The sequence below is a fragment of the Bidens hawaiensis genome, unplaced genomic scaffold, assembly GCF_021521415.1.
Source record: "Bidens hawaiensis isolate Kalapana, Puna unplaced genomic scaffold, B.hawaiensis_p1.1 tig00036331_1, whole genome shotgun sequence".
Classification (NCBI taxonomy): Eukaryota; Viridiplantae; Streptophyta; class Magnoliopsida; order Asterales; family Asteraceae; genus Bidens; species Bidens hawaiensis.
This window is the reverse complement of record NW_027496332.1, coordinates 1-65,811: the sequence shown is the minus strand read 5'-3', so window position 1 is coordinate 65,811 and position 65,811 is coordinate 1. Positions and strand designations below refer to the sequence as shown.

The 65,811-nt window shown below is 34.0% G+C and overlaps 2 protein-coding genes and 2 pseudogenes across 3 annotated transcripts; all 4 read right to left on the bottom strand.

Moving 5' to 3' along the window:
• Positions 1 to 26,998: 26,998 nt before the first annotated feature.
• On the bottom strand, positions 26,999 to 29,722 carry LOC143588337 (small ribosomal subunit protein eS1-like). The gene is made up of 7 exons (XM_077069368.1): positions 29,591 to 29,722; positions 29,446 to 29,493; positions 29,253 to 29,358; positions 28,023 to 28,160; positions 27,737 to 27,922; positions 27,432 to 27,632; positions 26,999 to 27,321 (listed from the first exon to the last, which is right to left on the bottom strand). Exons 1-7 carry the CDS (start codon positions 29,599 to 29,601, stop codon positions 27,229 to 27,231), a joined length of 783 nt encoding a protein of 260 aa, XP_076925483.1. The 5' UTR covers positions 29,602 to 29,722; the 3' UTR covers positions 26,999 to 27,228.
• A 6,698-nt stretch (positions 29,723 to 36,420) lies between these two features.
• LOC143588345 (light-harvesting complex-like protein 3 isotype 2, chloroplastic) lies at positions 36,421 to 38,995 on the bottom strand. The gene is made up of 3 exons (XM_077069372.1): positions 38,504 to 38,995; positions 37,383 to 37,520; positions 36,421 to 36,827 (listed from the first exon to the last, which is right to left on the bottom strand). The coding sequence occupies exons 1-3, from the start codon at positions 38,838 to 38,840 to the stop codon at positions 36,592 to 36,594; spliced, it is 711 nt and encodes a 236-aa protein (XP_076925487.1). The 5' UTR covers positions 38,841 to 38,995; the 3' UTR covers positions 36,421 to 36,591.
• Positions 38,996 to 45,887: 6,892 nt separating this feature from the next.
• On the bottom strand, positions 45,888 to 49,063 carry LOC143588344 (G-type lectin S-receptor-like serine/threonine-protein kinase LECRK3; annotated as a pseudogene). Its single transcript, XR_013145094.1, has 3 exons — positions 47,007 to 49,063; positions 46,344 to 46,471; positions 45,888 to 46,195 (listed from the first exon to the last, which is right to left on the bottom strand). The product of XR_013145094.1 is annotated as a G-type lectin S-receptor-like serine/threonine-protein kinase LECRK3 (transcript).
• Positions 49,064 to 49,874: 811 nt separating this feature from the next.
• On the bottom strand, positions 49,875 to 58,439 carry LOC143588343 (G-type lectin S-receptor-like serine/threonine-protein kinase LECRK3; annotated as a pseudogene).
• Between the last annotated feature and the right edge of the window lie 7,372 nt (positions 58,440 to 65,811).

Sequence of the window (65,811 nt, the reverse complement as noted above, 5' to 3'; positions counted from 1 at the left end):
TATATAAATTTTTGTCATATTGTCTTGTACAACTCTCTCTCTCTATATATATATATATAGTTTATTAGATCACAAATACAAGACAATTGTTTCTATTACCTTCATTAGACGAATCTTATTAAAAAGCAAACTTGCTATGTGTGGGGTTTGCTTGAATCATATGACAATTGATAATACGTTTCAGTGATTTTTTAGTTGTTACCATAAACCATCCATTTTATGCATCTCTTAAAAAGTAAAAAGTGTGAACAAGATACTATGGAACAATTCAATTCAAATCAATGTAGCATCGTCTTTAATGTCAGTCACCCTTTGAAAACAATTCATTCAATGTAGGATGAGTAGGGTAGGAGTAGAATTATTAGTGGTCTTAAAATTGAAAAAGACTATTTTATATTTATCAAAGATGGTAACTGAATTAACATTGTGAGCCAAAAACCGTTGATTTATCTTTAGGTTTCACATCAAGTACATATAGACGCCACCAACCTTAGACAATTTTTTACTTGTTAATCCACAAGAAGAGGTGGGATCTGTTGGAAATTTTGGTCGAATAATTGAAGTTTGGTGACCAAGATCGATAAACACAAAACGAAAGTTTAGATCATAAGCTTGATCTTGTAATTCTCATTAGCTTGAAAAATTTCAATACCCAAACCCACTTAATTCACAATATGATATAACCCGCAAGCTCGGGTATATATACTAGTTTAAACATGAAAACCTAATTAGACTAAAATACAAACTCTCTGTCATACTCAAATACTAATTAGTAAAAACATATTTAAACAATTAATTAATTAATAAATAAATTCCTTGTTGTCCAAGTCATTTGCTCGACTTGTTCACCAAGTAATTTATTCCATGTAACCAAGTCACGCGCTCAACTTGATAAACAAGACACCAACTCATCATATGCTCGATGGGTCGGCCCAACTCGCCTCATTGACTCGAGGACGGAAATTAAGTCCAACAATAATTGTAATAACTATTAGTTTGATGAGACCAATAAAATAAGTATTAACGGATTCACATAATAGAGATGAATGTGATACCGATCATCTAAAATGAGCGACTTTAGAACTTAAACTATGAAATGGTTTGTTTCATATTGGTGAAATGAAAAAATAGTTTTATCCCATATTGATAGAATAAAAAACTCGTGAGCTCCTTATATGAAGGATGACTCGTAAGAATATATTTTTATATGACAAGACACACTTGGTGACATCACAAGGGTGCGGAGCACCCGACGCGCACATGCACGGGCGATGGGTGCATGTGGCATTTTGATGACCCATTTCGCATCGCCGTTTGAGAGCCACGCTTAGTACTCTTGTAGGTATGGGACCATGTCGTAGCCATGTATCGTCACCCGGTGTGAGAAATAAGTCACATGCCAATATTTGAGTAGGAAAAATAAGTATAAAGTTAACTGGTTAAAAGTGCCGGCAACTGAGCTGATTCGCGCCAAGTGTTGGAAAGTTAGGTGAGATAGCACGCCACGTGTCAGCGCCTGAGCTCACCTTAGTTCAATGACACGTGTCCAGTGACACATCACACTTCACTTGCTCGTTGGCCAGATTGAAGACACCGACACAACTCGCAACATATGTACATTACCCGACCTCGCACCACAAAATAGTTCGGTTTATTCATTTCCAACTTGCACGCTCTAGCTCCAGGTATAGTTCGGGTGCTAGGTTAATCCCGAAAGTACACACTGCTTCGGTTGTTGTACTCTGGGAGACAGTCAAGATCACCTGGGTGCCCCGGAATCTGTTTTAATGGACCTATATTAAACAAAATTTCTCAACCAACACCCGTTTTATGTTGTTTTCGTTTATTTATGTACTGCTGTTTGCTTGATTGAGTTATGTAATTTTATATATTATGTAAGGTTGCTTTGGTTTCCGCCGCACTCGTATTGTTATCAATATTGATGAAAATTTAAAATTTATTGTCATGCTTTAATTTTGTGAACGGTGGTTATACAGGCTCCATCCTTGGTCCACCCACTAACAACCATCACAATTTTTTTTATTATTTGTTTTTTAGTATCTAGTTAAACGCACAACACGCACGTTAAAGGGTGAACTTTAACTAGCCCTTACTAATTAATCCACAACACACGATCTTAATGATGATCACAAGTTAAACCTAACTAACTAGCTTCTACTAATGGGTCAATCGCTGCTAAAAGATCCGATCATACTCCTTAAAAACTGGTGTTGTTTCTACCAATTAAATAGATCAAAAGCGAACTCCAAAGACTCTTAACTCTGGTAATTGAATTTTCGCTCGTCATACGTCGTTTGTTGATGGGGGTAATGTCTTTATGACCCGGACTGCTATACTCAACCCCTCATAAGTTCTAAATAATTTTTTTCGGTTTCCTCATATTCTCAAGGATATCTTAATGATCTAAAAACCTATTTTGCATATGAGAAAAGACAAACTTTATTTAAGAAGCAATGGAAAAAAAATATAAACAAAACAAAAACTGTTTCTCTCATGTTTTGTCATGAATCACGTGCATGAGGCTTAGTAAATAAATAAAAATAACAATAATAATAATAATAAATAAATAAATAAAGGAAAAATTCTTAAAATAGTCCTTTTAAGAGAGAGAAACTAAAAAATAGCCATATATTCAACATATTCTCAAAATAGCCCATCTAATTTGAATTGAGTAGACGAGATTTGAAAAAAATTCTCCGGTCAATAAAATTTAGACAAGTGTCAAAATCCGACGAGATTTTTAAAAATATTGGGGGACCAGTCCATATTTCCTATTAAAAGTTCTTGAAATTAAACAGTTTTGCCAGACGGTCTTTTAGTGTTTCCTAACAGGTCCCCACAACTTCCAAAAACATGGGAAAATGTGCATTCAAATTTAGTCTTTCAAGACGCATTTAGGGTGAATTTGTACCAAGAAGACGAGTTTGTAGTTTATTTCTTATGTGTTTAAATTTAGTCTAGACCTTCAAAATTTATTTATATTCCGTCTATACCGACAATATAGTATAAGATTCCGTCTTTTCCGACATGATCATCCAAAGAATATACATGAGTTATCTTCATCATCTTCCACTTCATACCACCCTAAATCATCCTCTCATACCACTCTAAACGTCAAGATTATGTTGCCGTCATAATAGGATCCAACGAACCCCGGACCCATATCCATAACCTCCACTTGATCACCCCTCTTAAACTTCTTGATTTGAAGAGTTAGAATTTAATGAAAATACGTGAATGAATGAGGATTGATGAAGATAGATATAATGTAAATATGGACAGACAAGTAAGAATATACTAAATACCCGTCTCCTTCGTACAAATTTCAAAGATTCGTGTCTTAAAAGACAAATTTTTGATGCACATTTTCCATGCTTCAAAATATATAGGGTCGAGATAAGAAACTTAAAAATCCCGTCTGGCAAGACAACTTTTTAATATAAAGATTTTGTGAAGAAATGGACGGGTACCACAATATTTTCAAAAATATGATCCCCTTAGTTCAAATTTTTCAAGCAAGTGTCTTGAAAGACAAAGTTGAATGACACATTTTTCCATGAGCTTAAAATATATAGGGTCGAGATAAGAAACTTATATAACCCGTCTGGCAAGACAACTTTTTAATATAAAGATTTTGTGAAGAATATGAATGGGTACCACAATATTTTCAAATATATGATCCCATTCGTTCAAAATTTTCAAGTAAGTGTCTTGAAAGACAAAGTTTAATGACACATTTTTCCATGAGTTTAAACTATATAGGGTCGAGATAAGAAACTTAACCCGTCTGGCAAGAACGCTTTGGAATATAAATTTTAGTTCAAAAATATGGAGGGATCCCTCAATATTTATAAATTTATGATCTTATTGGTACAAATTCACTATAAATGCGTCTTGAAAGATTAAATTTGAAGGCACATTTTCCCATGTTTTTGGAAGTTGTGTGGACCCGTTAGGAAACATTAAAAAACAGTCTGGCAAGACTGTTTAATTTCAAGAACTTTTAATAGGAAATATGGACTGGTCCCCCAATATTTTTATAAATCTTGTCGGATTTTGACACTTGTCTAAATTTTATTGGCCGGATGATTTTTTCAGATCTCGTATACTCAGTCCAAATTAGATGGACTATTTTGAGAATATGTTAAAATTTAAAGTTATTTTTCACTTTCTCTCTCTAAAAAAGGACTATTTTAGAAATTTTCAAATAAATTTCTTTATCCTCTAAAGTTAAATAATTAAATAATAACTAACAAGTGCGAAATGGGCTTTATAAAGAAAAGTGGATTTTGTTTCATCAATTAGCATATGAAATCAATTGTGGACCATTCATCAAGTCAAAAAAGCATAGCGAAGTAGCGAACTCATAATAAATCGACACGCTTATTATTCGTTCATATTTGAAAAAAAAAATATTATTTGAAATATGAGAGTAGTGTTTACAATAAAATAAGGGAAAAACGAATAACATGTTATGTGTCATTAGTTTATTTAGACTACAAAACTAAGACATTTAATAATGATATTTATAGATCGTGTGATCATAACATTAATATTCATGACCAATTAGACACAACTCAATAGCTTCATAACCTTAAATGCTAGAAAACCAAAAATATCAAAGCAAATGATATAAGCATGTATTGGTTGTCATATTTGCACCCATATATATATATATATAGGTAAAGGATGGAATACAAAACTCCTTTATCGTACATTACGTACGCGAGGCTATGAATCGTCAATCTTCAATAACCCTAAAATCACAAATACGCGAGCCGGCCTCCGTCAACCTCTTCTCCCGTCGATTTCGTCGATTCCGTCCACCTTCACCATCCCCGTTCAACAATTCCGTCCACCGTCGCGACCATCGTCTACCGTCGTAACCACCATCTTCTCCGACACAACCATCAATCGTTGCTCACAGGTCAGTTGTCAAATTGAGCAATTGAAATTGAAATTGTTGAACTTAATTGATCAATTAACCTTGAAATCGATCCAATTAATCATCAATTTGAATACTCAATCGATCAATTTTGATAAACTTTAAACCTGAACGTTTAAAGTTTGTGATTTTGTTGAACGTATTAGTGTTTTTAACCTTGAACGTTTAAAGTTTTTGTGATTTTTGCTTGAACGTTTTAGTGGAACGTATTTCGCGTACGTAATGTACGTTAAGCGATTATTGTACGTTAACTCACCCCTATATATATATATACACACACCCATATGTTTCCCTCTAAACCATCCAAAAAGACCAAAATGCCAGCTAGACTAAGTGAGTAAGTGTTGACCTTCCATTGAACGGGTCGGTCAAGAACTTCACAGTGGGCTTATTTCTTAATAGAAATCTTGGCGCGCCTGAGTATGTAAGAGAGAACACCTTTAACCAAATTGTGTTAGTACTTGAACCCCGAGAGTTCTCCTATGTGCTCCTCAAATGAGGCCAAACACACATTGCGACAAACATGACATATCTAATCCACTAGAAATGGGGGACTCATAAGACGATATTTAAGGATAGTATAATATTTAACCGGTAACATATGTTGACCTAACCCGTCTATAAGAATAACAAGAAGAAAATCTTGAGCATGTAATGCTCGTAAACACTCAGAAATATTTTTTTGGTCTACCGGTAATGTGAAAGTGTGATTTGAAGTCCAGACAATATATTCTAACAATTGATATTCAGTTAAAACTTTTAATATTATTATTATTATTTCGATATATATTAAATTATAAAATTAAAGTAATGAGGTGTCTTTTTATTGTCTAATCAAGAATAAGTATATATAGTCTTGCACCTTTATAATACATCATACATGGCACCTCCATAATGGAGATTGGAGATGCTTCACCTAACTACGTTTGTGGTTTTCATCAAGAAAATAATGATGCTTACCTATTTATAAGGATAACTACTTATTTATAAGTAAAAATAATATTTAATGATTATTGTATGTCTTTACGTAATATATAATCTAATACAAAATCATTAGTAATTGATAACGTGACACTTGTTTTAAGCCTAACATGTAAACTCTAACTGATTCTGTTGACGACTTAAGAGTTTATGAAATCATCGTCTCACCCGCCTGTTCTTTTCTAGTTGCTTACTCTACATCTCTACTTTATCATATATCGTTTCATATATACCACACACACGTATGTATTACTATTTAAGTATTAGTTGCAAACCAAACTAGTGCGAAAAGACCGGAAAGGCATATTTTATAGGATTTGCAATTAGTATAAACAATCAAAATTCTAAAATTCAATTAGTCAAAGAATTGAAAGAATCAACATAAAGTGTCAAAATCCAAACTTACCAAAATCTAAATTGTAGTCTTCAAACATCTTGATCATAACACCAATATCCAAATTGGAGTTCCAATCAAATAACTCAATAAATTTGATTCAAGTCAACATTTTTGTTTTCATCAAACAAAACTGGACTCAAGAGTTTTTTACCAAAATAGGTAAAGAGGAAAAAATATTTACCTATATAGGTTATTTTAAAAATATTTACCAAAATAGGGATTTTTTGGTTTCTCTCTCCTTTTTATTTAATTCTTTGTGGCTCATAGTCTTAGTTCTTCGATCACAAAGCCCAGGTTCAATATTCATACAACTTCAACCTTTTTATTGATTTCATGTTTTTTTTATATATACATGATTTGATTTAGTTTTTTCATAAATTTTCTCATACCACAGGTCCATTCTTCCACTTGTCCGAATGTTTGAATTTGTTTAATAGAACAATAGCATGTATGTGGGTTTGATTATTTTATTTTGTATATTTTTCTATTTGTTTTTGTTCACTGTGATGTTGCTTCTTTTTATTTGTTATTATAATATTTACTTTGATTCTTGTATTTTGTCTTTAATATTTTAAGATTTGTATTCTTTAATTTTTTGTTTTGATTCTTGTAATAATTATATGTAGAGACACAATGCTACATTACAGGTTGTGAATACATTCTTTGAACACCATGCAATATGTTCATAATTGTTACTCAATTGTAGATTGTTGTGCTACCTGGTCATTCGAGTTTTTCTTGATTACTCATGATGCTTATTGGCTACACTCATCATCTATTAGATTACTTCCATATTCAGATCTAAAAATGAGATAAAAAAGGGTTTCCCTCGCTCAATAAGGCTACAAAATGGAATGGACTATAAAGAAGAAAAAATGGTAACCTTTGTGGAATTTGTGGAGAACGTGATCATAATCGGTCAACATGTCCCCCAATCCTAAAAGAATGGATGTCTAAGCGAGTGAAGTTGTTTTGACATTTTTATTTTAGTTTGTACTTAATATTATAACCGCTAGTAAGTCGACTTTATTTGACATTCTTATATTTGTTTGTCTGTGATATTAAGACTGTTTAGTTTGAACCTTTGTCTAGATTTTTTTTTTATCTCATTTAAGAGTTTATTTAGATGATTTTTTAAGTTGTAGCTAACAAGTTCAATTGAAGAAAGAATAAAAAAATTTGCAATAAGTTAGTTAAAAAAACAAAAACAAAAGCTAAAAATTAGTTGCTCGAAAGCATTAAAAATAAAAAATACATACAACTTGATGTTAGATGAGAGTCATGTAAAAAAAAATCGATGTTACTTGCTTAAAATCGTTTTGGTTTTTTATTTTATTTTTCCTAATCCTAGAGTTAAAAGAATTAAATAAAAAAGAGAGAGAAACCAAAAAATCCCTATTTTGGTAAATATTTTCAAAATAACCTATATTGATAAATACTTTTTTCTCTCCACCCATTTTGGTAAAAAACTCCTGGATTCAATGTTTCTACTGTCAAAAGTTTACTTGTGCTTATATAGAATAGAAACAACATTCTATGTTTCAAATCATAAGAACATGGCATAAGAACATGGCATTTTCAGTGAAGATCGAGAAAACATGAATCAAAAATTTTCTCAATGACTATCGAAAATAGCTTTTGAACCCGTGCATTACACGAGAATTGTCAAATAACCGAAATTTGGGTATTTAATCATACGTAATTTAGGAATTTTCTTTTGAATTTATAGATTAATTTTAATATTATCAGACACTTAAAATGTTACATATTTAAAAATTTCATGTTCCTAAGATTAAAATAATGTTTTAAGATGACATAGAATCAAATATTGGTGATTACCTAAACATATTAAAGATGTTTTATATGATCAATACGAATGTAAGATAAATAACGTTATACAAATTGTAATATTATAAATATTATATTTATTCATCAAAAATTGAAGTACACACATACGATGATAGTTCGTAAATCATTATTTAATTAATTTAATTCACTGTTTGATTTAAACTTATTATAGATATTCAATAGTTTATATGTTTTTATAAAAAATCATTGTCAAACTTACTAGATCTAATAGTAAAATTAGATGTAATGGGTTAGTAAAAGTTAGTATGATTCAAATTGCATTAAATACATTTTTTTTAATATGAGTTACAACTAATGAGTCATATCAATTAAATCCATGATTCATGGATAACATGGATTAAGTAGAGTATAGATTAGAAAATTAGAGCGAAGTTAAAATTATGATTGAATATGGTTATGACACATTATCCTTATTATTTTTGTTTATTAGTATAGGTAGAGTAGATAGGTAGATGGGTCGCTCGTGATTTTCACACCATAACAGTATTATTTTGCCAAACATATATTAAATAAAACAAAGTTAAATGAATCGTAATACTCTCCTAACGTTAACTTTTTTTGTAGCAAAGCTGTTGATAAATTATTCATAATCGATACTATCGTCTAATTTAAATCGGCTAATGATTGTCGTGTTTGGGCGTTCCAGTATTCAAGACCCATCTTCCGTCTAATCTTGATTGAACAATCGATCGTTGTAGTTATGATTGAACGAGTGTTGGCGATTCGGTTCGTAATGAGTATGCCCCACCTTGTTAATTAATCTTGGATTTTAATTTTTGGTTTAATCTGTTGGGCTAAACATATATTTGATTGGGCTAAAAATATCCTGAAGTCTAAAAGGTTATACTTGTGTTTTGGGTTTCCTTACATAGCATGGCCATGATAGCAATATAGCCCAGTCCGATTGGAAACGAGGGCCCAGATCCTATTAACTTAAAAATCCATGATATAAAATAACCCCTAAAAAGCTTATAAATAAAAATAGAAAATATATATAATTAGAACTCAACTTTTTAGACGAGTCTGGTATGAAACTCATAAATTCGTAATTCGTAACTTACTAAAAAACCATAATCCAAACATAAAACGGTCACTAACTAACAACATAAAATCAGAATCGAATTCTGTGTAGATATGAGATTTTGTCCTTTCAGTATTGTTAGACCCCTAAGTAACTACATAAACTATACCTAGCTTACAAGTTAGTTTATTAGCATTATAATCTATTGATGCTTCATAGTTCATACACACAAATATATGTATCATTAAGTGGTTCATACTTCGATAAAAACAAAACAAACCATAAAAGCAGAATGAACGATATTTCCACATAGGAACAACTTTATGTTCCAATATAAATTCTAAAAGTCACTAATGTGCCGAATATGATGATAAATAATTAGTCTCAGTAACAATATACTTTTTAATATTATGATTTTGAATGTTTAATGCATTCTAATACACTGTAAATGGTTTGCTTAAACACTAATAACGCATATGAAATTCATGAGCATTATGCCCCATAGTGTAGTAAACACCGGTATGTGTGTGTAATTGTAAAATTGTTCGTATTGATTGTGTTTGGGGTTTTACAGATAGACAATATATACCCGACATATTTACAATAAGTTGACTTCAAGCTAATACTTAATTCAAATGTGATCTAATAAATGTAAAGACCATCGGTTTATTTATGAGGTCTTTACTTTTTTTAGGTTTTCGTATGCCTAACATGATCAAATCTTCACCATGTGATTTTTGAATCGAAAGTTTTTTAGGCTCAAAAGCAAAGAACACGGATCTACATGTTACATTAATTGCTTAAATATTCGTATTATGTACTTTTACAACTTACAATTCGTCAATACAACAATATATAGTTCATTAATCAATGGAATTAAATAATCTGAATACGAGATTTATATGATTTAATAATTTGGCTAAAACCATACTTTGTCCTATGATTCCTGTGAATATATCAATTGAATACGAAATGTTGTTCCGTACGTTAAGCAGCATAGTAGAAGAGACCGAGTCAACCCCTAGTAAACATATAAAAAAACTAATATTTTAATCTTGGTTCTTTCATTTAAAAATATAATGAATCTTGTTAGAAAATAAAAAAAATAATAACAAATTCAAGGATCAACAATTATCATTTTCTTTATTGGAATATAGCACAACTCATTCATAGCAATTCACAACCATGGAATATAACACATACAATCAGGGGATTCACCTTTTTTTTACTCACTAAATAAACGTATACCAACTTCTTTTGTCACTTATATATCATAAGTACTAATACCAAAGTCCTTCAAGTTTAATGACACAAATGATGGTTTGAAATATAGAATTAGTCACATAAATCAAACCGACTGTTTAATTCTTTATTATTTTTTCTTTTTTGGGACACGAAGTTACATATATGTGTACTATTATAACAAACCGCTATATCATTTTAAAAATTTTGATACAAATTAATGATTTCAGAAAAAAGAATCGCTTTATACTACCGATCAGGATCAAAACCAAAGTTTCGGTTTAGCCCATCCAATAGAATCAAATTTGTTTATACAAACATAGTTCATTAAAAAAAGAATGGTGGTAGTGTGAACAGTAATAATAAAATGATCAACTTGTTAAATTGGTACCATGTTAGTCATTGACCTAGAAATTTACACACTTCTCCAAACTCAATGCAAGATCACCCAATTCCTTTATAAATATAAACCACTTTCAATTAAAGTGAATATAAGTCAAAGAAACAAGATAATTCTATTGAATCTACACTATTTTAGTATGAAGAATTGTAGGAGTTTGATTATAGTTTTGACGTTTACGATGTTATTGGTCATCGCTAGTGCCGCACACAGTGTGGCCGTTTGCAAGAGAGAAAGGAGACTTGTTGTAAACATGTGCACAAGTGTGTTGTATAGACGGTTTCCACAGCTTCGTGTTGTCAACGAATTCGAGTTACCCATATTAAGTGCATATGTTCAATCGTCACCCCTAAGTTAGTTGCTCTTATTAATGTTAATCATGCTATTAAACTTATTGAAGGTTGTGGTCGCAGAGTCCCCCGTCACTTCAAATGTGGAAGTAAACCTCCTTATCTATTTCTAGTTACAAACTTGCACTTCATGCATATATGCCATAAACATGCATTTTGAGTCATGCTCTTTGATTTTGAATTTTATAGGTCTTACTATACCATAGCGTTGATGAAGATAATCGGAGGGTTACCCGAAGCCGTGATGAAATGGCAACATGTATGCATTGGGGAGTATGTTTAAAGGTAGTTTTGATTGTCTTAACTCTTAAGAGACACCTATTTGGCAAAACTTCATTTAGGTTTACTTTTAAAAGCTTTTAATATGTTATTTAATTTTTTGACAATTGATTTAAGACTATAAGAGCATGATGATTGTTACTTGTAATGTTTCTATGGTGTATGAAGGATTATTTGTGTAATGCTCAATAAACGATATCTAACTATCAATATAATTACCTATCATAAAATCCTACATGTCGCTCTCACGTCGCTTCCCACCTCTTCTAGAGTCACTAGATTGCTTGATTTTAAAATGGAAGTCTCTCATTGATTTAGCCCGGTTTGACCCATTTAACCCTTCAACGGGTCATAACATCTCTCTCAAATAGTATAGCCTATGGGTACCTTCCCCGCTGCGAATCTCTCTATCACTAGGTCAAACCCTAAACAATATCTTTTTCCACGACCTTAATATCAGTAGCCGTCTTTCAAATAAACACTACTACTAGGGTTTAATCAATCACTAGCGGAGCTTCTCGATTGCGTCAGAGACATGATAATCAAGTGGGATTTTGATGGGACAATCATCAACGACGACTGTGATCGATGGTTGGTGTTAGAAATAGGATATCATCAACACATTATCATTGAACTCACTAATGGTTAGTAAAATCTCTCAATTTTGTGAAATTTTATATTTGAATCAGAATTGTAGATCATATTGCTAATTTCATTATATTTGAATCAGAAATGTAGATCATATATATTGCTAATTTCAACACGTACAATATTTTTTAGTTAGTAATTAGAGGTTTATATTTGAATCAGAATTGTAGAAATTAGGATTTATGAATAGCATTAATGTAAATAAATATACCTTTAGAATTTACTATTAGTGAATTAAAAGTGGAATAGTATTTTTCGTTTATTTCTAAATATTGAATAATCAAAAATGGAATTTTGGCAATGTGCCTGTATAAGCTTTAAAATTCACGGGTATGGTCTTGTGATGGGTTTGGATCACACTTCTCAGTATTTACTTATTTTTAAGACATTATCAATTTGGTCTCGATCAAAACGGGCAGTCTAAATGTGTTATGATAAGAATGAGTTTGTGTCTAAAGAGAGGGAGTTTATCATATTTCTTATTAATTATTTGGGTAACTCCAGCTAAAGATGATCCAAAAGAGGAGACAATGACATTGAAGCTACTAAAGCAGATGATGCGATCTCGCTCAATAACGTGGCTGGGAGCAGTATCACAGCCTAAATAATCAGCTTTTGGCTGGTAATTCAATTTTTTTTTTATGTTTTATGTGTGTTTTTTGTGATCATGCTTCCAAAAATAAGTGATTCGAAAACTTAAAAAAGTAAATTTAACTAATATTCATCAAATTATGAGAATAAGAAAGTATGAAAGATTTTGACTGCAATAATATGGTCTTATGTGCATAATCTACATTGATTGGTGATGCAGATAGTGATCAAGTGGATTAAGAGAGTTGCTTCCTTACACAGGCTGCCAGAACATCATAGTAGAGTTGCATCAACAACTATATTAATATACGGATCATACGGTCTTGGTGTAAGTTTTAGTTATATTTGTTTAGTTTTTTATTTATGTATGTAACAAAGATATGTTGGACACTAATTCATTTATGTATAACAAAGGTACGTTGGACACTAATTTGTTTTCATATTTTGTTTAGGTGCATAATGTAAAATCTGAAATTGATGCTTTGTGTGTCGACCCTTTGTTTGTCCCTTTGAATGTGATTCATCTTATTTGGCTTCATTTAATGTGAAAACACAGCTTTAATCAACATTGTGTTATTTAACATTATGCAGGACTTTTTTTGTAATTCTACACGACATTCTTACCAAATGATTAGAAGTGTTGGATATTAATCGCGTTTAAGATGTAAAGGTTTTGTTAATGAGGCATTCGGCTGAAATACCTTTGATTTTAGAAATCATTTTGGCTCCGGTTATATGTTTAACTATGGCAATTGGTTGAAATACATTTACTGCTAGCAAAGGAGAAATGTACGTTCACATCTCTTTTTTTTCTCTCTTTTCTTAACTCTGCATCTCCTTTTATTATTCTTTTTTCATTTTTGTCATACTATAAAAAATTTATCTGTGAGTTTTTTAAATAGAAAGGTGAGTAATTTGATCAAGAGGCAAATGAATGGAGGGCTAGGGAAGCTTCAAGTGCTTTTAGGTAAATATTGTTGCTTCTACAAATACATAACTTCCCTTTTGTGATCTATCCATTTTTGTAAGTGGTTGATACATCAAGTATACATTTTTACATTTTTTTAAACCCGAAAACCGAGATCGTCAAAGATAGCTCTTTGTTGGATAGTCGAGCTAAACCGCACGGAAGAATATTTAGTTGGGTGTAGTCTTGCATAATAATATCTTTTTATACAAGCACTTTGTCAATCATATCTAAGGCAGTAAGAATTAAGAAGGTTCATTTGGGAATATATGCTTGCTTCAAATTTGGATTTTCGATTGTATTTAGATTGTTCGAGTTTAAGCCTAAATCTGAACAGAACCGCTATGTATTAACAGTTTGTGATGATACCCTTACAGCCGAAATCCCGACATCCTATAATAAACAAATATGCATAGCACAAAAAATATGATGCCATCTTAGTAGATGTTACCCTTTTTTAAGTTCATTGTGTAAACTGACTAGGGCTTAATTTGAAGTGTTGAAACTGATTTGAGATTAATAAATTGACAATATTGATGTTGCATTCTTGGCATGGCAACTGACGTGGATTGAAATAGGCAACCGGGTGCGGCAATGACTCTGAGTCGTTTATTTCTTTTTTACAAGATCTTAATTTTGAATGTATTCGCATGTTGTTTGAGGTTATTGTGTTGATTTGATATTTATTTGATCTCATTAATCTGGAATTTTTATTTCTGCAAGTATTTGATATTAATTATGATATTTTATTTTATTTTATTTACAGAATTGTATTAAAATCTAAGGTCTGTAACATTGAAAGAAGGAATTTGGGATACTTCTCATATGGAATTGGTCATTCCTTTTCATTGTTCAACTTCTGAATCATATTAAGTGAGTTTATGTTCAAAATTAATATCACTTGTGTGCATAATGGAACAAATTTACCACGGCACTAGCCCACTAATCAACCATCTGTTCCATTATTATATACAGGTAATTTGTGAAATAGAAGTTTAAATTCAACTTGCACATGATTATAGCATCAATACAAATGAAGGTCTTTATTTTAAATTTATAAAGGTCTTCTTTGTCATGTGTTTCTCTAAATTCACAACTCACCTGTGGGCTTTGTGGATGTTGAAAACGACCCTCTTATTGTTATATCTACACATAAATATATTTCTTAGCATGTGTGTGTGAATCTGAAAATATATTTAGCTTCTGTTTTGCAGTCAAGAGAAGCAACAAGTGAAAAATGTTTATTGCAACGTATTTGATTTTAATGACATGAGTTTTAAATGCCACTTATGTCGTATTATCTTTTCTCTCATACTAGAAATTGGTGGCTTGGTGCCTCGTAATGGCCTCTTATTAGCTTCATTTATTCTCTTACAACACCATAATTGAGTATACTTACTAATTGTTAAATACCTTGGATAATTTTCTCAGGGTAAAATTCAAGCGAGAAACTCAAACCTTGAAAAATTCAAACTTAAAAAGTAAGCTTGACACAAAACACAGGCTTAACCAGTATATGTAGTTATATTATAATTTTTTTAAATATTCTATATTAAACATATTTAATTATTTATATTTGTCTAACTTTAACTTTCACGTCAAATAATAATATCTAGATAATCTTTTACTCCATCTAATAAACTATGTGTTTCTAATTAACATCATGTAAATATGGTTTTGATTTGTGAATATGTGATTATTGATTCTGTGAACTTTGATTTCTAAACCGTAAACTCAATCCGAAACATGACCGTTACCAACAGTTTTGTCCGGTTTTATTTAAAGCTCACAGTTTGTCTAAAAAAACTGGACAATGGTCACTCTTATTTTGATGGTTGTTTTTTAATTGAACGTGGCATGTAACAGAACACTAATGATGGAGGCATATTATACGTTGTTGAAACAACCAAATGAAAGAACATGTAGTGAATTGTTTTGTTTAGAAACAACATATATAGATGCAAAATTGCAAACAACCCGCGTAACACGCGGGCTAAAAACTAGTAATATGATATACACCTATGAAAGAAAAAAATTAATAGTATTATTTGTCATTTATGCAGCTGTCAATGAATTCTGTCCACTAGACATAATAATTTCTCAATATGAGAGTGACTTTTTGGAAACTGAACTTAACCAATTCACAAGTTTGGATAAATGGAATTATATCAGGTAACACAATTTTAAATACGTGTGGATTAGGTTTAATACTTTATAGACGGACAAAATTATGGGTTGTGTTTGGGTTGAAAACTCGCAACCCATTAGCTTGCAACCCATTAACTCGCCAATATGATATGATTGATACCCATAGTTTTTACTATCAAAATAGATTAATATGCATCGCAGTAAACCTTTATTAAAAAAATTAAGAAAAAAAATTATCAAACCAGAAGTAATGTTTCTTTATATCCATGGGATGTTGAAAATCTGGACATATGTAGTAAGATAAAGTCGAATTATATGAAATAAAGTCATTGGAAGTTGACCTTAAATTAGTATGGTTATTGGTTAGTGTTAAGACTTATGAGCCTAAGTCAAACTTTAGGACCAAGTCAGAAAAATTGTTTCAAAATTTTATTTTTCATGACTTCTTTGTAACTGATACACAACTTTGTCTATGTGATTTCGGATGCCCCAACTGACTACTAAAAAACGGTCCTCATATTAAAGGAAACGAGATTGTCGATGTTCAAACTTCTCAGTTATTTGTCAAACACATACGGGTTTAAAAGAAAGATATTGGTTTTGGACTAAACACATACATGTTAGAAGAGTAGAAGGATATCACTGGTCAAAACAAAATGGGTATTGGACCATCACTATTGGGTCCTCTTACTCTCTTTGTTATTGTTGGGTTCTAAAAACATAAAAAAAGTATTGGCTTAAAAACTACAATAGTGTTCATTTATTTGTTATTATTTTTAATTTTTTATAATATATAAACTTTTTTTACAACTTAAATCGACCGTTTCACCTTTATTATTTTCATTTCAGTTTTAAGAATATAGGGGTGATTTAACGTACAATAATTGTTTAACGTACATTAGGTACTCAAATATGTTCAAGATTAAAAAGAAAAACAAAAACGTTCAAGTCAAATTTCAAACCTTAAAACGTTCAAGGTTAAAACCTGATATTTTTCTAGGTTAAAACCTAAAACGTTCAAGCTTCAAACATAATACTTGCAGGGTTAAAAACCCATAATATTCATATCAAAAATTGATTCGTTGGAAGATCCATATGTGTTTGTTTGGGTGAATTGATGATTAAGTGGATCAATTTCAAGGTTAACTGATCAATTGGCGTCAGCAATTTCAATTTCAATTGGTTAATTGATCAACTTGACTAAAATACACAAACCTGAGAACAACGTTTAGAGAGTAATCGATGGTCGTGACAGAAGAAGACGATGCTCACGGTAGTAGACGATGGTCGAGACAGTGGACAGTGGACATTTAAGGTTAGTGTGTTTTTAAAATAAGGGGTTTTAAAGCGTCACATATGTAACGTATAATAAAGTATTATTGTATTGGATCATTTTCCTTAAAATTTATACTCATGTATATGTATTATATTCACCGGTTATCTTTGTTATATTCAAAAACTTAATACAAACTGATGATTTAAACAAACTGTTCAAACCATTAACATTGGACGGTCCGAACCTACAACCCATCAACCCAACCAGTTTGATTTGGCGTTTACAAAACTGTAAACAATTTGATGTGAAACATATGTTGAACTGCCCGAACCGAATCGAACCGAATAATGAAGTATTCAAATTCAAAACCAAATTATTTAGTTACATATCGTTTATTAAAAATTGTAGTGGAAGTGTGAACGGTAGTATACTAAAGGATCATTTGTTCAAAGTGGTACCTTGTAAGTGGTAAGTCATTGACCACAAAAATTCTCCCACTACTCCAAGGTCCAACACCATATCACCAACTCCTCAATAAATATAAATTGCTTTCATTTAGAATGAAACTAAGCCAACGAAACAATAATCTTATATACGCATTTACACTTTTCAGGATGAAGAGTTGTTGTAGTTTGGTTATAGTTTTGATCTTTTTGATGTTTTTGGTTATGGCTAGTTCGGCACCCAGTGCGACCCAGTGTAAGAAAGAGAGGAAACTAGCCATAAATGCGTGCAAAAGTGTGTTGTATGGTCGGCTTCCATCCCCATCTTGTTGTCAACGAATTCGAGTTAGCCATATTAAGTGCATATGTTCCGTCGTCACCCCGAAGTTGGCTGCTCTCGTGAATGTTAATCGCTTTGTTAAATTTATTGAAGGGTGTGGACGCAGAGTCCCTCATCATTTCAAATGTGGAAGTAAATATTTGCCTATTTCTAGTGTTACCCCCCCCCCCCCCACCACCACCCCCCCACCCACACACACACACACAAACATGCACATAAGAAAACTTTAAAAGATTCGACAAAACAACTTTGAAACAATTAAGCTGTATATATATACTTCATATGAGATGCATATATTGTGAATATATACACACATACATTTAGAATCTTGAACCCCACAATAAGAACATATATACAAAGTTGTATTGATGTTTAATTTTGGATTTTGTAGGCCTAACGTTACCATAAAAACGATAAAGATGATCGGAGGGGATTGCCTTTAGCGCCATGATGTCAAGGTGAAGCATGTATGCATAGGGGAATACCTTTAAAGTTAGTTTTGATCGTTTAATAGAAAGTTAGAAACTTTGTGGTAAAAGTTCATGAGGTTTACTTATTAGTGTTTCATTTACGTTATTAATGATATTGTTGGAATTAATTGGATCGAGCAATACTAGCAACACAATAATTTTGTGGTAACTTAACGGCTCTTCCAGTATTATTAAGAACGAAAACTATACCACATACAATAACCCACACCTCTATGTATTCTAACCTAAAATTGTTTCATACTCCAACTTCAATTCCTAATAATACTCAAACAAATAATAAAATAAACTTTATCTCTAAATCTAATAATTATCTCCTAACAATAAATTGTTTAATATTTTAATGCAAACTCTAATCTTTATCTTTAAACCCTACCAATAGCAAAGCTATTAGCATGGTCTAGAAAATATATATGAACAAAGACGAATTAAAATATAACATGTAACTTAAACAAACATAAAGTTATAGCACCGATATATCAAATTACTCATGGTAGTACCAATACAATGAGGTGCGAGTTTACACGATGATTACTCGTGTTATGTGTGTTGTATATGGATTCAATATTCAAATGGCAATGTCTTATTTCGAACCATCATCAAAATTATGATATGTTTACACTTAATCAAAGGTACATTTAAGTTCTAGAAAAACTAATGCTTAGAAAGACAATTACAATACGTAAACACAATCCATTTTGATCTAAAACCAATTTTATTTTGTTCTCTTACCCTTCATTTTGTAAGTCTTTAGTCAATGTTTTGTTTCTCAAAACTCCTATATATTTTTTTTCAGTTTTTGTTATTAAAAACAAATGTTCTTGAGCTGTATGAGTAAAAACAAATGTTTTTAAGTATGTTTGGAATAAACAAAAATATGACAATCTAATACAAAATAAACTTGTAAATGGCAATTAGTGATTTTGTTATATAAAGTATGAACCATCCAAAATAATAATAAATCAGTTTTTTTGTTAATTTTTATTTTATTTTATAGTAAAATAATGAGAAACTAGTCTAAATTTATGGAGTGGCGAGTGATTTTAGACCATCTATCAAAGAAAGCAAGTCTGGTTAATCGTGGAGTGGACATCCCTTCTTTCCTATGTCTATGTTTGTTGTATTCTAAGATGATCACCTATTTGGAGAGCGTGAGGTGTGTAACACCGTGAAAATTTCAAGTTCAAAGTATCAACTTTTCAAAGTCTAAAGACTAAAATTGCTAAAATCCAAACTTAAGGGTTAAAAATGAAAATTGGTTTTCCTGACCCATTGCGCTACGCGATGAGTCAGAAGAGACACCCATCGCGTACCGCGATGGGGTGTCTGACAGAATGTGACACGTGTGCCACGTGGCATACGGTGGCACTAAGTGCTGCCATGTGTCACCACGTGGCATCACTGCTGCCACGTGTTGCCACGTGGAGCGGCGCCTGCCACGTGTCGACACGTGGCAGGTTTACGCTGTGCGTCAGCAGACCTATATCGCGGTACGCGATAGGTTTGCTGAGGGACCCATCGCGTACCGCGATGGGGTTCAAAATATTGCCTATAAATAGCGGCCAAGGGCATTCCATTTCTGCATCCAAACACAGCTTTCACCTCTCTCTACTCCCTCACTAGAATACCTCGTAAAACGTGCCAGGAATTCCTTGATAAGCGTGCCTCGAATCTCGTTTGTGTATCATCGTTTCCTTGAGAGTTCATACCACCCTCCACCCTCATTCATCAAGAAGGCGTTGTTGTAATGGCAAAGAGTCCCGAAAGACGTGCCGACGAGTGTTGAAGTTGGCATATCAAAGTTGATCGAGAAAAGTAAATTGGCGTCGGATTGCTGCTCATTTCTCTAGAGTTTCTATACGCCATTAAGGTTAGGCGTAATAATGAATTCAATATAATTCAATATTATATTAAAGGCTTAAGCCTTAAGTCGAGGTTATACTCGATGTCTCGGTAAAGGAAAAGAAAAGAAAACATAACAAAGAAACAAATGAAAGTATTATTGTTGAATATTGTGATAACATATATATGTGTGTAAGTATATATGTATATATTCTTTGTTATGAGAATATTATTTAATGAATAAAGAGTATTCTTAAATAATAAAAGAAAATATTACGTTTCTTTTAGAAGAAGAAACGTCGGGTTTTCAATACAAACTAAAGGCTTATAATTTACTTTTAAATTGGAAGTTTTTAAGTAAATAAAGAATTGAACTAAAGGTTCAATCGAGGATTGAGATATAAGACTAAAGGTCTTAAGCCGGATCGTGTATCCGACTAACAAATATTTATACTCGTAACTATAGGTTCGAGATAAAGAAAGGGAAAGACCCTTGGACGGTGAGTGAAGCCGATCCTAAAGAAATAAGGTGAATACGCCCCCAAACTTTTAGACTTGTTTTCAAATGAGTTAAACTTGTTATATGAAATTGTTTACAAGGAACTATGTGTTCCTAAAACCGTTATAACTATGGGTATAAACCTAGCCCTCAGGCTGTGATATACATATGTCTGGATCCTTACATAGGTGGTACTATGCGATGTATGGGCATGATCGCACAACCCTTGGTCGTAGGACGCTCTCCTGCAGGGAGTACGACCCTATGTGTATATTTACGGGTACTTAACTAAGTCGAACGCTGCGGTGTTTACTGAGGTGACCTAGCGTAGATGTGACATTCGTCAATTTCGGGTCTTGTTTGTATTCGTTTATCATGTAAACCGACCCATTTTGTAAACCAAAGCTTATGATATAATCAAAATGATGGATTTTATGTTACAATATTGTTTTACACTTGTTGGGTCTTGAAAACATTCTTTTTGGTCCTTAAAACTCCTTAAAATGACTTAAACCAAACTTTGGGGACTATTATTGCCATTTACCAAAAACTTGTTTGACCATTTTAACCATCACATGCATCTTTACCCTATTTGTATGAACCGTACTCTTACCATTATAAAAGCAAGGCTCCATACCCCATTTTGGTTGTTCATCTTCTCCAAAATCTCTCTCAAATCCAAGTATTCAAATTCAACATTTTGTTATTTTAATTTCTTAAGGTCAACTAACTATAGTCTTTCATTTTAAGTTGTTCATCTAATATTACTAACACTTGAATATGGTGGTACAACATATATATAATACACCCCCCTTGTTTCCTTTATTTGTTACTTCACCGACTCCGGTTGGTTAAGTTTCGAATGTCATAAGGCAAGGCTTCATGGAGGACTTCGTGTTCTTGATATATATACACAAACACACATAACTTATTATACATATCACTTATGACTAACTTCTAACCCTTTTAGTTTGTTCATCTTATTTACAAGTTCCATGGTGTGGGTTTGTATAAGACTAACCTCGGTTTAACCGAAACTAGTCCAACCCGGAAACCGAACTTTTGTTTACTAGTTTTGTTAAAATAGTTGTTTAAACATGTTTATTGCTAGATTTGAGTTTCAAAAATCATTTTTACAAGTTCTTTGATATTAAGCATATGGAATCCATCTATGAACTCGTTGGGAGATGGAAATCGAACTAAACCGAAACTTTTGCTTAAAAGACTTGTAGTTAACTTTTTAGTTGTAAAATTTAAGTTTTCTTCATTTATAAACCAATATACAAGTTCTATGATATTTGGGCATGTAGAAACCATCTATGAACTATTTGTGAGATGGAGACCGAACCAAACCGAACTATACCGACTTTTACTCGCTTAAGACACACAAGTGTGTTTTTAGCTATCAAGACTTGTATATTTCTTTAAAAATAGTTTACGAACTGATTTTAATTATTTTCTTAAGTACTTGGAATTGTTGGATCCAACTTGATCTCATCACATAGTTTGGACCGACAAAACCGAACACTCGCTTAACGTGCGTTGTTAGTTCTAAACAATAGATCTACATACTTGGTTAAGTGTTAGTATATTTTAATGAGTTATCTCATAACAATTAATATGTTGGAAAGTTGACTTTGTGTTTGACCATTTGTCAAGACCCGAATCGACAACCCGAACACTCGTTAAAAACCCGTTTTAGTATCTTTGTCCCAAAGGAACTTGCATTTTAGCACTTTTCCCACCTTATTACTTAACATTGGTTAAGTAAATATTAAGGTTAGATACTTTAACTCGGTTTCGAGCAAACTTATATTTTTAAAGGATTGTTATTATAAATTCTTAAATAGTTACATTTAAACCTTGAACTTTAATTGTTTACTTTTTGCAACAATTATTTTATTTAAAGATCTTCAAGACAACCATTTTAAATCCAAGATTTTATTGTCATTTAGGCCTTGCTCGTTAAACTTCATCCATCCGGTTATTCATCTTTTACTGATCAAGTTTTATACTTGAACGTGAGTAACTTCATACCCCGTTTTCTATCTTTTGTTTTGGGGTGACATTTCATACTTATTCAAATCAAATGCTTTATACTTGAGTCTTAAACCACAAACGTTGTTATATACTTTACTTGAATAATTGCTCGATTTGGTGTTCTATGCTTATATGCCTATGTGTTTATCGCTTTCGGTTGGTGGAATCTATAAATCCTAGACTACTTGGCATCCCCTTGTAGCAATGTGTCGTTAATGTAATGCAATTAACGATATTCTATTAAATCCTAGACTACTTGGCAATCCCTTGCAGCTAGGTGGCGCTAACGTAATTCTATTAGCGGTTGTCAATTTATCCAAGTTTATAGCTATTATTTATGGTTTTGTATACTAGTTTTGTGGCTTTTCATACTATATATCTATTGTTCAAACTTATGAATTGCTCACCAACCTTTGTGTTGACAACTTTATTTTATGAAATGTTACAAGTTTGCATCTAGGTTGATTATGGAGTTCGGTGAAGAAAATGACACAAATACCGTTAGGATATTAGCAAAAATGAACAATATTTGATTTGCTATATTTTGCTATATTTTATTGTATTTGACTTATGAAGATTTGGTTATGTGACATTTTCGATGTTGTGAAATGAAATGAGTTTGTTAAATATTGTCGCTTTAAATAGTGTCATGTGCTTATGGGCAATCGTTACACCTCGGCATGTTCCGCCGCCTTTGGTCGGGGTGTGACAGTAGAGGCTCTAGCTTATAATGTGTTATTTGACTTTGTTATTCCTAAGCCACGTTGGGCCGAGACAGGCGTAGTCTCGAGGGATAATAAAGTAAAAGAAATTATTTTGCGTCAGCGTGTTCACCAGCATTCGTTGCTGACGTATTTTCTTACATTTTGTAGGTGAACAAAGTTAGAGCTTGGAATGACGAAGTACTATGATATCCGATGGCTCGGATTTTATTTGTGATCTTAAATATATGGTGGTTTGTAAAACATAAACAAGTAATCTTTTGTACAACTTAAACGGGTGTCTTTATAATCCCGTCTTTTGATTGTAAATATAAATATTACACTTTCGATCCTTAAAGTTTTATAAGTCTTCCGCAAATTAACGTAACTCTGATTTATTTACAAATTCGATACCAACTTATGGGTCATGCTCCTAGGCCTTAGATGGGGGTGTGACAAGGTGGCTGTGAGAACTTGAACCAGTGTGACTCGTTGGTTGGAGGTGACATTTCCCCTTTCTTGTTCCCTATCGAATTTGGCTTGTTGGATTGATAGATCGATCTTTAGTAAGTATACAAGATTGGTGGTTGAATTTCGTTATCATGACAACATGGTGGGTGCTTTGGAGATTCGGGAACGATAAGATGTTCACTTTTTTCTTAGGCTACTCTAGTAGGAATTCTAAAACTATAATAGGTTTTATTGATTTGTTAAACATCCCTTTAATGGCAATGTAATGTTGGTTTCCCCCCTTTTTAGTTTCTTGTTGTTTGGGGCTTTGTAAAATTTGAGTCGTTTAAGAAAGAGACAAGTACTTACTGTGTCCGTGTGGTGAACGGACGAATGGGCTTTTCAATCTTGGTTTGGAAAATAGCCCACTTGCACCCCTAACGTTTGCAAAGGCCTTCACTTTCCGCCCATATCAAAGTTGGGGATGGTTAGGGTTTTCCGTTTTTATTATTCATTTAACTATGTCATATAACATTCAACCATTACAAGCATTTTAAATAGAAAACTAAATATAATAATCAAGGCTAGAATTGAGGCATAAAGAATGAAGGAAATAATTAGAGTAACCGATGATTGGGTCTTTATATCCACCAAAATTTAGACACTAATTTTATAGTCCAGCCGTCAGTTATCCGATTAAATGAATGTTAAAAAACATGTGAAATGTCATATAACCCAGGTTACCCATTGACGCAACGCAATTTGATTTGCTAAATTGCGTCCATGGGGTAAATATGACATTTCACGTGTTCTTTAGAGTTCATTTAACCAGACAACTGACAACTTGACACAAAGTGAAAGCTTTAGGAGATTTCAGGGTTGCAATTGGGTTACTTTCCAACGGGGTTGCAAAGGGCATCCGTCCGTTCACCCAAGACGCAAAAAAGTACTTCTCTCTTTCAAAAGAAGAAGAAGAAAGTCGTCTTAAGTCAATGTTACATATTATTAGGTGATACCACAAATTTCGAACTTTACTGGCCAACCTCATTGACGATAACTCGAAGACTACCGTTGAGTTGTACTATTTAGTTATTATAAAGCTAAGAGACAATTGTAAGGTCTTATAATTCGTTAAAAGTAATATAGACTGACATATTAAGGGTGTCACCTTATTTTCTAAATGGTGTTTTATTTCCAAAAACGTGTATGGTTCTCCTCTATTGCTAACTACCCACTACCCATGAGACCCCTTTATATAAAACACAAAAGTCACCAACACAATAATATATACTAGAGAGTAAAGAGATGGGTGCTTATGCAACCAACATAATGGTGGTCATGGTGCTGGTGTTAGTCGTGTCATGGTCGGGCCCGGCTAGTGCAAGGCTAAGTGCTGCCGAGTGCCATGAAGAGAAATGGCTAGCAGTGAGTGCCTGCAAGTCGCTCTTGCATGGAGGCTTACCGAGCCCACAGTGCTGCCAGCGTGCGAGGGTTAGCCACACGGAGTGCATATGTCCGGATGTCACTCCCGAGATAGTTGCGTTCATTGGGGATATTAATCGAGCCATTAGGCTAGTCGAAAGATGCGGTAGAAGAGTTCCTCATCATTTCAAGTGTGGAAATAAGTGTTAAAAGCTTATGTGTATTTTCGTATGATTTTTTAAGTTATTACTACACTGAGATTGCAATCATTTACATCTAAATAGAAGACACGCGGACAACAAGCAGCACCGTCAGTCCATTTTGAATTGAATTTATGGATTGTGTTTTATTATTTTTGCAGGCATCACTACTCCGTGAAAAGTTGACCCGTTGACCATATGTACTCGATTGGCTTTGGTAATGCGTTGGAAATAAAGGAGTCAGCATAGCTACAGTTTAAGTCAAAACTAAAACTACTTATGTAACAATTATTGTTATGTAGTTATGTTTTCGCAAAAGCTTCTACTAAATAAACTGTGTGCTTTAATATTCTTTTTAGTGGCGAAAAAACTAACTCGTCATTACTCCTATAATCTACTATGGCTAGACTTCGTAGAATTTGAACCTTCCACCACAACAATAGAGTAGAGACACCTTACTACCACACCATGTCTCTTGAGGGCGGTACTTTAATATAAATCCCAACTACAAAACAATTATCGAAGCAGACTGCTTATTCAAACATCTCGAATACGTGAAATATATAGATTATATTCAATAGGTAACACTAGAAGCCTACAAAATTTGAATCAAAAGCATTAAAGAAAAACCATCCTGCTTTCAAAGATGATAGGGAACACGTTAAAAATAAAATACAATAATCACTGATCACACATAGTTTAAGGTTCAAAACAAGAAAATTAGTACCCGAGTTTAACAAATTCGGTGTATTTTGAATTGCTTGATTACCAAAAGAGACAAGCCATAATTTTTAAAATACTAAACATAGATTGACAATAAACACTTCATGAGAATTGACATGTAGAAGTAGAACCGAACTAAATCGAACAGAACAAGGCCTTGTTTGTATTCGCACATTTACACAATCTAGCATAAGTTCGTGTTTGGAAGACGACTAGACAGCATCTCCGGTGATTACACGTACGCACTTGGGACAATTATCAAGTGTCTTTTAGACCCAGACATAGGTGATCCATCCATGATCTAGCTTGGGTGAAAGTGGATATGTGAGATTGTGAGTTGCTATGTTTGTACCATCTTGTTTACCACTTTTTTAGCTTTCTTATCCTATATCTTTGAAAATGTGCATTAACACATTCAGAAGACAAATTAGTTTGTGAACGGAACCGATTAGCATGAACCACATAATACTTAAGCCCAACCGAACACATTATTCAACCACCACCTCCAACCACCACCTGTGGACTGACTAAACAATCTTAAGCCAACAGCTAACTAGTATAAAACAATTTCTTAAAGGCACTTGTTAACTAGTATAAACAAAGGGGGAACTTATAAACCTAAAGATGAACCAAGTCTATGGTTTGCACCACAAGGTGCTCAACGAACCATGAAGCTAATGGTTGACTTGAACATAATGCATATAATCAAAAACTCTTTTTAAAGATAGACACCACTTGGCGATGATATCTGATAAAGATCAAAAGATGTCAAACAATGACAAAGCTAGCTTAACATATGATTGTCTACTACAAAAAAAAATCATTTAGGAGTTCAAAGCAAAACAATGTCGACGCTAGCTTCTATAAATAAGAAAACAACACGCAATATTCTTTAAAGTTTACGAAATTGGTAAAAGTAAAAAGATGGAAATTATGAACTCTCATTTAAGCACCGATAACTTCAGTTGGTTCAGCAGGCACCTCATCAGCAGGCCTTTCAATCTTCACACCAGCATCCTCAGAGTAATCTCCATGAACCTAAACATTCAAAACATATACAAAAACAATTAATATGTCTACTCAACTAGCCCAAGAAATGATAATCAAGGTATATAACAAAATGTTGTGAATAGAAATGAGTGTTTTACCTCCATCAACTTCCCAATGTCAAACTTGGGTGCCTTCAAAATCTTAACTTTGCGGATGAAAACGTTCTGCAACGGGTAGATGCTGGATGTTGCTTTCTCAATATCTCTACCAATTGACTCGGGAATGAACTTAAGAACCAACTCCTTAAGGTCACAAGTTTGAGCTTGGGTCAACATGATTTCCCTCATCTTCCTTCGAATCTATAACAATATCAAACATAATAACCAAATTAGACGCAAAAACGCTTTCATCGTTTCATCATTGTTGTTAAATATTAAGTCTAAACATGACAAAAACTTCATACCTGCTTGATTTGGCTAGACTGTGCATAGCAGGTTCTCTTCACCTGATTAGCACGCTTCTTGGTGAAACCAATGCAAAACATTCTCAAGGTGTAGTTATCGGTGGTCTTAACATCAACATGCGCTTCAATCAATGACTGCCATTTCTTCACAAGTGACCTGAGCTTATCAGTGGTGAAATCCATACCCTAGAAACAACAAAAAAATGCAAAATTAAACATTATAAAATGCTTCAATATGAAATATGAAAGGAAACATAATGTATAACATTTTTTTATCATTTCATACCCAGAAATTGGTCAAAACATTCTTTCCTTGAACATCTTCAGCTCTCAAGCGGATCTTCCTGTAGGAGTGGTCTTCATCGTTCTGGAGGTCAGCCAATGATACCTCAAAAACACGATGCTTCAATCCCTCAGAAGCAATCTGACATAAAAAAAAGGCATTTAACAAAAAAGTTCTAATCATAAATACTATGAATCATGTAACATATTGCCATCCCGAATGAGAGTTCAATATAAATACAGCAAAGTAAAAGTGTAAACTAGCCGAGTCGAGCCCCAAGTCCATCCAGGCTCTAGCTCGACTCATGAGTAGTTTTTCAAGCTCGAGTTCAGCACCTCGATAGTTCTTCAAACTAAAGCTCAGCTTTTATCAAGCTTTATTTCTAAAACTCAAGCTTGACTTGTAGGTAGTTTTCCAGGCTCAAACTGGGCTTGTTTCAGGCTCTATTTCTAAATCTCAAGCTTGACTCGTTGGTAGTCTTTCAAGCACGATTTCTATACCTCAAGCCCAGTTAATGAGTAGTTTTTCAGGCTCAAGCTTGGCTCAAACTCTATTACTTACAATTACACTTAACATTTGTATATATTTTTAATTAAAAGTATAACTTTGATACAAAAAAATTACATTTTATACTCAACAATTTACATATTAAATAAAAAACTAAATTAATAACAGGCTCTTTTAAGCTCAAACTCAGCTTGTTTCAAGCTCTATTTCTAAAACTCAAGTTCGACTCGTAGATAGTTTTCCAAGCTCAAACTCCACTTGTTTGAAACTCTATTTCTAGAAATCAAGCTTGGCTCGTGGGTAGTCTTTAAAGCTCGCTTTCTATGCCTCGAGCTCGGATCAAGCTCAACTTGTGAGTGGTTTTTCAATCTCAAACTCGGCACGAGTCAACTTGTTTATTAACTATATTACTGATAATTACACTTATTTTTTGTATAACTATAATTACAATTTGTATCCATTAATATTTATTTATTTTAAGATAACTTTATACAAAACAATTACATTTTAGAAAATCAATCATTTTTATATTAAACAAAAACAATATTAATAATAGACTCTTTTAAGCTTGCAAGCCAACTTGTGCTCGACAATTAAAGCTAAACACGAGCTAGTTATGTTCGGCCCGGCTTAATTACACCCATACAGCTAACAATACATCAACTCCAGCTAACAACACAATCAAACAAGAATAAAAAATATATAATTATACAAATGGAATCATACCTTGGTACCCTGAGTACGAGTAACAAGTGTTTTACCAACATTTCTGGTATTAAAGAGTGACGGAGCCTTAATATCATACCAATCCTTCTTCGAAAACGGATCCGCTCTGTTATTATTATTATTAACATCCAATCAATAACTATAACCACTTAAATCCATTAAGAAATAATAATAATAATAATAACAAACTTACGCTTTCTTCTTTCCTCCTTTCTTTCCCTTGGATATCCTCTTGTTCTTCCTGTTCAATCAAATATTATCAGATTTAATAATTGAAACTTCAAATGTATATGTAAATATGTATGTAAGTGTATATAGGTAATGGATAGTTGTAGTACCCGACGGCCATGGTTGCAGGTGATTTGAGGCTGCCGGCTGCGGTGTAGAACAAACAAACCCTAGCTTTTGATTGATCTGTAAAGAGAGAAAACCCTAGTGAAGATATAAGGTGTTATATATCTATATGTTTTATTAACTGGTGTTTGTATCTTACAAAAGGCCCATATTGTTTTTGTTGTAATTGGAGCAGTCCAGCTTCAAAGGCCCAATGGCCCATGTTCTTCCTCTTGTAATTTGAACTGATATCTATTTTAGCAATCCAAGTAGGGGTGTAAACGAGCCAAGCCGCTTGCGGGTTACTCAAGGTCGGCTCCTGAAATAGATCGATATATCTGAGCTTAAACGACCATGATCCTAAAAGGAAACTCGTTTAATAAATGAGTCTGAGTTTCACTTATCAAGCTCAAGTCGGCTTGCGAGCCTAAACGAGTCTGTCATTAATATAACTTTTAATGTGTGTATATACATATATAATTATTAATTAATATTTATATTCTTTTGAAAAAATAACCAAATAATATATATTTTATAATATACAAAACTTCAGTCCAAGTCCCTGATATTTAAAGTGATGTTATCTTTTAGGAAAAAAAAATATTTTCTATCTCTCGAGGTTGGCTTGTTTTAACTTACAAGAACTCAAACTTGGCTCATTTTGTAAGAGACTGTTTTATAAGTTTGCGCTTGTATTAGTATATTTAGTTTGGTTTGCGCTTGTTTTATAAGTTTGCCCGTTTAAAAAAGTGCTTTTGTACTGCTACCCTATATAAACAATGCTCTATAGTCATTATAGGGTTGGCAACTTTTGGTGAAGAATATGTACCTGAGTATTTACTAGTAATGCAATCTTGTGCAATGAAGTGAATTACATTGTTCTTGTTCATCAATACTTCTATACTTATTGCTTATCTTACTTCTTGAATCATCATGTTAACTAGATTCCGCAAACTTAATGTGTGTTTGTTAATATCATATTGTTTGATCCGTTCGTTGGGACTTACATGTTTCTAGCTCTTTTATTACAGCTTGAATATGTTGGTTGTTGTCGTAGAAGAGGGAAACAAATGTGATTACATAATCATTTTAGGTATCAAACTTAAAAGTATGTAAAAACTACAAGATATTATTTTATGTTCACGATTCTCAACAAATTAAAATTTTGGGTTATAATTTAAAGATCCCTAATATAGTTGTTTCGAACAAGTTTAATACTCATTAATGTTTTAGATTTTAGGTTATGTCGAAGTCCGAAGCCCACTTTTGTCTAAGGCCCATCTTCTTCTTGTAATTTGAATGGCTTCCAAATGTCATTTAAGCGTCAACAAAGCGACGCATCATATTTTTCTCTAACTCTCAAACTCTTCAAATAGCACGGTACGAACCAAAAACCTCCCAAACTCCCCACGATGGATGGATTTATTAATTTTTAGGTAGTTAGCAGTTTTGTTTAGAATTTTTCCTAGACCAAAAGATCCAAACCGTGAACACCATGACATCATGTTCAAATAGATCAACGAAAGTGATAGATTTCTCATTAAACTCAAAACGATTGCGATAACATGACAGACGAACAAACAACAGGTTACGCCGCCACCCCTTTTGAAAGTGATACCCTTACAAGATTACATGAAGTAAGAAGTGCATATTTCCAACATGATCTATTCAATTAGTCCAATACTCCAATATAACGTTTAAATTTGTATAGGGTTATTTGAGGTTTCAACCATTGTTTTTATAATGAATCGGATCAATCACTTTGATGAAACCAGTTTGATATGGATTCCATATAAACGAAACAGCCGTTTTAAATAAACCAGGAAAAATATTGGTCGATGCCTATTACTAGGTGATCGGTTTTTAAGACCCTGCTTGAGGGTTTCTTCTAAAACTTGTCATTCCAACCACATTTATAAATAACTAATACCTTGTCAATCACGTCATTTATAAAGTTGGCATACAGGAAAATACATGCAAACAACACATGACATGAATATGAAAGTAATTACTAGTATATCACAAATTATAATAAAAAAAAACAACAAATATAATCTTATATTTATCACTTCACCTATGCTTTTGTATGAATGCCATCAATTTTGAGAAAAATTGGCGTGCTCCTTTCTGAGTTATTGCATTAAATCTTTTCATTACCACATTCGCCTTCTTTGATGCTGAATCGCTGTTATTCTTCTTCTTCTTCCTTTTCACCTTTCTCTTAGCATGTGACATAGCAAAACACTTGAATACATTGTTCATACCAACGGGACTCGATTGTTTCTTTAGCTTTTGTTTATTTTGAGCATCGTGTACCTAACCGATTACATAGTATTATACTATTATTAATACCCTTTTCGCCAAAAAATGTTTGTCGTAATTTTATACATGTATTCATGCGAATATGTGATGCTAAACTTAACGAAGTAACTTTTTATTAAACACTAATATGGAGGCGAATTTAACCAACAACAAAAATATGACCCGATTAGTAAAAGTGTCACGCTAGTAGCACCTAAATATATAAACGATATCATACCTTGATATTATTAATATTAATTTCACAAAAACTTTCGAGGTAATTGTAAAATAACAGAAAAATTCCTCTAATTATAAAACTTTTACTACAAACAACATCATAGATGTATTAAACTACCTTTGGAAGTGTATTTTGGTGTTGTAGTGTGGCTGATTTGGGATAAAAGTATTAAGTGTATTAAGTGAAGATTTTAATATTTTATGGTGTGGGATAAAAGTATATATATTTAATTAAGTGTTTGTCTAATAGTTGTAAGATTTATATAACAATAATATGGGATGTGAATTTAAGCAAGAAGGAATTATCTAATCAGTTTATCCTTCATATGAAAAATATATTGTAAATTTTCTAAAAGTAAGACTAAATTATCAGTACAGTTTATTTTGACATAACTTTTTATCATATCATCATCATCATCATCATCGTACTCAGTAAATCCCACAATAGCAAAGCTATGGTAGGGTCTGAGGAGGGTAAGATGTAGACAGCCTTACCTCTACCCTTTAGGAATAGAGAGGCTGCTTCCGGTGAGACCCCCGGCTCGATAGTAGTTTTGCATCAAGCTTTGGACATAAGACACATAACACTCAACCATTGGGACACCGGCCGATTGGTGCATGCACCCCTATCTTTCGGCTATCAACGCTACCACATGATGCCTGATTAACCTTCCGCCACTTTTAAAGTTATTTTCACGAGATTAGTAAAATAACGTCAAAATTAGTGCAATTTCACTTTTGCCCACCCGAGGGTTCACACATATATACATTATAAATCATATACATTCCATCAAATATGCTTTCATGCTCTTCAAACAGGAATATGAAATTCAGTTCATAGGCAGCAAAAATTACCAAGTTGGTTATGTTTATGTTAATTAAAAATAAAAACTTGCTAGAAAAGTGATAAAATAGTTCTAAATTAATTTAGAGTTAGTAAAATAACAAACATGATCCTGGAATTGTTAAACGTAATTTTAGGAGTCTAGATTTGATTCACTCTGGGTAAAAACACTAGCTGAGTAGAGGTGTTCTTGTTATTTTATGATTTCAAACAAATTGACAAATGTACGACTCGTGAAAAACATATTTGATACATGAATTACCTGAGTTAGGGTTTCTTGGTCATTGGTGGTTGAAGGTACCAAAGGCTTAGTACGGCGGGGAGGTGTGGATGCTTTTGATTTTGAAGACCCTCGAAGACGTTGCGAATAGCTAAGTAACTCAGCTCTTCTGTTTCCTTTGTTGTTCTTTGACTGATGGACGTGGAGATGGTGGTGGTGGTGATGATGATGATGTTTAATATTATCGTTGCTTCTTGTTGTCAGGCTTCTTTTTCTTGGTTTCTCCTCATAAACGGCAACCAAAACAACTTTTTCTTTGCAGCATGTCATCTACGATAATCCACAATCAAACCCGAAATTGATAGAGAAACACACATTATATATAAAGAAGAAGGGGGGGGGGGGGGTACTTACCATTTTAAGGAGAAGCAATCAAGATAGACTAACATAGAAAATTTTGATATGAACAATACCCACTTAACTTATGTGACATTTATAAGCATATATAGATTATCAGTATTTGGTAGCTCTTGACATAGTATCATTGTATCAACCTTTTTGGCTTTTCCCATTCTTATAGATCCTATTTTAATTTAAGATATAAGACAAGTTACTTTAAAACTAGAATTGATAGAAACTTTATATAGAGTAAATTATAATTTTAATATAATGAAAGCTATGAAAAATACCATATTGTTCATTACAATGATGCTGGCCAAGTGGCCAATGTGGCATAAATTCTTTGGGTAGATCGTTAACCGAAAGTACGTGCTTATACTCATGTAATTCCAAATGCTAACATATGATTTTCTTTTACCATATATTTATTATGTGAGAAGTTACCATATAATATTCATTTTGATTTGACACGTAACATTGAATAAAAATGTCTATGCATAGCAGGTATAAATACTTGCAAGTGTGAGGTAAAATAAAATTTTGTGTTAAAAAGAAGAGGAGGATTGGTGGGTGGATCATGGATGTTATGGCTATTGATGACGATGTAGTGAACGGATGAGTGAAGATTGGTGGGTGGCTGTCGGATTAGTCCAAGAATAAGAAGCCAAGAAGGAATAACGGTGGGTGGCTGTCGGATTATCCAATAAGAAAATGAGGCATGACTGTGGGATGGTTGTGGTCTAATTCAAGAAGAAGAAGAGGAATCGGGTTGGGTTGGGTTGTACATTATACTATGTAAAAAGACCAAATTGTCCTTTCCTTTAACTCAATGGAGGTGATGAGGTGCTTATTATTGCAACGAAAATAAAACTACGTTTGCTTAAAAAAACAAATTTTAAACTTTTGAAGCGATATAACAAATTTAAAAACAAACCACACGAAAACAATGGTAGTTTTAACTTTTAACCATAGTTGAACATTTTATGATTTTATAACATGCATTTACTTATTTGAAGATACTTTAACCGGATGCCTATTCATACAACACCATTTGTCGCCGGTAGATTAAACCCAACAAATCTTATTTGAAAATTATTAACCGGCCACCAAATTTGAAAAGATAAACAATTACAAAACTTATAAATCATGCAAGTTTGTCTTGTGCACACTATATTAATACAAGAATTAAAATCATGGTGCAAACATGGTCCACATAGTCACACATGTTCTTGTGAAAGTAAATATATACATAGTTTGAACAATTTAAAATTCCATGCAAGATTTGCGTAGATTAGTACTTTTTTAATTAAAGTTGTTAGAATATTGTGTTAGTAAGCAGTAGGAAATTTTTACTCAACCCCCTTTTCAGTTATTGTCTATGCATAAGAATTAATATTAGAAAATGTAGTTTTCATTTATAATAATTTTAGTTACAAATAGGCTCCCAAATTTACCGTCTAATTTAAATAAGTTTGATTTCGGTACCATCTAGTGCACCGATTACCCAGTTCTCTTTCATGTTATGTTCCCGAGTCTAGTTTAATGAGAGAAGCGTGAAGAATTGAAAGGGAGGGAAAAGTCTTGTTCCCAATTCGTATTCACTTGAATTATGAAAATAATTATAATATATATCATAAGAGCATTCTCATCTCATTCTCTATCTTTATCCCTATATTTACATTAAAAAACACTACATTTCTCTCTCGTTTTCAATTAAATAATATTTTTTATATCTTTATCATTACAGTTTTCTCTCTGCTCTACTCACAACAAATCCAACAAATATTAAAAAATAAATAGGGGCAAACAATGTTCCTCAAATTTACAAAAAAATCACTACATTTTCTCTCCACCCTATAATTTACACTCACAATCACTTCACCCTATAATGTACATACTCTCCTCACATAAATTTAGGGGATGGGATGTGAATGCTCTAAGTAATTTTGTATAAAAATGTATATATTTATGTAACTTTAATTCGGACAAAACAAACATCTTACTCGGATATTCAACACCCCGTGTCGAATTAAAAACACCTATACTCATAAGTCATAACAATCTCTTTTCCTGTTAAAAATACGCTACATTTTATTTATCATAATCAATTTGACACATAATTTGTTTCAGATTAATGCTAAACGTAACTAGAGTTGTTAAGTGTTAACAACTACACGTAACTTTAATCAAGCTGCTCGAGTGGCTCAAGCTAGTTAGAATTGAACTTATCTCGAGTTCTAGCATAAAAAGAACTTGAGAACGTATAACATGAAACACTTTTTTTTTGTTATTGCTTACTTAAGAGCATTACTTTCTTAAAACAAGTTTTTAACTTTTTCCCATGTCTTTCTTTTGTGATGTTGATGGATATTCAATGAAGTAAATAAGTAGAACCACCACATCACAGCTTATGGTTTTACTGTCATAAATTTTTAAAATCGGTTGAGTAGTGCATCTCAGCACCAAAATTTGTAGTACCAAATCATGATATGTTTCTTTCCTATGCATTATAAGGTTGTACTTTCTGCTCCAATGTACAACCCATCAACATGATATGTCTTGGATACATGCAGGTGTACACCATTGCCAAATCTACCAATAGTACGTCATATTATACGGGTTATATGCAGCTAGAATACAGCTAGAAAAATATACGGCCAGTATGATGTGTCAGCATACCACCATGGCCTGTTTAATAACACGGGCCAGTATGTGTCAATGATGAATGGATAGTTGTCGGTGTGTATAGACTATGTCTTTTTTAAAAGTAGTTTTATCCGGTTAAAACATCCGACTAGACTCATGCTCCCACCCTAGATTAACCGATACAACCCTTGAAACAAATTCAACCATTAATTTGCTATGATCTTGTAATGATCAAAATTCAAAATATATAACATGACATAAAACAACACTGAATCATCAAACAACAACCTACAACAAAGATGATCTACAACAACCATAAAAGACTCGAACTTTATAGCTCATTTCATTGCCTCCACACGTTATTCTTTCTTCTCGTCTTGCCAAGTTGCTTGCCACTGCTTGTCATAAAACGTCGTCTCATCAATCAATTTCTTTAACGTTTCAATATCCTCGTTCTTACGGATCAAAAGAACACCAGCTACTGCTACAAACAGAAGTGTCTTGCAGAAAAAATTTCCCATTTGGTCAACTAGACCGACCCCGGTCAAACTATCCACAAAGTAAGCCATGAAGAACCCCACCATTGCAGCCCGACCTGCAAAATAGCGGTTTAACACCAATTCATCTATGAATCAGTATGCAAATTACATCATTAGGGGTTCCAATTTCAACTTTCCCAAAAATTTCAAGATTTTTGTAGCTTTTATTTTATTTTAATTTGATTAAAATAGGGGTGTTCAAAAAGTACGCGACTCGCTCGAAAAAAGCTTGTATATAAACGAGCCCAGCCCGGGCCAGGGTTGGCTCGGCTCATGGCTCGCTCGAAACCCGGCATGTGGGCTCGTTCGTTGGCTCGTTTAAATTAAACCCAAATTTTAATATACGTATCAAATATAATAATATAACAATAAATATAAAAATATGATATGTAAACACAAATAATGCATATAAATACCTCTCGATCTTTAAAAAACTGAAAAGAGAAGACAAAGTTAATACATATAATTTATAAAATTTCTTGTTTATAAATTTTGTATTTTATATATCAATATTTGGTAAATAAGAAAAAATAAGAGCTCGAATTTTCAGCTCATTAAAATAAACGAGCCGAGCCAGAGTCAGGTCGTGTAAATCCAAAAGATGAGCTAACCGTTGAGTCGTTCGGCTTCTGGAAGATGAAATCGTTTAATCCAAGCCCACCAGGGAACAATGGAGGTGTCAAAAACTACAGGGAAGTCATTGTTGGAAGATTCTGGATTGTCTTCAAGCCATTTCCTCCTTTTAACCTCTGGAAAATAGTACCAAAAATGTTAATACAATCTTCAAACACAAGTTATTGCATTATCAATTTATCATCTTCATTTACATATCAATCAATCAATCATACCCAGTGGAGTCCCACCAATAGCAAAGCTATAAGTAGAGTCTGGAGAGGGTGGGATGTAGGCACACCGTACTTCTATCCAACGGGATAGAGTTGGATAGAGAGGTGGCTTTCGGAGAGACCCTCAGAAGTAAAAGGAATTTCAAAAGGAATTACAATTTAGCAGTTAACGTGCTTTGAGTCATTCAACCTTACGTCGAAGGCTTTGAATTTAGGGATGAGATCGGTACTGTACCGGTACTGCAAAAAATACCGATACCAAATTCGAACAAAACTGGGTACTGATTACCGAATACCATACAAAATGTAATGGTTAGGTATCTTAATCTCCATTGATCGTATCAGATTCATTTGTAACCAACAGTAATCAAGAAACTAAAAATAGTATCAAATTCATTCGTACTCAATCGACCATAATTCCAAAACTCACAAAATGTCCCAAAAAACGTATCAGTTTTTATAGAAAAACAAGAAAGAAAGGTACGGATACCGGTACCTAACACCCAAGAAAAACTCTGCATTTTGCAATCGGTACAAAATACCGAAAATTACCGGTACTGACACTGACACCAAAATAACCAAATACTAAATTTGAGAAAAGGGGGTACCGAATACAGGACCGTATGTATCGGTTCGGTACCAGTACTGATACCTAATAAGCTAATAGCAATTCAAGGTTTTGTTCATTAATTGAAGTCATTTTTACGTGTTTCAATTTCATGAAAATGCATTGAATTAGACTTCTCAATCAAACCCTAATTATATTCAAATCATGTCTAAATCCCAAATTCCAAACACTTAACATATCATCATATATTAAAAATTTTAAAAAAATGATAAATTTTCATTTAGCCATTTTATCAAACACCTGGTGTGCACAATCTTACCAGCATCAATAACGGCATCCCAATCAGTAGCTCCACCTTTCTGAAACTGGTTCAAGTCCCAAGTACCCGAAACCCATTTCGGATCTTCAAATTTCACACCCAATTCCGCCACGTCATCCGCCACCGGAGCTCCGTTTCCACCCTCATCCGAATCTTTCTTCTCCTCAACAGCAATGGCGGCTCCGAACCCATTTTCAGTGGCTTTAACCGACACAAGATTGAGTCTTTGAGGCTTAAGAATGATGAATGGGTTGATTGGGAAGTGGGTTTTGGAGGATGAAGAGAAAGATTGAAGATTTGTGGGTGTTGAAGAGATAAAAGCCATTGATGACGTCATTGTTTTACAGTTTGTTGAGGTTAGAGCATGGAGATAAGTTGAGGCTGAGAATCGGTTGGAATGTTAATAAAGATATTGGGAGTTTATTTATTACTAGTTTGGAACGTTTGGTGAGAGTAAATTAATGGTAACAAGAAGTCAAGAACAAGTGGTGGGGTTAAGAGAAAGAGTTGCAAGTACTTTACTTCAAGAGTATATTAATGGTGGAACACGATTCTGTGGATTTTACCGGAGTGTTTTTTCTAGTCGGGTTCGGTGACAACACTGTTTATAAGCATGTGATTTGAATCGACATGTTTTCATTTCCTTTGCTTTTGATGCACTCGGGTTCCTTGCCTCCGAAGCTGCTATGTCTTTTAAAGGAGTTCAGCATGTCTTGTACAGTAACCCATCGACGCCAAAGAACTATAAATTTGTTTTCAGTATATCAGTTTTGTACTTTTGCTATCTAAAGGAGAGTTGCGACGCAACTTGTTGCCCGCTTACCTGTCTCTCTATTATAATTGGATCATTTATTATATTTCTAACGTGGGTTGTTCAGTTATTAAATACCCAGCAAAGTTATAACTACGGAATACGAGTTTCGAATAACCGTGTTTAATACTTATGATAAATAATACGGGGATATTGGTTACACCACTCTTACCTTTCGATTTGTTACTAACAACTTCCAACTTTCATCCTATTTGTTTTTTGGCGCTCCCGAACTTAACGAACCCTAACTCCGCTAGTTTTTTTGCTGACGTGACATTTTTTTGTGATGGTCACACAACCCAACTTTGTATTTGGAAAATTGGGAGTATTAAAAACCAGTATCCCTAAATAATATCATCTATGGTATTTGTGATGGTCGCACAACCCAACTTCGTATTTGGAACATTTTTCAACATGTTACGTGAAGATAGTTCTATCGTGCCATTTTGACTCTAATGTGTCAAAAAATCTAATCGGTTGTGCCAGATTGAAGACCATTATGCCAAAAGAAGCCAGTTATGTCGTGGTTGATTGGTAATTTTTAAAATGTCAAAGGCTATATTGTTAATTTTTTTTTTTTTTGTTCAACGTGAATATTTTCATTATTTTACCTACTTTTTTTTTATCATGTGATATTATTTTATTGTAAGAGATAAATATAAACGTTGATAGGTGAACCTTTTAAAATTCTTAATCTAGTGGCTTTGGGCCTCAAGAGAGGTTAGAGTGGACCGGGCCTAAAGAAAGCCCTGCCCAGTGGGAAGGAGAACTCAAATCAACTTTGTTAGTTTTCAATACCCTCCTATTATTTTATATATTAAAAAGTAGACTTACCATTGTTATTATTTAAATGTGTTGGGTATTTTGATGCATATTGTACAAATTCTAAATACGTATATTTAATATTTCCTTCTACTTTATCCGACTGTACCACACTACTACCACCACAACCATTTCTTATGCACCATCACAATCACCTTCCATCCACTTCTATGTTTACCATCGCCACCTAGAAGCATAAAATTAAATGTGTCACTCTCTTTTACTTTCGTTTATTCGCTACACACATACACTTACCAGAATATGTCACCTTTTGCATTCACGGTGATAATAAAACCTATAAATGTAAATGTGTCACGTTAATTTTACATGGATCTATACTACATACTTTTTTAAATTAGAATCGAGCTGCCACAACGAACCGAAAAAGTGTAGACATTTTTTTTGGGTAGAACAGCCCCGTCGCGAAGCAGTGTCCAAAATACTAGTTTCAAACAAAACGCCCAAATCCGAAAAATACAAAAACGATCAAAGCCAAAATACAAAAAACACTCAAAAATCCATAAACACTCAAAACGGGTTTCGTGAAGAAAAGTAAAAAAAAATTGATCGATTAACGATTCAAATCTGTTGTTTTCTGTGAACCGATGATTAATTGGATATATTAACGATTTCAAGATCTTGTGATGTGATTTCATTTATCAATTTCATGAAATAATTATTTTTTTACGTTAATATATTTAAGGATTATTGTATTCTACCTTTTATATATGGTTATATGGTCCAGTACGAATGTTGTCGCAATGGACTAAGTTCGGGTTTTATGATTGGAGCTCATCCATATGGCATTTATGAACTTTGGGCCTTACTAATAGATTGTCTTGATTGGGTTGTCAGTGATATTCAGATAAATGGGCTTGGAAAGCGAAACTGGGCCATATACTTACACCGTCATAACTCATTAACTCATAACATTGTGCGGGTTAACATTATTGATTATGCATATACCTCCGACATTAACATATCAATATATTAAGATTTAAGATTTATAAACCATTAACACATACGATTTGTAGAGAATTACACGAACTCGGTTAAAATGTTAAAACTGATTCCTACATTTGAAACCCACTTACCAACATAATATGGATTGTAAAAATTTTACTTAGACAGTGATTTTATTCACTAACTTAGCAATTATTTTTTAGTTTTTTACCCATAGCCTTTTGTATTCACACACATCAACTAACAGGCTAAACTTGATTCCCGTGTTCTTAACATCATTAGCGCCCTCGTGCGTTACACCAACTTACAACCAATTAATTTCTTTGCATTCGGGTTAATTTCTTTGTATTTCTTTTAAATCTGCAAATTCTATTCTGTTTGTTGGTTATATCTTACTTGATCCAAGAATGAGCATAAAAAAACAATAACATTTAAAGTAATGACTTTTGCATATTAATATTGAAAGGCTCATACAAAACAAAATCTTGATATTGGATGGATCTGTTTACCACTTTACTTGTACACATTAACACAGACAACAAAAGTTTTATGAAACATTTATAATATTGTTGGAACAAATCTAAGTAAATGACTCTCTAACCCGACTGCCGCACATGCTTCATCCTTCAACAACGGAATCAACTTCCACGGTGGATTACCAAACACGATAAATTCTTGACCTTGTCTTCCTCCTAACTCCGCCATTACATCCGCACACCGGTTCTTATTTCGTTTAGCGTGAACCATGTAACACTTCAAAGCAGCCATGTCCTTTCTACATGACTCGATCATCCCACTTAACGGACTAGATTCATCCACACCCTTCACCGTTATCAGCAAAAGCGCGGCTTGGCAATCGGTTTCAATGACCACATTATTCAACCCCATAGCAAAACGAGACGCAAACCCATCATTATTCCCCAAACTTCAGCCGCAAGACTCGTATCAAACCCGATGTTTCCCACGTACCCGCACACCCATCCACCGCGATCGTCATATAAGTCCGCCATAACTCGACTGTCCCGGGTTACCTAGTGAACTCCCGTCGGTGTTGAGTTTAAAACAACCGGGATTAGGGGGTTCCCAGTAACCATTCTTCGTAACAAATGCCATCAGTAAAAAATAAACGATGAATTCGATATAATTTGTGGGGTTAAGCAGTAGTGTAAGAGTCAGCGTAAATGTACATGAGTTTGCAGTACTCTTATATATTTGCACTAACCGACGATAAAAATATTTTTGAAATATTTTGTAACTTTACCGTCACGTTTTTGGAAGCCAGAAGGTAAAATATATACCACTTATGTTTGTTACCGTTAAGAGTTAACTGCTTTCAATAAATATATATAGGATATATCAGATTTCGATTGATTACGAATATCAAATAATTAATGATCTCTAACTAATTTGCTAAAATTATAATTTAGAGGATATATAATTAAGATAACGATAATAATGCCAACCTTTTAAAAATAACTTATAAAAATGATATGACCTGAAAAAAACTTAAATCTTTTCATTACATGTTATAAATTAAAATGCTTAACTAAAAAGAATATTACGAAGTATGAAAAAATATTGAAAGATGAGTTATTTTGAAGTGAAAATTCTTCTTAACTTTCTTGATCCAACGCATTTTATTGTACCCCTATAAGAAAAGTTTCTGTATACATCACTTTAGCACTCGAACACTTTGGTTTAAATACACTCCAAAATACCTCACTCCTCTACAAGGTAACACCTTAAGTTCATCTTGACGACCTAGAGCATTTTTAAAAAAGTTGACATTCCGGTGTTCTTGGTGTAAAAATAATAGATCATCGTTGAGCGGACCTTGGTTTAAATGCAACATTTTATGAATTGATGGTATATATATATATAAACAGCTAAAATTTTGAACACCTAAATGCCGTACACTATAGGAATTAAACTCTTACCTCGTAATTCACACCCAAACACCCTATTGCACAAAGTGAAAATGGAGATGGTAGAATACATGGAAAATGAGGTTTTGAAAAGGAACTTGTTTTTTTGGTCTTGCATAATTTTTTTGGTTTGGAGTGTTTGAAAGCTACACATGAGAGTTAAAAATTATTTCATCTTTCAAATGAATTTATATCCAACAGATGTCTTATAGATTTAAATTTTATTTTTGTATTTTTTTTCATGCCTAAACTATTTCACTTAGTCTACATGCTAGTTTGTTACTATGTGAATGTAGCATTACAATATTTCACTTTTTCTAAACAAATTAAAAGGTTTAACAACGCAACTTATTCATGAGAATGTTAAAAGTTGCTTGAAGTGGTACTAATAGTAACATTTTACTTGAGATAGAGGCTTCCTGGGGTTACGCCATGTCTCCAAATAGTAAAATGAGTTAGAAGTCATCCACTAAATGGTAAAAAGAGTTAGAAGTCATTAGCCACCTCAGCCTATTTATAACCCGTTATCTCAGATAGCGGCTTTCACATGTCCTGCTACCTTACACCTCAATGATATGGACAACCAACTGAAAAGGTGCATCGTTCACAACTTTGATGATATTAATTTATGGTTTGCTACTTGAAAAGGTTGCTAAAACGTGACCCTAATATGCTATTTGGTATAATAACACTTGCCTAAAATCACTTGAAATTAAGTTAGATGCCTAAAACCACACTTTTTTTTTAGCAAAACCATTTATTCCAGAAAAAAATAGTAACGTGAGATTGTCAATCCACTGTATTATCTCTATCATTTTCATGTAAACTTTACATTGTAAAACAAATATATTCCATTTTAGAATCCGCTTTTTTGTTATTTCAGAGATGTAAAAAAACCAAAAAAAGGTTCACCGGTTCCAATACCGAACCGGTTGTACTCCCAAAACCGAACTTTGTTTTTTTCTCTTCTTCGCCTTTGGGCTTCATTTAAGCTTTGGGCTCATGGATGGACCAACCTCTCCTTGCTTTTGAGCTTCTTGATTGCTACTATTTGGATGAGTCACCGTTTCGAACTAAGTTTTACATCAGTCGACTTGTATCATTCTTCCGATCAGAAGCCCTATAACATCGATTTGAAACTCGAAAAAAAAACTTAACGACGTAAAGTGTTTTTTTAACGGAGGTCCATTGAGACAAAAATAGGTGGACCAAGGGTAAAATTATTATCGGCCAATACAATAAAATATGAGATTATTTATTTCCAATTTGTCAAATATAAAACAAAAGCAATCCAGTATATAAAATCCTACATGAAAAATCGTTTACAAAAAATCAACAATAAAGTCTCGCACATAACTTCAGCACAAAAGTGTTTTGTAACATAGAAAACACAACACAATTTTCGTATTCTTTTAATTGTCAATTTTTTATATAGCAATATGGTACTTGAATAAAAGATAAACTAAGATTATGATCATTTAAATAAATATCTCATGTAATATAAAAATGTTAAGATCATTTAAAAAAGAATAGAATTTTTGAAAGAAAACCATAAAAATGGTTATTCCAAAAATACTATTTCTTCAGTCTTCTCCCTCTTTTTTTATCATTTGATCTCAAGCATAAATTATTGATTATCACCAACGTATTTCCGTCGTTTTACCACCATTACCTGTCACTGACAGGGTCGCCAGCTCTCTGTCATAACACCACCATTGTCTAGCTACTGCTGCCGACCAACCATGATTATCGTTGGTAGTCGTTTGCCACCGTCTACTAGTAGTCGTCGTAGCTCCACAGAGACTGCCATTTACCACTACCGCCACCTACCTTTCTCCCTCTCTCCTTACTCTCTTGCTTGCTTTCTAATTTCTTCTCATATTGCTTGATGGATTAAAGCCTTAAAAACTATTATTTATATGGCGGTGAACAAAGAGTAAAATGTGGTTTTCGTCCCTGGGGTTTGCCTATATATGCAATTTTAGTTTAATAGTTTTAAATTTTTGATTTTCGTCCATGTGGTTTCATTTCACTTGCAATTAAACCCGTATTCATTAATCCTGTTAAGTCTGGTCGTTAAACCAGTTAGCGTACCCTTCAAGTGAGGGGATGCACGGTACCGATCTCATCCCTAACAAGAAACATGCGAAACATGTTTAGATACACACACTACAGGTTACAGAACCATATGTCAATAAAAGTTGATTCGTCTGCTTCATTACATGTATTAAAGTCAACACGTTTTTTGAATAGTTTGGAAATTTATATTTTATCAAGTAGAATACTGGTTTGGCCATTGAAGCAGCATGCATGAGTTGAGTGATCAAGACTTCCAAATTAACCAACAAAAGGTTTAAACTTCAGTCTTCATGCATGGTTAACCGTCTCCCACCATTCTACAAACACAAGGATGCATGGTTAAAACCATGTAATAATACAAAATGGAACATATGCAACCATTAATAAAATTCTAGCTGAAAATATAAATTTGATCAGAATAATCTACATATGGATTGTTTTAGGTTAGGTCGACATCTACAGTTTTAACAATTGTTGCAACCTCTAGCTTCATATATATTTGATGGCGGTAGAATGATCATTTGAGACTTTTTCACTTAATAAAAATAAGGGAAAATGACCAAAATATCCATTTGACTAGTCAATGTTGACAAAATGCTCACTTAACCAACCAATCCAAAAATGTCCACCCTAACACTCGTCGACCCTATCACTTTCCAAACATTACTCGACGGGATTTTTAACCAACCATATTCTGGTTGGTTAAAAATTCCATCGAGTAATGGTTAAAACATGATAGGGTCGAAGAGTTTTAGAATGGCCATTTTGGAAATTGGTTGGTTAACTGAACATTTTGTCGGCATTGACCATTCAAATGGACATTTTGATCATTATCCCTAAAATTAAAGTTCAAACAACAAGAATTACCAAGTGGAAGTTGGACAAGGAGGAGTAGCAATCTCTGTAATCCCTTCTAACATCAACAACACACACTTCATAGACGGACGATGAGCCGGTTCATCCTGGATGCACCAAATTGCAACTTTGACCATCCTCTCCAATGCCTCCTTATCCACATCTTCATGATCAACAAGCAGGTCCAACTGCCCACTTTCAAAGCACTTGTAAGCCCAATTAGAAAGAACAATCTCGAGCCGGGGGTCTCACCGGAAGCAGCCTCTCTATCCCTATGGGATAGAGGTAAGGCTGTCTACATCTTACCCTCCTCAGACCCTACCATAGCATTGCTATTGGTGGGATATACTGAGTACGATGATGATGATGATGATGATGAATCTCATTCGGATTCGTTACATGTACATCTCGGTTCCTTCTGCAGCAGATGGTTTCAAGCAATACGACCCGTAGCTGTAAATATCAACCTTCAATGATATTGGAGAGTTTTTCTGCCACTCTTGTGCCAAGTACCTTTAACACAAACCAAAACACATAGCGTTTCAAACATTCATGAAAACAAACAAACATACATACCCAATAAAATCCCGCTTGAGATAAGGGCAAACTTATCCTCTATCTGGAACAAGCCAATATGTCAGTGAGCTCCTCAAAATCGACTTGCTAAAAGCTAGAATCCAACCGAGCTTAAATGAGCTCAAGCCTAAAAATAAGCTTGTTTGACTTACTAAGCGCTAGCTGGCTCACGAGCCGCAGGGCCTCTTATTTATGAGCATTATATTGAATATGTATTTATATAATAATTGTTATTATGTAAAAAATTATGATAAATACAACTAAATGATCTATGTTATGTACTATATAAAAAATAAAACTATATATATAAAAAATTAACTATAAACATATATAATGTAATTAGTAAATAATAAACACGCCAACCCGGAGCCGAGCTCATGCTTTAGAAATAGAACTTGGAGCTCTAGTAATATATATACACACCCCTAGGCTAATATTAATATGAGTCATAAAGTTAGTAAAGTATAGTTACCCTCTAGTCCCACGAACAATGGTGAACGTTTTGGTTTGGTCTGGCATTAGTAGTTTCGCCAACCCGAAATCAGAGATCTTAGCGGTCCAGAAATCATCCATTAAAATGTTTTGAGGCTTTATGTCACAATGAATGGTCGGTGTTTCACATTCTTCATGAAGGTAAAGGATTCCTCGTGCAACGTCTAGAGCAATTTGCACTCTTTCAGACCAGCCCGGAAGCCGTTCTGATTTAAATAACCAGTCTGCAAGGGTTCCATTGCTCATGTACTCATAAACCAGAAGCCTTTGTGTCTTACCTTCCGCACAATAACCGAGCAACCGGACTAGATTTTTGTGATGCGTTTTCCCAATCACTTGCATTTCAGCTCTGAACTCTCTCTCGCCTTCATCCACCACCTTCTCGAGCCTCTTCACCGCTATCAGTTTCTTCCCTTTGTAAATGGAACCTTTGTAGACCTTCCCAAATGAGCCTCTTCCTAGCTCTTGTTTGAACCCGTTTGTCGCCCTTTTAAGCTCGCTGTATGTATATGATCTTAGGATGAGATCCTCAGCATGCCCCAGAGTTCTGCTTTCAAACAACCTCTTGTACTTTAGAAGACGGAATTTGAATACGAAATAACCGGAAAAACCTAAGGAAATGCATGAATAGATGGAAAATCCAATGGTTATTACAAGAATAAGAACCCACGTCTTCTTGCTTGTAGTTGTGGTCACAAACGTATCCACCGCCTGCGGCAATCCCCCTACAGAACTATTATTAAAGGGTTGGACATAAAGGCTTGGATTGTTGACCGTCTTGAAGAAACTCACAGGTGCATTAATCTGGTAAGCTACATACTGCAATGGGTAGTTGTATTTGAAACATTTACCTTCTTTAAAAAGAGCAGTGTAACAATGACACTCCTCCAAACAGGAGTTGCTGCAGTCCACTTATTTGTCAGCAACAGCTCGATAATAAGCAGATTCTTCTTCCCACACTAAATGCTCTACGGTAACCATGTTGTAGTGTGTCACGTTTATCGTCCCACTTCTACACCTTTCATCTGTGAAATTTTTTTGGCAACCACTAAATTTCTGATCAAGATATACAGAATGAGAACCCGGCAGGCAAACACAGTAGGGCTGCTGTTTATTATTCATATCGCAATAGCTGTTATCACCACAGTAGTTTATCACATCACAAGGATAATCTGGCTTCTGCCATACTATAAAAGGAGTGGAGTTGGTATGATTGTAAGCATATAACCGAAAGATTCCATCATCACCGAGTGTCGCACGGTATATGACAGGATAAGGAAGTTTTGTATTAAAAATCATGACGTCATCTAAATTACCAGGATCGAGAAGCTGTAAACAGGTATCATTTAGGTTCAGGTACTTGCCTGAGTTTGAGGATGGACCAGAATTGGTGTAGCTAGCATAATAAGCATATTCACCTATGTCCGACGTGTTTACTGGATACATAACAAGATTGCCATCCTGCTGCATCTTGATACGAAAGCGTCCACTCGAGTAATTGGTTTTAGAGACACTAGAAACCAATTCCATCCCACCAACCAGATTCTGGCCTTGCAAAATGGTATCGGTGGGATAGTCAAAACTCTGCCACAGTACATGCATGCCATTGTTGTACAACACAAAATTTCCATTGTTTTCCATCACAGCAGACGAAATATTAGCACTTAGTGTCTTTCTAACATCGCTGTGCTCTGATATTAAAATTAGCTCCCCTTCATGGGTAAGGTTGAGCGTGGTATTTGGGGACATCGGACGTATATCTCGGTCAAGAGTCCACACAACAGTGTTTCGAGTTTCTTGATCTCCAACCGTTAACCAGATTGCAACGACATAACCAGTTCCTTGTGGGTAAAACCCAAATGCAAACAGCTTAGACTCGGAGTACCATGCGTTGGTAGGTTGTGCACCGGCAACAAGTGAAGATCCCAAGCTTACAGAGTGATTTAACCCTCCATCAACCCTGGTCTGGCCTAATAGGAATAAGAGAAATGCAAGCAGTAGTGAAGCCATATGCAACAACGAAATGGTTAGTTCGTAGCTTGTGTGTTCCAGAGGCTACGGAGATGAGACACTAAAATGAGGCTAAGATTTAACCGCCAGTCAACTTATGGAAAAATAACAGCTAATACCATTCATTGGTTCTATACCGACTGCCACTTGTTTTCAGCTAATACCATTCATTGGTCCTACAAGTCTTTGTTTGTATTATGCTGAAAGTTCTTCCTTTGGCTGACTGGCATGTATCTCTAAAAATATATTCAAGTTTGGTGAACCACTCGTTTGCTAAGATTTGAGCTCATCCATTTGGTGAGTCAAAACACCCATTCAATTACGGGTCAAAGAAATTGTTTGACAAGCCGGTGGAAGTACAGAATATGCGTGAAAGTAGCAATGATTCTCGACTTGAATTTTGAAGATTTTTTTTAAAATAAGCAAATAGCAAGTTTTTGCTATTATGCTATTGATTAATTGTCATATTCACTGGGCATAGGTTCATGGATTTTTTGTTAGGGAATTGGAATTTATCAAAGGAATCAAAATTTAAGGGAATTGGATTTGGAATTTACATTCTTTCTTGTGAGTTGATGATAATCATTAGAATCTCTCTTATTTGGTGTTTCTGTTATGCGTCATTGTTGCACAAGAATGGAGTGTCATTAAAATTTTTAACTCAAAGAGCATTAGAGAGAGTGATTTTAAAGTCATTAAGTTATATATATATATATATATATATATATATATATATATTAAAATTTATCTGTTTCTTTTACAACTCAAAGGAAATACACATATATTGCATAAAAGGGTTTAATAATTTCGCCATTGGATAACATGCAATATTTATATTTTAGAAGACAACTATAGGAATTGGCGATGGGGGCATTGGAATATCAGCTGTTCCTTCTAGCATTAGGATGACATCTCTTATCGAAGGCCTTGCTTCCGGATCGTCTTGAATGCACAGAAGTCCCACTTTCACCATTTTTTCAAACATGTACATATCTACGTCTTCTTCTTCTTCTTCATCATCTGCATCTCCAATCAGCCTATTTAATTCATTAGCTGCAAAACAATTGTAAACCCATGTAGTAAGGGGTTGTTTTGTCTTCAGACGAGACGTCTATCTTCATCTCACTTGTGCAACACAAAATTTCAAGCAGTACAACCCCAAAGCTATAAGTATCCACCTTGGTAGAAATTAAGGTGTTTCTGAACCGCTCCGGCGCAAGGTACCCTCTTGTCCCCCTAACGCTAGTCAGCGTTCCACTCTGATTTGGACTCAATGGCTTTGATAACCCAAAATCAGAGATCTTAGCAGTCCAAGACTCGTCAAATAGAATATTATGAGGTTTTATGTTGCAGTGTATAATACGAGTCTCACACTCTTGATGAAGATACAAGATCCCTCTCGCCACATCTAGTGCCACTCTGACTCGTTCTTTCCACCTAGGTCGAGTTACGAGAAGATCTGCCAGTGAACCGTTGCTCATAAACTCATACACAAGTAGCTTCGTAGCCCCATGTATGCAGAAACCAACTAAACGAACCAAATTACGATGATGAGTTTGCGCTATAGCAGTAATTTCTGCCCGGAACTCTCCTCCTTCGATCGCCTTTTCCAGCTTCTTCACAGCAACAGCCTTCTTTCCTTCAGAAATAAATCCTTTGTAGACTTTCCCATTAGTATTTCCTCCTATCACCTCCATAAATCCATCTGTGGCTTTCTGTAGCTCGTCAAATGAGAACGATCGTAGAATCAGATTATCACTAATAAACCCGCAACCGACATTTTCTGACACGCGTTCGTACCTATGAGCATGCACTCTGTAGAAGAAGAAACTAGAGAATGCCATCAAAGTACACACCAGAGCAAGGATACCAAATGCTATGGCTAGAACACTAATAAGTCGTTTCCTTTCAACTACCACACTTAGTTTTTTTATGTTCCTTGAGGTTGCTTGCGGGACTCTAACTTTGATGAACACTGTGGCTAATATGCTTTTATCCAGCAGTGCATTAACTATCGGATCCATGAGCTTTTTGCAACTACCGTTTGCATACAGACTTGCCCAGCAGTTGCAGTCATCCAGGCAAGATTTACTACACACATTCTTGCTAAGATTATTCATCACGGAGTAAGGATCAAGTGTTTGAAGCTCTATATTTTCCAATGCGGAAATATTGTAGGAAAATTCAAGCCCTCTTTGGCTACAGGCTTCTTCATCGGTAAAATCCCTATGACAACCTAGGATCTTTCCATCTTTTGTATTGAGAAATGAAAAACCAGGAAAGCATTGGCACTCCATGTCAGTGGGATTACCGGTTGGACTACAGTAGCTGTTAACACCACAGCTGCCTTTTGCCTTGCACGGGTTCGATAAAGCAGCCCATTTAACATTCATCATAGTCGAGTTACTAGGGGGAACAGTAAATGTGTGGGAATACAAAACAAAGTTACCATGTGGATTCAGAGTGGCACGGTAGATTACTGTCTCGTTGTTTTTCACGTGTGAGCTCATATGTGGATTAAGAACTTTTTGCGGAGCGTCAACCCCCACCATGTATAGAGAACCACTACAGCTGAGATACAGTGAATCGTAATAGGTGGAATACGTTGCAGTGGACCAGTATGAGTCATCACTTGACCTGGAACCGTTTTGAGTATAAGCAACAAGGTTTCCATCATGTTGCATATACAGTACAAAACGTCCGGTCGAGTGATGTGAAGTGGATACACTAGAGGATAGTGAATCCCCTGCAACAAGTGATTGTCCTCCTAATATCGTATCACTAGGGTCATCGAAGCTTTGCCATTTGGCTGATCATTCAACCATTAACTAGAGATCCATGTGTAACTATAAGGAAGGATATCCTTAACAAGATTATCGAAACAAAGGCCATTTTGCTGAGCTTCATTGGTGATGAAAATTGTGTGTGCGCGCGCGCTTGCTTTAATGGTTGAATGATCAGCCAAATAAACAAAAATGGAGGTAACTATTCCCATTTTGGCCACATATTTAATTCCATTAGGAAGACCCTACCATGTATACTATTCTAAGGACTAAAATGAGAGATCTACAAGTCAATATTCTAACAAAAAAAAAAAACAAAAAATGATGGAGCCCATTTGACTATGACAAAAGGTTAGCTAGTATGCATCAAGCCAGACTTAAATTTGGTCCCAGCTTTAGCTCCTAAATTAAAAATCACTAGACATTCAAATCAAACTGAGCTATTGGAGCCATTTAATATTCACATCTAAGGCTGTTCACCAGCCCAACCGAACAGAGTGCGGACTTGCTCGTGTTTAGCTTGTTTACAAGCTGAACCGAGCCAATCGGCTCATTTACAAACCAAGTCAAAATCGAGCGAGCATTTTTCGACCGATATCATACGAGTTTCGAGCATTACTTATTTATTTTTTCCTTTAAAAAATTTCTATAAGAAACAAGACGGAATTACAAAGATCGTCCTTTATGTTTATACTCAATTTCACTAATTGTCCTTTATCTTCAAAATTGATATATTTTGTCATTTATGTTTCTAAATCCAATAGTGTTTGTCCTTTGGCCATAACCACGTCGATTTATGCCATTCGGTATGTTCATGTGGAGGTCACGTGAGGGTATAAGAGTAATTTCACATCCCCTCAGTCCGTTAACCTTTTTAAACCAAATTTGAAAAACAAATATATATATATATATATAGGGGATGGATCTTGCGAGAAGTGATATTACAACGAGAAGTGCGAGAAGTGAAGGTGTAACTCCATTAATCCCTAATTTCACTCCCTTTCATATGATGTTACATACATATATGTAGGTTGGTTGTATTTATATCTTAATTACACATTCAAACCTACCTACAAACATATAAATGTACCGAGCCACATTCAAACCTATGTACCTACACACATACAAACATACATACACATATACAAACATACGTACCTACACACATACATATGCACCTACACAACGCACCTACACATAAGAAGGGGAGTGAAATTAGGGATTAATGGAGTTACACCTTCACTTCTCGCACTTCTCGCTGTAAAAAAACTTCTGAAATGATCCAATACCTATATATATATATATACATATATATATATAAGTTATAACAATGTGAAATGGAAGACGTGCCTTTACTCAGCGTTCCAACATCTTGCTTTTCAAGTTGTCTATAACTGCATCTGTTCAGGATGGTTCTTGGTTTGTAATCCAGCAAACTTCAGCACCAACACCCTGTGATAAAAATGATAGTTCCATCAAAAACATTGGACCACCTAGAGAATGAAAACGAATAGACTATTTATGTTACTGGTAAAATAAAATGTACAAAATAAATGCTCAAGCTAATAAGTAACAAAGACTGTTACTACGTCTTCAGCAAAACCATCTTCCAAAAAAAATGATAAAACTGGCCTACTCAATGTTGTAAGATAAAATATAACCTTGTAACTTAACAAAAAAATGTATCATTTTTTAGGTAGAATTGGGCTACTCCAACATGCATGATGCTTTTAACTAAAAAATGTGTTTGCTTGAGCAATATCTGGAGGTTTAGAAATATGACCCCATAACCCGTTGTCCCTTGAACCGAGATTATTCAAGCAGATAGCACAATCGATACTTTCTCGTTAACACTGATCAAAACTTCTAAGCCACTACACGAAATTAAACCTGATTGGCGAACTTTAGAACAAAAAATTGAAAGCATCTCTGAATCAAAAGTCGGGAACAGAACACCTGAATAAAAACCACGGAAAAGTATTTCTTTTTTTTTTTCGCAATTCAGAAACTAATCAGCCCATCTAATCATCATCACATTAACCAACGACCATTATTGGCCAGGTTGGATAGGCCGACCAAAGCAGTTCTCTTTTGACGGTTTGCAAGTTTAGGTTGGGTTTGTTTTTAGCACATAATTGTATGATTATGTGCGTACATTAGAAACATATGACGCCATCAAAGTAGCCGAGCCAGGTCTGTATAAGTGTTTTCATAAGCGATGCACAAAAATAAATGTAAAACATTAACGTAGTTTAAGGCGTTTTTGTATTTACCTTTTTGTTGGAGGAAGGAACTTGTTGTGCTGCAGATAATGGTAGAACTTGCTTGTTTTGAAGATGCAATTTTTGCATCGGACACATGAGTTGTACCAGGAGGTGGCGCTGTTGATGATGAAATCGGTAATGGTTGTCTGGCGGTGAACGATTACCATGAGTGCAAAGAAAAAGACAACTTATTACCACGTACAATCACAAAATAAATAAATTTACACATTCAATTAAACATAGTAACAAAAACCTTCCTATAATGATTATCAAAGTAATGATTATCAAAATCCTTATTAAAAATTAACAGAGAAATGTCATAATATTTATTAGTACCTTCACCAACCCGATGTCCACATAAAATAAAGGAATAAATTATAGATACATTTTTTAAGCCTTTAATAAACGTACAGACTGCAACAATATTCAATTGTTCATTTCCTAATATTAATTTTATGCTTATGAACTATTATGCACTTCCTAATATAACCACATAAAACCTTTTAAAGGCTGTGAAATCAGCTAACATACCCAAATCATATCACAATGAAACTAACTTCTTAATCAAAACATTTCTAATTATTTTGCACAACCCGTAGCAAATTTTAAACTAACTTTATAAGTAACTCCCAATCCTACCAACTAAACATGTAAATCAAACAATTCTCCAAATTAAACCTCATTTGTCAACGAATTAAACCACTAAATCAGACCAATCCCCAAATTAAACCTCAATTAAGCAAATTGAAATACCTCATTGAAGTACCATTCACGTGTCTTTCCACCGAAGCAACTTGATGCTTGCTACAGCAACTACATCCAAAAAAAAAAAGAATTACTTGATGCTTGAAAAAAATATACACACATATAGGATCTGGAACTGGCCCATGAAGAGAAGTATCAAATTAAAACCGTTATTCTTAACTTAGTCAAACTAATTCTTTTGTAAATAAAAAGTGCAAAAACATGATAATTCACATTCAAGGTTTTGAATCCAATTTAGGGTTTATATCATACACGAAATCAAATATCAGACAGAAGACATCATTGAACTTGTCAAACAACACAGTCTAAATATCAATTAGGGTTTATGTACTATTAAACGAAATACCAATAAATCAACCCATTAACAGACGAGCATACCTTGTACTTAGAAGGAGGCTTGCTAATCACAAATCAAAAGTTTGAATCGCCAGTGATGATGCAAGATAATGGTTTCAGCTTCGAGGGAGATGATGGTGAAGAAGATATCTGTGTCTCTGCAGTAGCGATAGATGTCAAAATAAAAATAAACGGAACTTGAGATGTTATGACTCGTGGCTTAAACGGGTACAAACCGGGTTAAAGAACACATAATGGGTGTAAACCGGGTAAAATCAACGAGAGACACCATTTAAAAATCAAGCAAATCTGTTAGACTTTAAAAAAGGGGGAACGACCACATCACGACACCTATGATTTTTTTGGTTTTATATATATATTATATTAGCTTTTAGCCCGCGTGTTACGCGTGTCTATTTAGATTTTTTTTATATTATTGTGAATATATAATTTTTGGTTATAATATATTTAGATTTCAACTTAAACATAAACACTGAGGTGTAAGTTTTGTATTAAATTTCATCGACTCAGGCACGCATAATTGTGTAAATTGTTTTTACATGATGTCGTTAGTTGTTGGTACACGCACGCCACATCGGGTGTTGTATTTTAACCTTTCACCTAATATTCCTTTACCAACCATTGCGTAGACCGAGTGAACGTCTAAGACACTCGGCCTCGTCAACCGGAAAATCACTCACTTCACTTTGCATCCAATGAGCCCGTCTTAAATTTTATCTTGTATTAAATATAAAAAAGCACGTCAGGTCAAACGGGTGTATATAGTCCATCTATTCTCATGGATTTAATTTGATTTGATTTGAATCACTTTCGTTATACTATTTTGAATATATTTTATAGAGATTTTAATTTTGTTTATCGTTCTATTATTGTGAATATATTTTATTTTAATAATATTGTAATGAATTACTATTACTAATATATATAAAAAAGAGAAGTTTGGTGCCGCAAGTGCCCTATTAGGCCACTTGGCGGCACCGAACTGGTCCGTAAGTTTTGTTTTTGTTTTTTAGTTCAGTCACCGTAACAAATGTAATAGAAAACGCCCGAACGCTATTTTTTTTAGTTTCGGTATCATAATAAACATGATGAAAACCGACCGAGTTTTCGTAGACTCATCGCCTTAACGCCTGGGATCGACAACGGTCGTGCTTTACCAGCGCTCGAGTTTTACCTACCAACGCCACCACATTGGTCCACCTCAGTTTTTATAGTTTTTTTTGTTTTAATTTCGGTAGAATAACGCACGCCATCGATACCGACCGAATTCGCGTCAACCTACCGGCGATGCGCCGGGTAAAAAGCTAGTTTGTTATATCTTTAAAGTAGAATTACTTATTATGTTGACCACACCACACCACACCACACCACACCACACCACACCACACCACACCACCTGTTGTATTGTGTTTGGTATGATGCATCATCATCAAAACAACATACTTATATGATATCACTTGATATGTTTTGCTATCCAAAAGAAGCTAGCGGTGTAGCTTGTTGCTTATTTGCCCTATGTTTAAATTTTAATGTAATCTAGGATCTCTTTGGGCCCGAATTTTATGCTCACGAATTCACTAACTTCTTTAAAAGTTTGTTCTCGATCATGCCATTGAAAATTCATAAATGAATTTTTAAACCAACATAGCAAAAATAAACTATCACAAGAATTATTCTTATTACTCAATACATGCAATAAAATAAAAGAGGACCTCTGCATATAGTGGCTTGCTGACAAGTTGCACCAATGCAGCGGAACCCAACACCTGATTTCAACCTGAAGACGATCACAATGAATTGAATAATCCAAAACTGGAAAAAAAATTGTTTCTTAGATTTCTTTGGTGTGAGGTCAGCATGGACCTTTTATGAAAATACAACTCATGAACTGAGCTCGAAATACAGAGTAATCGAGCTCCGGCTCGGCTCGTTTTTACACCCCTAGTTTTAAGAGAAATAACTATATCATTTGACTATAAAAAGTCAACTACTGAGTACAGATTCCCACCCCTTGAGGAACATCGTCCCATGATGTAAGTTCACATTTAACACATCCAACTTCTTCAACAAAACCTATGTAAACGACAAAGTTTGCATCTTTTTAGTGAAATTAAAAAAAGGTTAGATGAACAGAAAATAGCCTTTTAAAAAAAGAATACACTGAAAATAAATTCAAGCTATAACCTAGCAGCCTTGAAAATCAGATAATGTTCTGGGAACTTGAGACCGATAACTCCATCTAGCGCGTATATTTGTTTGTAAAAATCCTCCATCGCTTTGATTATTTCAGGATAAGGGATCTTGCCAGCAGCATGAATCCAAAGCTGACCTTCAAAACGTTTACACAAACAAAAATAAGAGCATTAATAGTAACTGTTAGTTGTGATACAAAAATGAGAGAATAAAAGAACCAAAAAAACCAAACCGAAACAAAACTGGTGGTTTGGTTGTATGTTTTTGCAAAAGCCAAACTTATGGTTCAGTAAGTCGTATGCATGTAATGAAAAAAAAAACAAACCAAACCAAATTAGTTTTTCATTTTTTTGTTTTAAGTGATTTATAAAAACTTAATAAATATGTAACTCAAGTACTCAACTATTTTAGGCCAAATGAATAATAATCAATTAGTTATTATTTAACAAAATAATTTAGACCCAAATTCAATATTTTGCGTCAAATCTTTTTTCAACCCAAAATTTCATTGCAAAACCGAAACCAAACTGAAAAATGAAAAATTGAAATCGAAGGGTTTTAGAAAATTCAAAAACCGAAGTTTCAGTTTTTCAGTTCAGTTTTAGCACAAAACCGAATGGTTTTCAAAAAGTCAAAAACTAAAGCAACCCTAAACCAAAAACCGAAACCGAACCTCTTGCTTTTTCATGATTCTTACAATTGAAGCATCAATAGCATACAACATACCATCTATCCTTATCAACATCACCAGTCACCTTCTTCCTCTCATCAAAGTCAATCCTAGGGCTAACATTTGAAGTATTCGCCAAGTACTCATAAAAGTGAGATTTTTTTTTGCTAATGCTAAATCAGTAACCTGAAAAAACAGACACATTAAAGGTTTAAACTTGGATAAAAAAGTGTCCCAAGTCAACCAGCCCGAGCAAAAACTCGATTATTTGCCACCTCAATAATATATGAATATTACAAATTTACTTAATACTTGTGCAGTTGTGCTTACTTACCATTCTCTCCATCTTTGATGTGAACAGATCGATGCATTGTTGCTTCAACTTTGTTAGCATACTTCTCCCATGCTCATCATTGGCACTCTTGTCAAATAAAAGTTGTCGAGCAAGTACACATTGACTAAAAGTCAACATACAATGATGATTCAAATCAGCAACTCCGAATTACACGATTGTTCCCGACGATGATCCTGGATAAGCTTTAAAAGTGAGTATCATTGGGTATTTGGTTTAATATAATATTTTGACTTAATGACTTCTAATTTTGTTGTGGATTAAAGAATGACGAAGTGCTGACCTGACAATATGAAGTCCTAAAGATATGATACCACTACTCCTAAAGATTCAAACTAACAGTCCCACTTTTAAACCATTCATGCTCGCATACCTTGTTGTCCCCGTCAAATATTTTTTCTCTCTTTGCTTTTTGACACACACACACAAAAAAAAACCCTGCCCAAAATTTATATAAAGGCGGCGACATATTGACTGCATTAGTATACAGCTGGTATAATAAACAAATAAAACCTTAGGAGCACCAGTAACTATCCCAACAAAAAGTGCAGCACGAAGGGCATCCCAGCAAATCATATGATCGAGTTGGTTGACCAACTCCCCCGTTGCCTTTAAAACCCAAAAGAAAGTTTTAAAGGAATGTAGTTAGAGGTGACAAGATTTCAACTTTGTCATTTTGGTCAATGGGCCATGGTCAAAATAACCGAGTTTGGTTGACCACCAAATGTCTTTTTTATTCTTTATTTATAATTAACTAATGCGTTAGTTATGATGAAAAATCAATATTATCACAATAGCAATCTAAATCTTTGAATAAAACGATACCCTTTATCCCATTTGATCCATTTGGCTAACTATTTGAGCTGCCTCCCTATTTAAAAGAAAACAAAACTGGAATCAAATTTTGTTGTATAAAAAGTTCATTTTATATTATGCATCAAAATCTAATACTATTCAATAAAATAACAAATAATCTATTATAATTACCTAACTGATGTTTGTGTTACTATATAACAAATGTATTCTTTAATATAAGAATAAATGATTAAAACATATTATTATTTATAAAAAATGCATTGATAAGTCATGTGGGGACTCAGATTCACAACTTGTAACACTCTGTAAATCTCAAAATAAACCAAAACACCAAACTAAAAAACTTTAAAAACAAACTCTTAGCTTGGATTACAAAAATAAAAGCACATACCTTGCATTAAAGTTTAACACAAACAAAGAAGCAAACAACCACATCAGCACAAAGACAAAAAGACATGTAACCAAACTAAATAAGCAATGTACACATAAGCAAATCCCAAAACGATTAACCTGTAACATTATATGTCCATAGAATAAAGTGACAGGAGATACACTTATAAATATTTTTAAACGAAACCCAAGGCTAATGTAATAGCATTTCATATACGCATAGTTAGGAGAAGCAAGTTAACCAAGTAAATTACTATTTTGACTTCCAAACAATTTATGAAGAAAATAAATAACTCCAAACATCATATAATCATATCATCAAAACAACCTATAGGCAAAGTCGGCAGCATCAACATAAAAACACAACAAAAGCAATTCATCAAACAAATTATAGGCCCTCAAACACATAGTGTCTTATAGGTTTCTACACACACCCGAAATTTAACCCTTTTTGCATCATGAGATAACACAAAATTTGTAGTGACATCAAAGTCTCTCATCTAATTATATGCATCTGCATGTAATGTGTTGAGTCTCTAGAGAAGAGAAGACATGTTTATAAAATGAGCTGTTGATCATGACTTACTAATTACATCTGCCCCACCCCTTCTTCCTATAACACTCCCTCACAAACAAATACCCAACATAAAACCACGGTTTCACCAAAAACATTGAGTAATTAGAGAAAAACAAAACAAATCCAGTTACCACAGCGTCATCTTCATTCGTTGATGACAGTAAATTCTCCGATTTCGGATCAGAAATTGGACTCAGAGCAATTCAAGGCCACCGATTAATACAACAATAATAAACATTATTCAAGCAAATTAATAGTCAATAACGTATCACTATCTGTATTACAAAACAAACTTCATTTTGAATTTTGTAATCAAATATACATTTTTTTACTATTCATCATCTCCATAAAGTAATTACTGAATTGAATACAATATCAAGATACCAGGTACCGGTTAACAAACGAACATACCTTTGATTGGGAAGGATGCTTGTGAATCAGAAGTCACGACCTTAAATCCCCATCGATGTTCAAGTAAGTTATTAAACCAAAAATCAAATCGATTTAGGGTTTTATGTATAATTAAACTAAATATCAAGAAATCAACAAATTAATTAACAAAGGAATATACTTTTGATTGGGAAGGACAGTTGCGAATCAGACATGAGAGCCTTCAATTGGCATTGATGTTGAAAGAGAATAGGGATTAGGGTTACCTTGAGACGATTACTGAGGATGGGGAGGAAGATGGTTAGGCTTTTTTGTAGAACTGATCACAGATGGTTTTGATATACGTTTGAGAATTGGTATCCGAAAACGGGTCAAGCCGGCTAAATCAACGATAGTTCAAAATCGAGCAATCTGGTGGCTCTGAAGGGGGGGGGGGGGGGGGTGGGGGAACAACATGAGAGCGACACGTAGGATTTATTAGTAGACAATTATATAGATAGTTAGATATATATATATATACGTGTGGTCGAGATATTGTACGATAATGCCTTAACGTACGAAAGGTACGCGAAACGCTCAAAGGCAAAAATACTAAAACGCTCAACCAAAAACTAAAACGTTTAGCCAAAAGCCTAAAACGCTCAAAAACGGTTTTCGTGAAAAAAGGTATAAAATTGATCGATTAACGATCCAAAAATGTTTTTTTCGGTGAACCAAAGATTAATTTGCCCTGCTGGCGGTGCACGCATATAATGTATATATGTGTGAACTCTCGGGTGGGCAAAAGTAAAATTGCACTAATTTTGACGTTATTTTACTAATCTCGTGAAAATAACGTTAAAAGTGGGGGAAGGTTATTCAGGCATCATGTGGTGGCGTTGATAGCCGAAAGACAAGGGCACATGCACCAATCAGCCGGTGTCCCGATGATTGAGTGCTATGTGCCTTATGTCCAAGGCTTGATGCAAAACTACTATCGAGCCGGGGGTCTCATCGGAAGCAGCCTCTCTATCCCTATGGGGTAGAGGTAAGGTTGTCTACATCTTACCCTCCTCAGACCCTACCATAGCATTGCTATTGGTGGGATATACTGAGTACGATGATGATGATGATGTATTGACGATTCCGATATGTTGGGATGTGATTTCATGGATCGATTCGTGAAAAAAGGGATTCGCGCACCTATTGTGCGTTAAGGCATTATTGTATCGGATCTTTTGCCTATATATATATATACACACACACACACTAGTTTTTATCTCCCGTATTATGGGAGTTGTTTTATATTGTTTGTTCTAATATTTATTTATTTTTTGAATTTATATATTTTTATTGTATAAAAGTTAAAAATATACTTATCGTTTGATGATAATTTTTTTCACAAATAAATGAGATGTTACCGGTTTAAAAGCTATATGGTTTTGATGAGACCAAAGACCCGTTTATTTTTTTACTATAAAATTGATTTTTTAATTATAAATAATATTTATCAAAGTTAATAATATACTTATAGTTTGATGAGACCATATTCCCGTTTATTTTTTTACTATCAAATTAGTTTTTTAATTTAAATAATATATATATCTTTTTTAAAATATATAAGATATTAATTTTTATTATATCCTATTTTATAGGATTTTTACATCAATAATTTGGTGATAATAATTTTTAATTTAATGAGATATTATATTCCGTTTAAGGAATATATGGGTTTGATAAGACCCATACCCATGAATACGGGTCAAATACATGAAAAGCCTCCATTTAAAAATCAATCAAATATGGTGACTCCAAAAAAAGGGAGCGACCACATCGCGACACGTAGGATTTTTATATCTTCGTTTATATTATATATATAACACCGGCCAAACTTTCTTGTTGAATGTGAACTTTTAAAAGTTAATGGACCAATGTGTAAATACCCAACAAGGGAAGTTGGTGTAAAAATAAGAAAATGGTCGTTCTGGGAAAAAAACTATTTCGATCTATATTAAACGATCGTTTAGAGGAAAATAGACACTCAAATTTATGAGATTTGTAAACAAGCAATTAAATTTTGTTATATTGTTGTCTAAATATTTTATAAAGTAAATAATAGGGGTGGGTTATAATAAAAATAAATAGTTTCATAGAAAGAGTAAAAATAAATCTAAGCCCTTAGATTTATGATCTATTGGTTGAGATTAGTAGTTTTTAAACCACCAAATAGTTTCTTAAGATTTAGAAATTAGGTTACATAGTTTTCTAACTCTAAGTTTTATGTCATTCATACTCCTCCTACAATACCATGTCTTTTTATTTTAACCATTTTCATAAATAATATACATATTTTTAATATATATATTATGAAAGAATGATTAAAAGAAAATTATACATTTCCTAGAAAAATAAGTACACATGTAACACTCTAACTTAATGGTGGAGCCATATTGTCACAGCCCTCGACCCTTATATCTTAGGAGGGAAGCCGTGAACATTGATTGGTGGTATCGGTGTTTATTAAATTATTTTGCAGCGGAACATTTTTATTATAACCGTAGTTAGAAAAAATGATCAGAATTATAAAAACACCATAATTATTATTATTATAAACTGAGAATTTAATCTATTTTGATACAAACAAAAACTTTATAGGGATAAACCCTAATTTACAAAACACGTTTCTTTATTCTGGTGACAAACCACTTATTTAAGCTGGAAGTCCGCAGGCATTATTCATTTGTCTCTAACAAGTCACCTGAAACATGTTTATAATATTTGATCAGCAAGAAATAATGGTGAGTACATTCATTCATAAATGACACGTTTTACACTCATTGCATTAAGATGTTTTTACATCTGCCTACTTACAAATTACCGAAAGGTACTTGTCACCTGACCGTATCTATGATTGTGGTCATATTACTTATTGACTAGCACTTGTCCAATAGTTAATGTGTAATAGCCCAGTAGGCAAGCCATGTATACAAAGCCCCACAATACCAGTAGTAACCATCCCGTAAGTCTACAGAGACTTAATCACTATCATGTATTTAAAATACTTTAAAAATATATTTGAAAACATTTAGACCATATGCCATGAGTTTTATAGGTTTTGAAATTATCATGACAGTGTTGAAAAAACAGTTGTCTCACGCAAATGTGAGTTGTACAAAAACTCGAATGTCTCACCTTGTAAGTTTACAATTAAAGAACGCTACCTGGTATTAAGCACCTAGGTTAAACACATTGTAGTATATCTAGATTATTATAAAACCATAATCATAACGATAATCACGAAATTAGAAACTTTACACGATCACAATGTCTTACCTTAATAGGCAGAGCTTTTGGATTCGCCTATATAAGTTTCTTTCGATCGGATAGGATATCGCTACGATCACTCGGGTATTATACAATCTTCTTAAGAAATTTCAAAGAGAAAAAGTGATGTGGGACGAGGAAGAATGTCCCGTTTCCAATCTATTTATAGCTGATTTTGGAACCCGTCGTGATACGCGACGGTCAAAAACAAAGGACGTCGCGTATCGCGATGAATCTTATAGCTTTGCCGAATTAGCCTTAGGTAGGTTACTGGCACGCCATGTGGCATGTTACGTGTCTTATTTGTGTACCTCCACGTCGTGTACCGCGATGTGTTACTTTAATAGTCCATCGCGTATCGCGACGCCACAAAGTTTCTGGATAATTTACACGTCATCGCGTAACGCGACAAGACTAATCTAAACCTGTCACGTATTGCGATGGAAGGACTATTAAAAAAATTAATTCTCCAGAAAAATACTAAGGCGGGCCTTAAGCGGCTCGCGACGATGCAAGCGTGCGCCATCAAAGCGCAAAGCGCCACATTGCACCCATCGCACTTCGTCTGTTCCCGTGTGCGTTCGGGTGCTTCGCACCCTCAGCAAGGACCACTGGACGTGATTTGTCTTATAAGAATATTAACATATGAGTTTTCTTTCTTATAAATAGCTCACTAATTTTATAATCCAGTAATATGAGACAATAACTTATATTCCTATTTATACCATAGTAGAATCCTTTCATTTTTTTTCCTTCACCAATGTAAGATGAAATTTTCTTCTTTAATTTCTTTACTCCTCCTGGTTTGTTATACATATGTCAAGTTCTATTGTTATATCCTAACACCTCATGTATTAATACGATTAGTGATGAAAATACATGTCAAAATTCTAGCATCTCTTCATCTAATATCATGACACCTCTTATTTTTTAAGCAAAGCGTAAAAACGTAGTTTTATTTGATTTAGCCAAAGATTAATATCAAACATCTATCTCAGAGAATGAAGCATTGACGGTCGAGTGAAGAATATTTTTTATTTGTGTATTTTCTCAAATTCACATACCAAACCATGAAATTTCAACGTATCAGGTTGAACAATCCAGCTAGTTTGCTCTAAAAATAAACACCTGGCTATCTTTTAATTATTTATTTAAACATACATTTAACTTTTAAAAATAGAAAAGTCATAGGACCTGCAAGACCCGAACTCGTGAAACCCGTTTATAGTTTAACAGGGTCGGTTCCTAGGGATAGCATATGAAATTAATCGGGTCCGGGTCCGGGTCCAGGTCTAGCAACGGGTTTGAAGGAAGACCCCCCCGGACTTATTTGTATTTAAATCAATTATACAACCTAGTTGATTTTGTTATTTTCTTTATGACTTGATTCATTTTACTAGCTTGAATTGGTTTTTTTAAGACAATAGTTTGAGAAATTATCATTTGCAAATTACCATTCGTTAACCGTGTATGCGTTATTGTTTTCTACATTTCTACAAACTGCAATACAAACTTAGTAATAACCCAATTAAAAACCATCTCATATCAAACAAATGGCCCTTGTACTAACAGTCGCTTCTAGTACCCGAGAAACGCGTCTAGGACCCGGACCAATTATTTACATTAGGCTCGGTTTTCGAATCTCATCTCTACTATAGAAAGACAATAATAATTGGTTTACCCTTATTTGACCCGAAATACTTGCGCAAGTGTGGTTCTATTCGGGTCGGGTTGGGCCGGGTCAAAATCGTTATTCCCCCAAAAAAAACACCCTCATCTTCATCACCACATTCTTCACAACACACAAACAAAACAAAAGAAGAATGGAAGTCACCACGACAATCGCTTCCTCGTCTTTCTTTCCCATCACACGAACCGCCACCAATTCACGAACCAACCGCCTCGTAACCACCGC

What these genes read in the sequence shown, in the direction of transcription:
- LOC143588337 (XM_077069368.1), bottom strand. An exon ending in AAAGGAGGAAAGAAGAAAGC is followed by an intron (nt 29,359 to 29,445) that starts GTAAGTTTGTTA and finishes TAATAATAACAG; the next exon opens with AGCGGATCCGTTTTCGAAGA. An exon ending in CTCGTACTCAGGGTACCAAG is followed by an intron (nt 28,161 to 29,252) that starts GTATGATTCCAT and finishes TTTTTATGTCAG; the next exon opens with ATTGCTTCTGAGGGATTGAA.
- LOC143588345 (XM_077069372.1), bottom strand. Translation starts at nt 38,840, where the DNA reads ATGACGTCATCAATGGCTTTTATCTCTTCAACACCCACAAATCTTCAA. An exon ending in GGATGCCGTTATTGATGCTG is followed by an intron (nt 37,521 to 38,503) that starts GTAAGATTGTGC and finishes ACTATTTTCCAG; the next exon opens with AGGTTAAAAGGAGGAAATGG. An exon ending in AGAAGCCGAACGACTCAACG is followed by an intron (nt 36,828 to 37,382) that starts GTTAGCTCATCT and finishes GCTATTTTGCAG; the next exon opens with GTCGGGCTGCAATGGTGGGG.